At 38.3% G+C, this 65113-nt stretch overlaps 2 protein-coding genes and 1 long non-coding RNA gene across 3 annotated transcripts; 2 read left to right on the top strand and 1 right to left on the bottom strand.

The window, feature by feature from the left end:
• The first annotated feature begins 12177 nt into the window (after positions 1-12177).
• On the top strand, positions 12178-17507 carry LOC129928379 (uncharacterized). Its single transcript, XM_056042599.1, has 2 exons — positions 12178-13940; positions 17281-17507. Exons 1-2 carry the CDS (start codon positions 12257-12259, stop codon positions 17505-17507), a joined length of 1911 nt encoding a protein of 636 aa, XP_055898574.1. The 5' UTR covers positions 12178-12256.
• Positions 17508-24149: 6642 nt separating this feature from the next.
• Positions 24150-52014, bottom strand: LOC106056768 (prolactin-releasing peptide receptor-like). Its single transcript, XM_013213615.2, has 4 exons — positions 51736-52014; positions 45031-45553; positions 31027-31144; positions 24150-26483 (listed from the first exon to the last, which is right to left on the bottom strand). Exons 2-4 carry the CDS (start codon positions 45455-45457, stop codon positions 25166-25168), a joined length of 1863 nt encoding a protein of 620 aa, XP_013069069.2. The 5' UTR covers positions 45458-45553; positions 51736-52014; the 3' UTR covers positions 24150-25165.
• LOC129928333 (uncharacterized) lies at positions 39120-61836 on the top strand. The gene is made up of 3 exons (XR_008779944.1): positions 39120-39418; positions 57704-57810; positions 58493-61836. It is a non-coding gene; the product is annotated as an uncharacterized LOC129928333 (long non-coding RNA).
• The last annotated feature ends 3277 nt before the right edge of the window (positions 61837-65113 follow it).

Genomic DNA, 65113 nt, shown 5'->3' with positions numbered 1-65113 from the left:
GCTTATGATCAACACCACGTGGTGTCTAGACACCGGATACACCAAAACAAGCTAGCTATTTTTAGTATTTCCACCATGTCTGAAAATCTACCACACAACTACAATATTTATTCCATTTTTAATTCTTCTCTTATATAAATGTATAATATTTGTTCAGTATCATCACTCTATACATCTACACTATTTGTTCAGTATCATCACTCTATACATCTACACTATTTGTTCAGTATCATCACTCTATACATCTACACTATTTGTTCAGTATCATCACTCTATACATCTACACTATTTGTTCAGTATCATCACTCTATACATCTACACTATTTGTTCAGTATCATCACTCTATACATCTACACTATTTGTTCAGTATCATCACTCTATACATCTACACTATTTGTTCAGTATCATCACTCTATACATCTACACTATTTGTTCAGTATCATCACTCTATACATCTACACTATTTGTTCAGTATCATCACTCTATACATCTACACTATTTGTTCAGTATCATCACTCTATACATCTACACTATTTGTTCAGTATCATCACTCTATACATCTACACTATTTGTTCAGTATCATCACTCTATACATCTACACTATTTGTTCAGTATCATCACTCTATACATCTACACTATTTGTTCAGTAGTTAATTCCTCTCTCCTCTCTCTATTATTGTATGAATTCTACACTTGGGCTGTTGACCACTCCACGTTTTTATTTGTCCTCGTGCAGTAGACTTGTCGTTTTGCCTCGTTCTGGTAGGACGTTGAAATCTGTTTTCAGGGAATGTCTCTAGCTTATAGGAAGAAGTTAAGTTTGAACTTTGTACGCAGATCTTGGCAGACTCTAAGCATTCTGTAGCTCTTCTAAGACTATAAAAATTAAGAATAAGATCAGCAGTTATTATGGAAACCATAACTTATAATCCTAATTAACATACGCCTGCCTGGCCGGCCATCCGGATTAAAGTTCTTTCCTGTAGGTCTGTATGTGAGTGCCACAACAATTTTTGTTTTGGCTTGAAGTCGAGCCAGGTTAAAAAGGCTTCCATCGAATCTACTGTAAATATACACTCCATCTTCCATGGCTTTAAAGGCGCTGGCGATTACAACCGAAAAGAATATGCCGAATAGTGTTAGGGTCAGAACACATCCTTTTTTTTTTTCAAACTTGATGGAAACTGGCCTAGATGCGGAGATGACAAACTGTACAGTGCCCTGCATGTTTTCATGAACAGCTTGAAAAGTCTTCGTAGCCTATTAGGACAGCCAAATTTCTACTTTTACTGAGGAAGTCGGAGCCAAGAGATTCCCAAGGCTTACAGAGATGTCCACAAGCGAGATATCCACAAGCGAGATATCCACAAGCGAGATATCCACAAGCGAGATCTGCATTTTGTAAGAAACCTGCGAGATCAGACAACAGGCTGACTGTGCTCAGACTGGGCGTGTTGGTATGAGCCCCTGCAAAATGAATGAACCGGTCATAGCCAAGAGAATGAGAAAGAAAGCTGCCCTATTAGATAGTCTAGAAACAGGAGCATCCACATTCAGGAACTGTTGTAAACATTGCCGCTTGTTTAGTCACATCACGTTCTGACCGGTTTTAAAAAGAAACTAGTGATTCATCAAAGCCTATGAGATATAATGTGCACACATTGTCTTTAGAGACAGAAGAACCCATTGTTCGGAAGGTAACTTGTCGTGGTTAAGAAGTGTCAACTTGTAGTGTGCTTGTAACATAGAGATGCAGTTTCGTATCTACGCCAGAGTGTCACCCATGGTCTAACTCGCCACAAACTCAAAAAACATACAAAATATGCATTTTTATTACAAAAATTGCATATTAAATAATTGTTACTTTTTTAAGTAGTAAATTTAGATAAAAATATACAAGAACTATAAACTTTTCTTCTCAAATATGGACTGCAATTAGATCTCAGTGGGTTTGTATTAAAGCTTTAGAAAAAGTGTAGGGATCTCCACAACAATTCTGCTCCTGGGCTTCCACATTCGTAAATCCGGCCTTGTTTTGTGTTGATTTTCTTTCAACTCCACAAGAGTTTAAGATTAGCAAGTAAATTGTTCTGGAAATATAGAAGTGAGCCGAGACGTATTGTTCCAATGAACTTGATGGGAGAAATGTTCACATTACATGCTAGAAACACTCAGAAGACTCCGCCGTTCAGAAGAAAAGTTTTAGTGAGACATTACATTGTGACAAGATCAAGAACAAGATCAAGAGACAATTGAAAATTCATGTATACGTTCAACAAAGCTTTATTCAAAGGTCAATAGACTTGTAGATCTTGCCCTGGATCTATATTCCTTTTTTTCTTTGTTGTTGTATCGACTCTTTCACTAAGTTTTTGTATTTATTTGGTAAACAGAAGACAGTTTGATTTAATGATACTTCAGCGGGGAATCCCTTGGCTCCGTGTGATCAACACTTTGTCATCATAGACTAAGTACACTTGAAGATAGTCACCCAAGTTGTTTCAAGTTTGTTGTTTTCTAATTCTATGGTTTAACGATTTTTTTTTAGAAAGAATCCCCTAAAACAGTTATTTTAAAGAGATACTTCATTGAGAAACTTAATTTTTTTTTCGTCAAAAGTCTTGAAACAACTTGAAACTGAAAAGTGATTAATTTTTTATTTTTTTTGGAAAACAAAATTTCAAAATCGATGTCAAAAGACAATAACGTCGGTATAAGATGAAATAGTTCTGAACTAGATGTTCGCCGCTCATTCAACATGAGTATCAACTAAGTAACTAGTGTGTGTGTCTGCATAGCATCATGGCTGATAGAGCCACACACAAACATTTCATGCCAACATTTCTTGTAGACCAACATTTCTTGTAGACCAACATTTAGACCAACATTTCTTGTAGACCAACATTTCTTGACATTGTGGACGTAGAAATAAAGAATAAGGGGAAGCTAGGCCTACCAGTCAAGAACAGGGGAGAGCACTGCTTTAATTTGTATGTTTGAAAAACTGGTTTCTTCATTTAGATTTATTACAAAATTAAACATTTTTAACATGATTTGATGTCAATGTAAAAAATATACAAAATCAATATTACCTTTCAATGTTAACATATTTTAAAAGAAGATTCCTTCATTTTCCGTTTGACATAAATTCCTATTTGATACTTCATAATATGTTAACAATTTACAAAAGATGTATTTAATTAGAAAATATGTTAGTAAAGTCTCCAACATACTATGTTTAGTCATTATATTCTCTGTTTAGAGATTCATAAACTAAGTTGATAAAAATGATTTATAAAACAAGAATTCCTCTTTTAGTCAGAGTTTTTTTTTTCAAACGTGTAGTCACCGAGATGTACAAAGAAGCCTAATTCATAAAGTGCTGGTTGTGTGTGATTGAGTGTTTGTGTGTGTGTGTGAATGTTGCTCATGTTTTTTTTTTTCTATATTGTTATTGATAATTTATCAAACAACTAGATAATTCATCAAACAACTAGAATTTCTAGATAATTCATCAAACTTCTAGATAATACACCAAACAAGTAGATGATTCATCAAACATCTAGATAATTCATCAAACATCTAGACAATGCATCAAACAAGTAGATGATTCATCAAACATCTAGATAATTCATCAAACATCTAGATAATTCATCAAACATCTAGATAATGCATCAAACAAGTAGATGATTCATCAAACATCTAGATAATTCATCAAACATCTAGATAATGCATCAAACAAGTAGAATATAAGTAGATGATTCATCAAACATCTAGATAATTCATCAAACATCTAGATAATGCATCAAACAAGTAGATACAATAATTTATAAAACAATTAATAATGCATTTAACAAATATGTCATTCCCGAAGAAAATTAGTTGATTCGTAAAACATGTCAATAATTCAGTAGAGCTACTTTATTTCTGAACCACTTTAATTCAAAGGACACCTTAATGGGTCAGTCAGTGTACGAATTGGTCCTAGGGTCCAACCCTATTGGTTTTTAAATCTGTTCTACACTGACCTATAGATACGTTTCTAGAGAAAATGTGTCCCTGTGGAAAAAAATGAGACTACAATGTGTATGAAAGTGTTATAGACATTCAGATGTTCAAATAATGATTTCCAACTTTCACTTATGGACGATTGTAATTTAGGTTGTGTGTTTGTCTCTCCGTCTGTCCACCTTCACATTCACCTATTCCTCTTTCTGTTGGGCCGTCGGAGCAGTGACTGTACGAGAACGAGAACTAGACAAAGACCGGTATCGCCAGCCAGCAACATCTGTTTGTTGCAGCCCAGAGTTGTCTAAAACATTATTAAGAAAAGTTGCACTGGACTTTTTAAACACATTTAACTACTCGGCAATCAGATACATGTATCAGGGCCGGCCTTGGGCATAGGCAAACTAGTCAGCTGCCAAGGGCCTCCGATTGGTGGGAGCCTTGCACAGGAATCACATACATTTTTTTGAGAAATATGGAGCCAATCTCAAACATAACAGAACGCTATGGCTCTATATCTACAAATCTAACTCTTAAGTCTCTACAATGATTCAAGGTTCATTCGCGAATGTTTGGATCTGCTTGTTAGATTACATATGTTAGAAGACCTTTTGTCGTTCCTTTTGGTAAAATGTCAAAACTTTATTTCTAGGCTGGTGGTCAGTGAAGCACACTCGTACTGTCAGCGCTATGTGAATTGAACTTATGTGTGGATTGAGATCTAGATACTGGACAGTTTATAACTCATTGCCAAGTTTTCTGTCTTCATTTTTTGCGTTTTCCTATTTCATTTAGGGCCACCTTATTCACTTCGCCTAGGGCCACCCTATTCACTTCGCCTAAGGCCACCCTATTCACTTCACCTAGGGCCACCCTAGTCACTTCCCCTAGGGCCACCCTATTCACTTCACCTAGGGCCACCCTATTCACTTCGCCTAGGGCCACCCTATTCACTTCGTCTAAGGCCACCCTATTCACTTCGCCTAGGGTCACCCTATTCACTTCGCCTAAGGCCACCCTATTCACTTCACCTAGGGCCACCCTATTCACTTCACTTAGGGCCACCCTATTCACTTCACCTAGGGCCACCCTATTCACTTCGCCTAGGGCCACCTATTCACTTCACCTAGGGCCACCCTAGTCACTTCCCCTATGGCCTCCGATTACCAAAGACGGTGAGCAGTTTGTTCATGTACGTCTATTTGTTCAACTCTTGACTGAATCCAAAGAAACATTAGAGTTAGGACCGGGAATTCCCACTGAAGCCAGGTGTGAACAAAAAAAAAAAGACTAAAAAGACGGTCAAAGTTTTCATTGTGAGGCCAATTAGGCAGTTTTTTAATATATTTTAATATATTTTTTTTTTATCACAGATATACATAAACTGACAAATAAATTTCTAGGAAAAACTTTAGAGCCATTTTCGAAAAAAAAGTCCAGTTTTAATCAGTTTCCATCCAGTTTAAACCCATGAATAAGTTAATATCAGGAATTGTAATTGTGGAAAAAAAAATCCTTTTAATTTCCCCACAGAGCCATTGAGCAAAAAGTCATTAAAAAACAATATGATCTATGTTCAGTCAACTATTCATTTATATTTTAATTTCCTAATTTAAAAAATAATACATTTTTAATCTTTATTTTTATAGAGTAGTTTAATTTTAACTACAAATCGTTTTTTTTTCCAGACGTTTATTTGACCATTGCCACTGCGGATGGTATGTCTTCTTCAAATACTATCTAATGTTCAATCAGTGATTTGAAAATGGAGACGAGGGAATTGAATATTTCCAATGAAAACCTTAATGAAGTTACTAAAAGAGACATTTTCGTTTCAAGCTATGCCAAACATCTCTTTGACATTTTGTTTGGTGTAGTGGCCACCGATTGTTTGACCGTCTGGAGTATTGTCTCCAACATTATCAACATCGCCGTGTTTGTGAAACAAGGTCTAAAGGAACGGGTGACCTTTACTTTGTTCTGTCTGTCTTGTAGTGACCTGTGGGGGGCTGTATTCGTCACATCTATGACACCAGGTTTTGCAGGAAATGTCCAGATACTGTCCGGTGTAGTGGCTAGTTCATCCTACATCATCTATCTGTCTTGGTATCGGACAGGCTTTGTTGACCTGTCCACGGCCTTGACTGTGTTTATCACCATTGAACGATGCGCATGCGTGACACAACCTCTACATTTCAATACTTCATTTATTGCATTGCACGGAAGAATAATTGTTGTGGGGATAATTAGTTTTGTTGTGGCCAATTACTTACCTATGATAGCTACAATGGATTTTGTCACGACCGAAAATACTGAGAATAATTCAAGTATGTTCGAATTAATGCTTTCGGAAATGAATTTAGCCATTCAGAAATACAACGATCTTGTATTTGGCATCTCATTGGCCGCCATCTGCCAAATTGTCGTATTTGTCTGCGCCATACTTATGTACAAAGGCTTACAAAAATCTTCAAAAGTTCGCACAACAATAAACATGAAATTAAAATCTCAATACGGTCAAGCCGGTCAAGGACTATCCACAAAGGAAAGACGAGTGGTCAAGATGATTCTAGTCCTGGCCAGCCTGTACATGGTGTCGGCTTTACCGCAGATTGTCTTTTGCTGGGCGAGAGTGCTGGTTCCTGAACTGCCTCAGGATAAAATTGGAAATCTTCATTTGATACTAGGAGCTATCATCTACTACACAGCAGCGACGTACGGAGCATTCAGTATTTTTGTTTATTATAATTTCAGCACCAGCTATCGAAACATTTTACACAATATGCTTGCGATGAGGTGTTGTGTCAAGAGAATACAATAAAAAATATAATTCCTGGCTCATGGTACAACTAAATGGGTTTAACCTCACCATATCTGAGGAAGTAACAGTCTGAGACTATAAAGAAATGTTTATGTCGTAAAAATCATAAATTAATTTTTAGATTACAGAGACGGCCCTCATCGAATTCACCAATGGACCAAGAATATTCAATCCATAATTTTGTTTTAATCTTTTGTATAAATAGGAGCCTACAATTTTGGTGTTACATAATAGCAAACACGTCGTCTAGCTCTTCTAACACTACTGGAATAAGTAGAATAACGGATCGCTATTAGGCTATTAAAGCAACGTCCAGTGACATGTCGTGAAGCGTCTTGTAGTCTGGATCTACTTGGTGGGGTATAAATTGTATCAATTTTTTTTAAAAATCTGTCATTCATTAGTTATTCTATTCTATTCTATAAAGAAGGAAATGGTTGTTGTTTTTTTATTTTTATTTTTGTATCTTTGACTTGTTTAAATGAACGATATATAAGCCACTTATTTTTAATATAAAACTCCACCCTTCTTTTAACAATTTCCTATCAAACGTAAGAAGACTCTATTAAGTAAGGTAGGGGATTATTCCGTGTATTTATTCCACTACTTTTACATAGAGTTGTATTGTTCCCAGAATAACGTTCAAAATGGAAATGTTAATATATTACATTTTTTTTCTTTTTATATTCTACAAACTACAAATAATTTGCAACATATGTTGTTGTTGTTTTTTTAAGAATTGATGTATTTCTATATCTCATAACAAACGTAATAACATTTACAATAGACAGAAGACAGTGGCTAGACTATTGCCAGTGACTTTACCACTGTAATAACATTTACAATAGACAGTGGCTAGACTACTGCAAGTGACTTTACCACTGTAATAACATTTACAATAGACAGTGGCTAGATTACTGCCAGTGACTTTACCACTGTAATAACATTTACAATAGACAGAAGACAGTGGCTAGACTAATGTAATAACATTCGAACTAAAATGACAAGACAAAGTGTCGAAGCGTTAAAAACAGATCTATTAATAGAACTAAATCCTCCAAGACAAACGACTGACGTCACTCGAAGACTCCACCTGGTGCTATGATTTCTCAGGGCAATGTCCTGTGTTGTAGAAATATCAACTCTCTTGATAGCTGAATAGTTAGAGCTACTGTATTGTGATAAGATTAAAATAGTTTCCTGTAATATACAAGATACGCAAACATAATCTAATACATTGGATTAAATTAAAATAGCTTTATTGGAATTTTTCCATTGCGCGTATAAATCTACATTTATCTATTTACCTGAAAGTTCATGTGGCTTAACGATACTATATGATCTCGCTACTACAAGAGATCCAGCAGTTGGGTTCATGATACGGAATAATTTGATGTGAGGTTCATTTCAATACTCTATATCTTGTTCTCATGACATCAAATACAAAGGGCAAAGTTGTTCAGCTTAATACTTGAAAACTAGCGGAAAGATGAGACTAAATTACATCTAGATCCTCAGATCACAAAAGATTCATTACATCTAGATCCTCAGAACACAAAAGATTCATTACATATAGATCCTCAGAACACAAAAGATTCATTACATCTAGATCCTCAGAACACAAAAGATTCATTACATCTAGGTCCTCAGAACACAAAAGATTAAGAACATCTAGATCCTCAGAGCACAAAAGATTCATTACATCTTGATCCTCAGAGCACAAAAGATTCATTACATCTAGATCCTCAGAACACAAAAGATTCATTACATATAGATCCTCAGAACACAAAAGATTCATTACATCTAGATCCTCAGAGCACAAAAGATTCATTACATCTAGGTCCTCAGAACACAAAAGATTAAGAACATCTAGATCCTCAGAGCACTTTAGAACACATAAGATTAAGAACATCTAGATCCTCAGAACACAAAAGATTAAGAACATCTAGATCCTCAGAGCACAAAAGATTCATTACATCTAGATCCTCAGAACACAAAAAAAGACTGTATTTATGTATATTAGATCCATTAAAATTCGTGTGTTTCCATGTTAAATGCGAATGATAATGTCAGATCAGCCAAAGGTTAAATCATCACCCTGACAGTCCTGACTTACTGCCTGATGTTGATCACCCAATAAAACATCACCCTGACAGTCCTGACTTACTGCCTGATGTTGATCACCAAATAAAACATCACCCTGACAGTCCTGACTTACTGCCTGATGTTGATCACCAAATAAACCATCACCCTGACAGTCCTGACTTACTGCCTGATGTTGATCACCAAATAAAACATCACCCTGACAGTCCTGACTTACTGCCTGATGTTGATCACCAAATAAAACATCACCCTGACAGTCCTAACTTACTGCCTGATGTTGATCACCCAATAAAACATCACCCTGACAGTCCTGACTTACTGGCTGATGTTGATCACCCAATAAAACATCACCCTGACAGTCCTGACTTACTGCCTGATGTTGATCACCAAATAAAACATCCCCCTGACAGTCCTGACTTACTGCCTGATGTTGATCACCCAATAAAACATCACCCTGACAGTCCTAACTTACTGCCTGATGTTGATCACCCAATAAAACATCACCCTGACAGTCCTGACTTACTGCCTGATGTTGATCACCCAATAAAACATCACCCTGACAGTCCTGACTTACTGCCTGATGTTGATCACCAAATAAACCATCACCCTGACAGTCCTGACTTACTGCCTGATGTTGATCACCAAATAAAACATCACCCTGACAGTCCTGACTTACTGCCTGATGTTGATCACCAAATAAAACATCACCCTGACAGTCCTGACTTACTGCCTGATGTTGATCACCCAATAAAACATCACCCTGACAGTCCTGACTTACTGCCTGATGTTGATCACCCAATAAAACATCACCCTGACAGTCCTGACTTACTGCCTGATGTTGATCACCCAATAAAACATCACTGCTACACTAGGCCTACCAACACACAGTTCTATTGTCGTTAACACTTTTTGTTTCTGATGAAAGTCAGATGCCCTTCTCCAGATGATTTTGAGTTTAGCTAGAGCTTCACGCTCTGTCGTGGAATATTTCTGTTCTGCTGCGTTCAGCTTTCTGCTAATGTAGTAAACTGGTCTTAGCGTTGCATCACACTTCTGCATTAAAGTGCCTCCCACTGCTGTGGAGGATGCATCTGTTGCCAAGTAGAAAGGGTTTCTGATGTCTGAAAGCTGGAGTACTATGTCGTCTGAGAAGACATGTAGTGTAACTGAGTTGATTTTCTGCGTGCGTCCAGCGTGTCTGAAGGTCATGGCCATTGTGTGTGTTTCATGTCCAGTGTGTATAGACTGCATCAGTGGTATGCTAGACGTGCTGGTTTCATTCACTGTTTACTGTAGTCTAATTTTGTCGAATAAAGCCATGGTATTGGTATTCTAGTCGTTATCATTTCATTACAATTTATTCGACAAAATTATGTATCTGGATTAGTGTTGGATTCCTTAATTTACAATGGATAAATTACTCAGACCAAAAGAGTTGGACATTGATCCTAATGCTCCTCTGGCCTCAGAAAAATGGACTCACTGATATGACACATTTCAGAATTTTCTTTCGTCCATCAAGGATATAAACGAAGACTTTAAACTAAAGTTGTTGAAGAATCACGTATCTGCTACGGTTTATATGCTCATCAGTGATGTATCGTCCTATTCGATGGCCATAGACACACTCAAGACTACTTATATTAAGGTAAAGAATGACATTTTTGCTAGACATTTGGTTGCTACATGTTAGGGTCAAACGGTAGAGTCCTTTATGCTAAAATTGCGAAGCCTGGCCCAGGACTGTGACTTTAAAGAAGTAACTGCTGAACAGCACAGAGACATTTGCATTAGAGACGCCTTCATAACGGGTCTGGCATCCAACACTATTAGACAGCGGTTACTGGAAAAGACATCTATTACTCTACAAAGCGCTTTTGACGAAGCTAGAGTGTTAGAAACAGCGACAACGCATGCTCAGGCTTACAATTCAACGAACGAAATCTCCTGTGGGGCAATGAAAACACCAACTAGCTCCCACCTAGAAACATACATTTCTAATGAAGACCAGGAATTAAATGCCATTAAGTCGCTATGCTACTTTTGTGGTAGGAGGAGACACTCTAGGACTGAATGCCCTCCTCGAAATGCATTATGTCATCAGTGCGGTAAAAAGGGACACTTCCAAACTGTTTGTAAATCAAGTAAAACAACAGCCAACAAAGCTGACAGCAAAATATCACTGACCAGTGTGATAACTCCATGTACCTTGTCATCAACGCATTTCTCTGGGCTTACACAGTCTACGGCACAAGTGAACGTCAACGGGTTGCTGTTGCAAGCTCTCATAGACACTGGCAGCTGTGAAAGCTACATATCAGAAGCCATCGTCAAGAGAAATAAATGGCCAGTACGTCCGTCTACAAACAGAATATTCATGGCCACTACACATCTTTCTGAAAAGACATTAGGACATACATTTGCCGATGTCCAGTACAAGGGAGAACACTACAAAAAGGTCAAACTTTCTCTACTTGCTGGATTGTGCTCGGATGTAATCCTTGGTGTAGACTTTATAAGTCTTCATAAGGAATTGACCATACCGTACGGAGGAAAACGCAATCCTCTACACATCTGTGGTCTTAAAGCAGCACGAGTCGAAACACTGAGCCTATTCAGTAATCTAACTTCTGACTGCAGACCAGTGGCTACTAAGTCCCGAAAGCACTCAATAGGTGATAACAAATTTATTGAGTCTGAAGTTAGAAAACTCCTCTCGGACAAAATCATTGAACCTTCAAAGTCTCCCTGAAGAGCACAGGTGCTTGTGACAACAAACGAGAGACATAAAAGAAAGATGGTCATTGACTACAGTCAAACAATAAATCGCTTCACCTTACTGGATGCATACCCAATGCCCCGAGTCGATGAACTGGTAGAACGGATATCCAATTATTCCGTTTTTAGTACTCTAGACCTCAAAAGTGCCTACCATCAAATACCAATCAAGACTGAGGAAAGGCCGTTTACTGCATTTGAGGCATGTGGCAAACTCTACCAGTTCTGTCGCATCCCTTTCGGTGTTACCAACGGAGTTGCATGCTTCCAGAGAACAATAAATCAAATTATTGAGAATGAAAAGTTGCAGGACACCTTTGCATACGTGGACAATGTAACGGTATGTGGTCATGATCAAGAGTCGCACGATGAGAATATGCAAAGATTTCTAGATGCTTCTAGAAAGTATGGGATCACATTTGATGAAGACAAAAGTACGATAGCCACTGACAAAGTTTGCCTATTGGGATACGAAATTTCTAAGGCCTTCTCAAGCCAGACCCTGAAAGATTCCAGGCTTTAAGAAACCTTCCTCTCCCTCATGATATGCGCTCACAAAAACGGATCGTGAGCATGTTGGCGTACTACTCACAGTGGATCCCAAATTTTTCTAACAAAATAAATGTTTTGGCAAATAACACGTCGTTCCCTCTTTCAGAAACAGTAAAGACAGCCCTTAACGAATTAAAGCAGGAGCTGGAGAAAGCTGCCATCTTCACCATCGACTATACTCGACCTCTGACGGTTGAAACAGACGCTTCGGATGTTGCAATAGCTGCCACCCTCAACCAGGATGGCCGCCCCGTGGCGTTCTTTTCAAGAACACTCTCGAAAAGTGAAAGGCGGCACTCAACTATAGAAAAAGAAGCTTATGCCATTGTAGAATCTTTAAGGAAATGGCACCACTACTTAGTAGGAAATCGCTTTACCCTTGTCACGGATCAACGCTCTGTGGCCTTCATGTATGACAAACAGAGCAAAGGGAAAATAAAGAATGAGAAAATTCAAAGGTGGAGACTGGAACTGAGCTGTTTCCACTACGATGTCTTGTATAGACCAGGCAAACACAATGTAGCGGCTGATACGTTTTCTAGAAACGGGTGTGTGTCAGCTATGAGTCGAAATGAATTGAAACTGCTCCATGACTCTCTGTGTCATCCGGGAGTAACAAGACTATGGCATTTAGTGCGAGCGAAAAACTTACCTTTCTCTTGTGAAGATGTTAGGCTGGTTGTCAACCAGTGCAGAATCTGTGCCGAAGTAAAACCCAGATATTTCAGTAATTCTAATGGAACTCTAATTAAGGCGATGCAACCTTTCCAGAGACTAAGTATAGACTTCAAAGGACCGCTCCCTTCTACATCTCGGAACACATACCTGCTAACTATAGTTGACGAATTTTCAAGATTCCCGTTTGCATACGCCTGTTCTGATATGTCGGCTTCAACAGTAATCAGATGTCTAGATAATTTATTTGGACTATTCGGAATGCCTGACTATGTACACTCTGATAGAGGTACCTCATTCATGTCAAGAGAGGTGCAGGAATTTTTACACGAGAGAGGGGTGGCCACAAGCAGGACGACCCCTTATAATCCCAGAGGGAACTCTCAAGTAGAAAGGCTAAACGGGTCATTATGGAAAGCTATAACTCTGGCCTTAAAAACTCAAGGACTCCCGGTTTCCAAATGGGAGCAGGCGTTAAACCAAGCCCTGCACTCTCTTCGTTCTCTGCTCTGTACCGCTACAAACGAGACACCTCACGAGAGAATATTCAAGTTCTATCGCAGGTCCACCTTCGGCAAATCACTCCCGACATGGTTAACTCAACCAGGAAAAGTGTTGTTAAAAAAGGGAGTCCGTGCATCAAAATATGACGATGGTACAATAGCTGTGGACTTAATTACATGCAACCCACAGTATGCCAGTGTAAGACTTCCTGATGGAAGAGAAGAAACAGTGTCATTACGACATTTGGCCCCCGTTCCAAGAGAGGGAGAATCAGAGGTGTATCAACATATGGAACATGAAGACTTTGAGCCGGAGACAAACCCTATAACACAGATGCAGGTGCCTACTGACCATGTGACTATAGAACCAATGGCTGCTCCTAACACATATGTACAACAAGGGGAAAATGGACATCAAGAAGAAGTAAATGCAGGGGCTGAGTCTCCTGTTAGAGAGCCGCCGATGTCACCAACTCCAAGCGACGGCAGTATTGGTCCTGGTAGATATAACCTAAGACCAAGAACAAGCAGACCTAATTATAAGGTCTAACATTTATTTAATTATTTTTCCATATCACAAGTTCTAACTCAGTATCTGTAGGCTTAATATGACACACTTTGAACTGATCATTTTATAGTGTATAGCTTTTCTAGTTAGACTTTTTGTATTGTATTACTTATTACATTATTATTCAAGACAACTGGTCTTAATATTTGTATGCATAAGGGACTGATAATTTTATAGTGTATAACGTGTTTGTTTATAGTTATACAATGCTTTTCAATAGAGTAAATCTGTAAGTATTCTGTAGGGATACTAAGGCCTCTTATATCGCTGTCCTTCACTATTATTTACATGTTTATGTTCCTATAACTTTTAGGCGGGGTGATTGTAGTGTAACTGAGTTGATTTTCTGCGTGCGTCCAGCGTGTCTGAAGGGAATTTAGGAAATTTAGGCACCGGATATTTAGGCACCGCGTATTTACGGATATTTAGGCACCGGATATTTAGGCACCCGGAAATTTAGGCACCCGGATATTTAGGCACCCGGAAATTTAGGCACCCAGATAATTAGGCACTTTTTGACAAGGCGGAAAATTAGGCACCGGATAATTAGGTACTCTTTAATTAGCGACCTGAGTCATTATATAATATAGACATCACAGGATTCAGGGGAGGGGAGGTAGAGATGATTCTCTTCTCATTGCTTCCGTCCATCACCAACCCCTAAGGTCGAATGGCTAGTTTTTTAAATGGATGATTATTCAATTTGTTTGAATATTTAGTTACTAATGTAAATTCTTATGATTAAAAAGTATTATAAAATATTTGTATTATGTCAGTGAGTGTTGGTGATAAATATAATCGCAATCGCCCTCTGCTTGTGGGAAAGGGAGGGGTCGTACTCTTAAAATGGGATGGGCGGGGCGGGGGGGGGGCGCACACACTCTCACTTAAATGAGAGGATTTCTCGTAAACTTGGTCGTAAACGTTACGTAGTGAATCTGAAGGCTACACACTGGACTAAAGGGAATGGAAACACAAAGGTGTTCAAATGGAAGTCTGGGGATTATATTTTAGAGGCCTTCCAAAAACTTTGGTAGACACATTTCTGTTAAAACCATCATAATAATAAAAAAAGTAATAAAAATAATATATATATATATATATGTATAAGGGAAATGAAGATAGTTAAATTTCATTGGGCAGTTTTGAAAGTTAGGGAAACGAGTGTTTTTTTTTGTTGTTGTTTTTTAACCATATGTGTGTGTGTGTGTGTTTAATAATGTGTGTATGAAACCTTTTTTGTCGTTGTTTTGTTTTTTTTTTTCATTCTGAAGGAAAAAAAATTGTATAAGGTACTGAACACAAAAGGAATGGGGGAATCATACCTTCTCGAAAATTGTAGTAAATATATTTGGTTTATGATAGAGAAGGCGGGGTTAAATTGGAAAATCAACAATCTTCTATAAGCAGAATAAGTATTAATAAGAGACCAATATTCCAAAAAAATGATATTCAAATTTTTAACTCATCTGTCTTTTCCATAAACTTTTTTTAAATTTTCAAAACATTATATTTTATCGTAATTTCTAGCCGTTTTGCGATTTCCATTGCAATTTATATAAATATTATATTACATACATTTACATTATATATATATATATATATATATATATATATATATTCAATAAAAGTTAATGACCACATTTGAAGGACGTAACACACCTATACACTCCCACAATAGATCTTCCTAAAGGGATTACCCATTAACAATATAAAAGAAGGAGTGTTGATAATAGATATTAATGCTATTATAAAATATGTATACTACTTTAGTTTATAGACATATTTAATTCCTATAAGTAACGCGCGCAAATCCACCCTGCTCATTTCCATTCCCACTATAAGAAGACAATTTTCTCAGACGTCCATTTTAGCAGTTATGTTCAATGCTGTACCCTGCCCTGTACTCCAGTGTGTAGCCTTGAGACTCATTGCGTCATTTTCACGACCTAGTTCAACATCTACCAGCCACAAATCTTCTCCTTTAGTGGGAGTGCGTAGAGGAGGAAGGGCTAAGGTCAGGAAGCAATGAGAGGAGAATCAACTCTACCTCTCCTTCCCTGAATCCTGTGTGGTCTATATTTTATAATGACTATTAATCCGGAGTCATTTTTTCCACACATTCTCACGATTGTCATTTTTTTCCTCGTTTTGTCAGCTTTTCTTTTATATCATGAAAATTCATTAAGAATCGTTTTAGTTGCTCTTTTTTTTTTGATAACGTCACCGATAGCCCATAGCCTAAGGATAACATATACGTTAACATTTTAAAACTACTTTCAAAATTAAGGTCGCTAATTAAAGAGTGCCTAATTATCCGGTGCCTAATTTTCCGCCTTGTCAAAAAGTGCCTAATTAGCCGGTGCCTAAATTTCCGGGTGCCTAATTATCCGGGTGCCTAAATATCCGGGTGCCTAAATTTCCGGGTTCCTAAATATCCGGTGCCTAAATATCCGGTGCCTAAATTTCCAGATACCGTCTGAAGGTCATGGCCATTGTGTGTGTTTCATGTCCAGTGTGTGTGTGTGTATAGACTCCATCAGTGGTATGCTAGACGTGCTGGTTTCATTCACTGTTTACTGTATTCTAATTTTGTCGAATAAAGCCATAGTATTGGTATTCTAGTCGTTATCATTTCATTACACTCCTCTCCAGAGAGTTTTGAGGTTAACCCCCTCCGCCTCAGTATAAAACTAAAGCAAACAATACTGTCAATAGCCACTAAATTCCATGAGCGTTTTGTGGTTAAACCTCTCTCCAATAAAACTAAAGCAAAACTATAGTTACAATTTGTGTTTGTTCTTCTTGTTGCTGAAACCCATTAATAAAATAGATCTACGAGAATTCAATGATTAAATTTAATCCATTTGAGGTTCAACCCTATCTCAAATTTCAGACATTGATTTGTTTTTCTAACAGTCGCTGGCTCCATTAATAAAGTGCATTGAATAGCAGATTTTATATTGACCTACAATTTCATAATAGAAGAGTAGCAGGATATAGCACAGAAGACACCACAGAATGTGCAAATACAGGAAATAATTTTCCGACACAAACCCCTAAACTTATTATAGATGTGTGTGTGTGTGTGCAACAATGAATCGGACTTAATTTTTAGTTGTAAATCTAGTTTAATCTGTAAGCTAAATCTAGCTTAATCTGTAGTACTAAATTTGACTTAATCTAGTGTGGCGTTACTCTAAAGAAGTAACTTTGTATACACGGTTTGTTTCATGATCATTATAGTTGTTTCCTTGTTGTTTCTCACCAAGTATCCCTAAATGTTCGTTACTTGGATGTGGACAATTTCGAACTAAAAGAGTCATTCCTTGGTTACTTTGAAGTTGTGAAGACAGATACACAACATTATGAAGAACTTGTTACGAAAACCCTTAAAGGTATTGGACTGGCAGCTCTTCATTCTGCTGAGATAGGTGCAGCAATTGTCACCTTTTTTAGCCAAAATGAAAGAAGCTGGAGTTTAAAAAAGGGAGAGTAACACAAGGTGGTCCTCAAGAGAAGAAGCTACGGCGGCAGTTTCCTTGCATCTCGACAAAATCATCAAGCTGTTGGAGAAACTGTCTGAATCAACAACTGAAAGTATGGACACTAGAATCTGTTCACAGAATCTTCTTCATGAAGAGTTAAATTATGATTTTTTTTTTTACTTATCTGGAATTCTGGTAAAATCTCTGCTGGACTGCCCATACTGCACATACGGGAAACTTGCTGAAGAGATTTAGACCTTTCATGCTTTCTCCAAATTGATGAGAAACGGACGTAACCGATCACCCAATCCTTTCACAAAAGCGAAGGTAGTGACTGCGCTATGGATTTCCTGTTAGCAAAACCACCAGAAGAAAGAAAAGACTTGATGGGGAGTTCAGTTCTGATGTAGGACGGTCAAAAGAATACAAATGTGTTGCGACAGAAATGCCGGCAGGCTTCTTATGGACTTGAAGTACAGATTCCAAAGTATGGAAATCATGTGGACACCTGTGGGTTTCTTCTTGAACCAAGACACCTTTTAGAGTCTATGGATGATGACACGCTGATGGTGTTGTTTTCCTGTTTGTATGATGAAATAAAAACAAATCCATTGTTCAGGGATTCACGAGCACTTTTCCTCAACAAACCAGTTCCACAATTGACAATTGGCATATTGAGAAAGTTGAGCATATTATGGTAATAATATTCTCAAACCTTGCAACTTCCATCCGAATGGTGCTAACACAGGCTACTTCCATTGCATCATGTGAAAGATCATTCTCAAGTTCATCAAAAACTATCCCAGCAGCACAATGACGCAAGAAAGCCTTAGCAACATGGTGTTTATGACAATGGAGTCAACGAAAACTACAAGACATCATTGATCTAAATGATGTTATAGCGAAACAACGGTAGTATACATTCAAAGAGTCATACTTGACTGCACACTGCTTGATGTTAGCCACAAAGAACAAGAGACTTTTACATAGCGTTTTGTGGACGTATCAGATCCAGAAGGTAAGGTGGAGAACACTTTCAGTTTATGTAGTTAAAAGGCCTATTATCAGTACTTACGTAAGATAGTATGTTTTGTAACAAAAAAATAAGGCCTACAGCGTTAGAGGCGGACGAGTCCGTTAGCTTGATGTGATGCGATATATATATATATATATATATATATATATATATATATATATATATATATATATATATATATATATATATATATATATATATATTGTTACGAATCTCACTATCCAGGCTCTCTGCAAACTGCACCATACACCACCAACCTAAAGAACTTGACAACTCAGGGCTCCAAAGTAACGTAATAGTTAAATGTCGATAAATAACAGCCAATACTGTACAATTGGCAACACGTACACTGTACAAATATCTCTCCGATAACACCGTTCCGCCGTATCAACTCTTGCACTGGCCTCAACGTCTCGTTCCGGGCTTGCACTGGGTTCAACAGTTCAGGACTGACTTAACACACTAGACTCGTTGTGTCGGACTCGATCACAGACCAAGATCAAGACGCCAGCCGTCTCAACTGTACTTGACAGTACTCCGCACTGAACCGTCGTAATGCTCCGTACAGAACCGCACCGTTGAACTGTGCTATAGTCGACCGGACTGTAGTGAACCGGGCTCTGAACCCCTGCCGTGAACCGTCTTGACTGCGACACCTCCGCTCTTATATAGGGTCCCTACTGGCCTTCTCGAACCGGACAGAACGCCGCTCGACGTTTCTAGGTGGTCAGATGACTACAACTCTCGTGACGCTCCTGAGCTCTGTTCACGACGTCGATCCTTCCCGGACCGCCGTCGATCCTTCCCGAACCGCCCTGTTGACACTCGACTTGGCTGACCGTCGTAGCTCGTCACGGTTGACCGCTCGTCTAGCGCTCGCCTGGGGCTACTTGCGTCGGCTGACTACACTCACACCACTACCCCCATCTGTGCCACCACCAGGTTTATAACACTGCCCCCTCCTTAGATCTGTCCGTCCCGGACAGAATCAACATCATGACATTGGCTGTAAAGTTTCATCGCTGCAGGCGGGGGTCGATCAGTGGAAGTTGGCTTGGCTCTTGAGCTTGATGGAGCCATCCATGTTGCAGTCAGCAATGGTCGCTTCCTTCTTCTCCTCCAATTGGCCTTCACCTGGTTGCATGGACGTCGTGCTTTCATCGCCATCCACGTTGAATTCAGAAAACGTTTTCTTCTTCTCCTCCAGTTAGCCTTCATCTGGTTGCATCGATGTCGTTGTCGCATCGTCATCCACGTTGCACTCAACAAAAGTAGCCTTCTTCTTCTTCTCCGCCAGTTGGTCTTCATGTGGCTGCAGTTATTTCTTGGTAGAATCACCATGCACGTTGGACTACGCAAACGCCGCCTTCTTCTTTTCCTCCAGTTGATCGTCCTCTTGTTGCAGTGACGTTGTGGTTGCATCGCTCTCTTGTCGGTCGGTACCGAGGACAGCCACTTGACACATGGAGAGGTATAGGATGTAAGGGCTGGGGATACCAAGATCGTTGGCAAAAGAGGTGGCTTCATAGGGCTTTGCGAAGAAGGACTGGGATAGGCTTCAAATCCACAGGGCGGGGAATTGTGGGACAGGTCATCATCTTCAGCCTTGTCTGGAGGGCATGCTCGTGGGGCAAGTTGGTAACACTCCTCGTGCAAAGGTCCCTCGTCTTCGGCTTCAGGCTCCATTCGGCTTTCTTCACCACCATCAGGACCTCTCTCTCTCGTCTCAGTATCGGGCCAATCGCTTGTTGGTTTCAGACCCTGTCGATGACTTTCGTCTTTCAAATGTCCATCAACGTCAACGTCAGACTGCCTTGGATTCTCTTTACTACCTTCAGGACTTTCCTCTCCAGTCTTGGCAGCTGGACCAACGTCTGTTAGGTTCGGACCTGGCTGGTATCTCTCGACTTGCATATGTCTCTCAACGGCTTCGTCAGGTTTCAATGGGTCCTCGTGATCACCACCAAGGCTCCTCTCTCTGGTTTTAGCATCTGAACGAACGTCTGAGTTGATGATTTTCTCCTCCACAGCAGGTATGCGTTGGTTCATAGCGGCTATCTTGGTGTCCATGGCATCTAACTTGGAATTGATCTGTTCCAGCAAATTAGGTTCGACTTCAAAAAGATATGTGTCCGGATCTTCTTTTTCTTCCAAAATGTCATCTCGGAGGCGTGCTTGTAAGGTTTCTTTATTTCCGCTCGTTTTCAGATCTCGATCACGGAGTTCTTGCTTCAGTTCTCTGAATTCAAGTTCATACAGCAGTTTCAGACGAGCCATAGTAGATCCGATCCAATCCGATTCCGATCCGATCCCACTTCTGACACCAGTTGTTACGAATCTCACTATCCAGGCTCTCTGCAAACTGCACCATACACCACCAACCTAAAGAACTTGACAACTCAGGGCTCCAAAGTAACGTAATAGTTAAATGTCGATAAATAACAGCCAATACTGTACAATTGGCAACACGTACACTGTACAAATATCTCTCCGATAACACCGTTCCGCCGTATCAACTCTTGCACTGGCCTCAACGTCTCGTTCCGGGCTTGCACTGGGTTCAACAGTTCAGGACTGACTTCACACACTAGACTCGTTGTGTCGGACTCGATCACAGACCAAGATCAAGACGCCAGCCGTCTCAACTGTACTTGACAGTACTCCGCACTGAACCGTCGTAATGCTCCGTACAGAACCGCACCGTTGAACTGTGCTATAGTCGACCGGACTGTAGTGAACCGGGCTCTGAACCCCTGCCGTGAACCGTCTTGACTGCGACACCTCCGCTCTTATATAGGGTCCCTACTGGCCTTCTCGAACCGGACAGAACGCCGCTCGACGTTTCTAGGTGGTCAGATGACTACAACTCTCGTGACGCTCCTGAGCTCTGTTCACGACGTCGATCCTTCCCGGACCGCCGTCGATCCTTCCCGAACCGCCCTGTTGACACTCGACTCGGCTGACCGCTCGTCTAGTGCTGGCCTGGGGCTACTTGCGTCGGCTGACTACACTCACACCACTACCCCCATCTGTGCCACCACCAGGTTTATAACAATATATATAGTCTACCTACCCTTACGAACCAAGGCCCCGCGCACTACTAAGGCCGACTTTGCATGTAATGATGTCAAATGTCAAGCTCCCGGGTCCCCCTAATCTCTAGCTACCCCACTGTCTATAGTCCTAGATCTAGCTTAATCTTTTGTAATAAATCTAACTTAATCATTAGCCCTAGATCTAGCTTAATCTTTTGTAATAAATCTAACTTAATCATTAGCCCTAGATCTAGCTTAATCTTTTGTAATAAATCTAACTTAATCATTAGCCCTAGATCTAGCTTAATCTTTTGTAATAAATCTAACTTAATCATTAGCCCTAGATCTAGCTTAATCTTTTGTAATAAATCTAACTTAATCATTAGCCCTAGATCTAGCTTAATCTTTTGTAATAAATCTAACTTAATCATTAGTCCTAGATCTAGCTTAATCTTTTGTAATAAATCTAACTTAATCATTAGTCCTAGATCTAGCTTAATCTTTTGTAATAAATCTAACTTAATCATTAGTCCTAGATCTAGCTTAATCTTTTGTAATAAATCTAACTTAATCATTAGCCCTAGATCTAGCTTAATCTTTTGTAATAAATCTAACTTAATCATTAGTCCTAGATCTAGCTTAATCTTTTGTAATAAATCTAACTTAATCATTAGCCCTAGATCTAGCTTAATCTTTTGTAATAAATCTAACTTAATCATTAGCCCTAGATCTAGCTTAATCTTTTGTAATAAATCTAACTTAATCATTAGTCCTAGATCTAGCTTAATCTTTTGTAATAAATCTAACTTAATCATTAGTCCTAGATCTAGCTTAATCTTTTGTAATAAATCTAACTTAATCATTAGTCCTAGATCTAGCTTAATCTTTTGTAATAAATCTAACTTAATCATTAGCCCTAGATCTAGCTTAATCTTTTGTAATAAATCTAACTTAATCATTAGCCCTAGATCTAGCTTAATCTTTTGTAATAAATCTAACTTAATCATTAGCCCTAGATCTAGCTTAATCTTTTGTAATAAATCTAACTTAATCATTAGTCCTAGATCTAGCTTAATCTTTTGTAATAAATCTAACTTAATCATTAGCCCTAGATCTAGCTTAATCTTTTGTAATAAATCTAACTTAATCATTAGCCCTAGATCTAGCTTAATCTTTTGTAATAAATCTAACTTAATCATTAGTCCTAGATCTAGCTTAATCTTTTGTAATAAATCTAACTTAATCATTAGTCCTAGATCTAGCTTAATCTTTTGTAATAAATCTAACTTAATCATTAGTCCTAGATCTAGCTTAATCTTTTGTAATAAATCTAACTTAATCATTAGCCCTAGATCTAGCTTAATCTTTTGTAATAAATCTAACTTAATCATTAGCCCTAGATCTAGCTTAATCTTTTGTAATAAATCTAACTTAATCATTAGCCCTAGATCTAGCTTAATCTTTTGTAATAAATCTAACTTAATCATTAGTCCTAGATCTAGCTTAATCTTTTGTAATAAATCTAACTTAATCATTAGTCCTAGATCTAGCTTAATCTTTTGTAATAAATCTAACTTAATCATTAGTCCTAGATCTAGCTTAATCTTTTGTAATAAATCTAACTTAATCATTAGTCCTAGATCTAGCTTAATCTTTTGTAATAAATCTAACTTAATCATTAGTCCTAGATCTAGCTTAATCTTTTGTAATAAATCTAACTTAATCATTAGTCCTAGATCTAAATAGGTTTTCGGTATTCAATTTAAAATCTAACTCAATCTTTTGTTCTCAACCGCTAGCTCAATGTAACTCATTCTCCTGTATGTTTGAAAAACGAACTCAATCTCTAGCTTTGAGCTTTGAACCATATGACACATTAAATCTCACTTCCAGGGACTACACGGGAAGCAGAGGTCATTTAACAGAATTAATCACTACGAAATCACTCGCTTTGAATCACTCTGAATGAATCAGCTAACTCAACTCATTCATTCTGAATCACTCGCTTTGAATCACTCTCAATGAATCAGCTAACTCAACTCATTCATTCTGAATCACTCGTTCTGGCGAGCCCTATTTCACTGCATCATTAAATAGTTGCTATTAATGAACATAACAAGAGGATTAAAACAGTTATTTTTATGTTGTCACGAACTATTCAGTTTCTAAAATTGTCTCATTGTCAAGACGTTCAGTTTGTATTCGAGCTTTGGGCTGTCACTTCTACTCTGTCATATTTCGGCATTTTTCAGCTTCAGTGCTTCCAAGACATGTCAGGAATTAGAGTCTCTCTCACAAAATGACTTTGGTATTATTTTGTATCGCGAAATTATTTTAGTTACCCTCTCTCTCTCTCTCTCACACACACACACACACTCTTTGTCTCACTCTTTCTTCCTCTGTATTTCTCTCACTCTCAATAGCCTCCCCATTTTCAATATCTATCTCCTATTGCCTATTTTTTTCAGTAGCTTAGTAAAGTCCGAACACATTTTCAGAGACCCAACAAAGGAAAACACACACAAAAATAGTGTGCTGCTTATCTTTAGAGTCCGTAAAAAAATAAAAAATAAACACTGTAGTTTCAATTTCTTACTAGTCTTTATTTCATCAAAAATAAAAAATAAAAATATTCTCAACAGTGTATTCATCAACGGTATTATAGATATATACATATTTTATATATACACTGTATACACACAGATATTGTCACTGAGTATGTATATGTATTTGTGTGAGTGCTTATATATATATACATACACATTAGCTTAAACTCATCATACTACTCTACATATAAATGACGTAGACGTGATACCTCTATGACTTCTATGAGTACGTCCATTATATACAAGTTGCTGCTGGAATGATCAACGTCAATTCTGTAGACGTAGAACTAAGTACCTAGCAACCAGGAAATAATAAATAGCAAGAAATGTAGTGATACAAACATATAGAGTGCTGTTACATTAGCCACCCTAACCTACTTACACACGATCAGTTTTGTTGACTGACAAACTAATGGACAAAATCTTGTTGGATGTTCATCAAATTTGTATTTCTGTACCTTCTATCCAAACTTCAAACTGCACAAATTTTCAAAATTTCAAGTCATTTCTGTTCGCAAGTTATCTTTTATTATTATTATCATTTGATGTCAACAACCTAAATATGTCTGCTGAGCAGTAAAGGCCCACGTGAGTTTTTGGTCTTCAAGTTATTGAGGCCTTTGAGGAGTTTTCAACCTTGTATGCGTTTAGGGTTTTGCAAGAGTTGTAGGCCTTGTAGATTTGGCCAATAAGGAGTTGTGTACCTTGTCACTAACATATATCAACTCTTCTTCCCAAAAAAACATAAAAATACTCGTTGTCAGGTTCGTATGTTTCGCTATAGTTTTAGGTCTAGGTCTAGAGCAAGGTCGACGGTTAGCAAGCTGATGACAAGAAATGTTCGAGCCTATCCTAAACTTTACTCCATTCATTTTCTCTTCAATAATTCAAGTTTTAAGTACAACAAATGTTTAGAGACATTGAAACTGTAATTACACGAATGTTTAAATAATTAAACAATTGATCAATGAGACATTTGCATACAATAATTTTCAATCCACTCGAGGCAAAAAATGTTTCAATAATTGTTCACTTAAATGTTGTTGGGATGCTTCACTATTGGTATTGCTCGAGTTGTGTAGAGAAAACTCCAAGTTGGCATCACTCAATTTAGAATAGCTTTCGTCTTTAGCACTAGCCTGGGTTGTAGTAACAGATGAAGGAGGTCCTTCACTTGTGTCTCTACAAGTCCTGGTGATTTCATTGTGTGCAGCAAACTGTTCGATGGACACTGACAAACTTGTGCTTAGAGGCCGGCTGCTGGCTGGAGCGCTTCTTTCGGAGTCACGTGACTGGCAGTGAAAGTTATTCATATCCAGGAGATTATGTTCGTCACTTTCAGATTTACAGGTGCGATATTGTATCTCTGAAACGTCATTTGGAGAGCTGATGACAGGGGAGGTAATTGCATTATTAGGTGTAGAGTTATGTGCCCGTGTCTCCACGTTGTTTTCTGGTTTCTGACCTCTCAGCTCAAGAAGTGGCTCTTTGGTAATAGACAGGGGAGAGCACTCTGCGTTGACTTCTTGCACTGCTTCTAAATTGTTCACGCAAAACTCCATCGAGGCACCGTAGAGCAGGGGCGTCGTCTGCTTTATGTTTATGTGGATGTTGGGGTGGGGCCTGAGAAACGCTTCCGACGTTGTTGTGGCAGGCCGAGGTAGAAGTACAGGAGGGGGGCGGCGATACACATTTTGTACAGACTGGGTGGCGCCATGATTTTGGACGTGAACAGTTCTAGATGACCTTTCTGCACACACCCCAAGCACCTTCTTAAAACTTTGCCTGAAGCCATGACTTAGCATACAGTATAATATGGGGTTCAGGGAGTTAACTCCGAATGAGAACAATAAAACTAGTGTCCCCCTATAAACGTATGGATCAAACAGAATGTGACCACTATTGAAGTCCTCAGCTATGTGGTACACGTGAATAGGTAACCAACCGACTGCAAATACTAGAGTTATTGCGAAAACAATTTTCGCGATCCGTCGCCTGTCTTTGATGACGAGAACTTGCATATTTCCTCCTTGTGTGGATCGAGTTCCGGGCTTTGTAAAATGCCAAAGTCTTTGGCCGATTTTGAAGTGGAACACGCTGAGCATAGAGAGAGGAAGAAGATACATGAGCACAAAGTTAAGCACTGTGTCAATCTGCAAGAGCAGAAGTCTCTCTACCCTGTGACACACAGTCACCGTGGACACGATGTGGAAGACTTTCTTTTCGTTGTAGAGGAAGATCCTTGGGGTCATGATGACCAAAGCTAAGAGCCAACAGGAAATGTTAATGACCACCGCCCTCTTCGTGGTTCTGTGGAAAGAATTAAAAGATGGTCAGTTTTTTTATATTTTATTTTCTTGCTCTTCATTATTGAACATTTGTAAACATTGTGTGAGGCATTTCAAGACATTCTTGGACATTTCAGAACAATTAAGGACATTCTGCGACATTTCAAGACATCATAGACATTCGAAGGCAGTGTTGGGCGCCATAAGACATTAAAGAACATTCTAGGACACTGCATGTCCTTCTAAGAATTTAAATACGTTGCAGGACGTTGTTGAGCCTCATGAACATCGTAGGACATTCTCAAATATATTAGGACACCTTTGGTCATACTAGGACTTTATAGAGCACTACGAAAAATTCAAAAGCTGTCAGCAGAAGCCAATATAATCTTTTTCGAAATAAAGTTTTCTGGGAAAAAAAATATTTAAAAATCATAAGTAACTAGATTCTATTTGTCTTGAGAAGTCCAAGGTTAGAATATGGTCATTTTTTTTTGTTTTTGTTTTGATTAGATAATGCTATTTCTTTTTGTCCTGTTCAATGTTTGTAGATTCCATCCATCCATCCATCCCAGTGGCGCTACTGCCGATGGAGGGCTCTGGACTGCTTCAACACATCCCTCCATTCAGATCTCTCTTGAGCCTTTCGTCCCCACGCTTGAACCCCAAACTGTCACATCATCAATCCATCGCATTCGGGGTCTGCCTTTATCATTTTTGCCGGTATACAATTTTCGCTCCTCTGTTTTCTAACAATCTTTCGACGTGACACCCAACGTAGTCTGTTCTTTTTTATTTCTGTCACTATCATTGGGTCTTCATACAATTGATATATCTCATGGTTAGTGCGTGTCCTCCCCCTTGTTTCATCTTGTATAGCACCATAGATTTTCCTAAGAATGTTTCGTTTCCAAGTATTTAGTAAATTTGTAGATTCACTTTTAAGAAGTACATTTTATATTTTGATTTGTTCTGGGCTCTCATAGAACGCCTTAAATTAGTTCCTTACGGTGTGTTATCTCTTAGAAATAAAAACGTATAAGTCCCTACATTGCCTTATAATCTGCCTGCTGCTATTGGCTTGGCTGGGTCATTAAGTAGTAGCGCTGCTCATCTGGCAAGGATATCCTAGCACCTACTGAGATAGAGATAAAGTCAAGTTGGTGTGTGTATACTAATTGTGTCGAGCAGAAGATTTGTTTTCTATATAAAATGACGACCTTGTCAGTCTACGTAGGTTTCTACACAAGTTGTACGTGGCGACATGTCTCCATTTGTTTCAGCATCCAGCAGAGGGGATGACGTCAAGTAGAAAGGATGACGTAGAGCTGCGAGAATGACGTCAAACAAACGGATGAACGTAGTGACAATCGACAAAAAAAAAGTTCAAAGACAGTTCATTATGATCGAAACATTGAAACTATAAATTTAATTCCGTTTTGTTAATGACATTCAATTGCTGCAAATTGCTTGTCAACATAGAGTAACAGTTTATACAATCAGACCAGTCTCAGCATAGAGCAACAGTTTATACAATCAGACCAGTCTCAACATAGAGAAACAGTTTATACAACCAGACCAGTCTCAGCATAGAGAAACAGTTTATACAACCAGACCAGTCTCAACAGTTTATACAATCAGACCAGTCTCAACATAGAGAAACAGTTTATACAACCAGACCAGTCTCAGCATAGAGAAACAGTTTATACAACCAGACCAGTCTCAACAGTTTATACAACCAGACCAGTCTCAACATAGAGAAACAGTTTATACAACCAGACCAGTCTCAACATAGAGCAACAGTTTATACAACCAGACCAGTCTCAGCATAGAGCAACAGTTAATACAACCAGACCAGTCTCAACAGTTTATACAACCAGACCAGTCTCAACATAGAGCAACAGTTTATACAACCAGACCAGTCTCAGCATAGAGCAACAGTTTATACAACCAGACCAGTCTCAACATAGAGCAACAGTTTATACAACCAGACCAGTCTCAGCATAGAGCAACAGTTTATACAACCAGACCAGTCTCAACATAGAGCAACAGTTTATACAACCAGACCAGTCTCAACATAGAGAAACAGTTTATACAACCAGACCAGTCTCAACAGTTTATTACAACCAGACCAGTCTCAGCATAGAGCAACAGTTTATACAACCAGACCAGTCTCAACAGTTTATACAACCAGACCAGTCTCAACATAGAGCAACAGTTTATACAACCAGACCAGTCTCAACATAGAGCAACAGTTTATACAACCAGACCAGTCTCAACATAGAGCAACAGTTTATACAACCAGACCAGTCTCAACATAGAGTAATAGTTTATACAACCAGACCAGTCTCAACATAGAGTAACAGTTTATACAATCAGACCAGTCTCAACATAGAGCAATAGTTTATACAACCAGACCAGTCTCAACATAGAGCAACAGTTTATACAATCAGACCAGTCTCAACATAGAGTAATAGTTTATACAACCAGACCAGTCTCAACATAGAGCAACAGTTTATACAATCAGACCAGTCTCAACATAGAGTAATAGTTTATACAACCAGACCAGTCTCAACATAGAGCAACAGTTTATACAACCAGACCAGTCTCAACATAGAGCAATAGTTTATACAACCAGACCAGTCTCAACATAGAGCAACAGTTTATACAATCAGACCAGTCTCAACATAGAGTAATAGTTTATACAACCAGACCAGTCTCAACATAGAGCAACAGTTTATACAATCAGACCAGTCTCAACATAGAGTAATAGTTTATACAACCAGACCAGTCTCAGCATAGAGCAATAGTTTATACAACCAGACCAGTCTAAACATAGAGCAACAGTTTATACAACCAGACCAGTCTCAACATAGAGCAATAGTTTATACAACCAGACCAGTCTCAGCATAGAGAAACAGTTTATACAACCAGACCAGTCTCAACATAGAGCAACAGTTTATACAACCAGACTAGTCTCAACATAGAGCAACAGTTTATACAACCAGACCAGTCTCAACATAGAGAAACAGTTTATACAACCAGACCAGTCTCAGCATAGAGCAACAGTTTATACAACCAGACCAGTCTCAACATAGAGCAACAGTTTATACAACCAGACCAGTCTCAACATAGAGCAACAGTTTATACAACCAGACCAGTCTCAACATAGAGAAACAGTTTATACAACCAGACCAGTCTCAACATAGAGCAACAGTTTATACAACCAGACCAGTCTCAACATAGAGAAACAGTTTATACAACCAGACCAGTCTCAACAGTTTATACAACCAGACCAGTCTCAACAGTTTATACAACCAGACCAGTCTCAACAGTTTATACAACCAGACCAGTCTCAACAGTTTATACAACCAGACCAGTCTCAACAGTTTATACAACCAGACCAGTCTCAACATAGAGCAACAGTTTATACAACCAGACCAGTCTCAACAGTTTATACAACCAGACCAGTCTCAACATAGAGCAACAGTTTATACAACCAGACCAGTCTCAACAGTTTATACAACCAGACCAGTCTCAACAGTTTATACAACCAGACCAGTCTCAACAGTTTATACAACCAGACCAGTCTCAACAGTTTATACAACCAGACCAGTCTCAACAGTTTATACAACCAGACCAGTCTCAACATAGAGCAACAGTTTATACAACCAGATCAGTCTCAACAGTTTATACAACCAGACCAGTCTCAACATAGAGCAACAGTTTATACAACCAGACCAGTCTCAACAGTTTATACAACCAGACCAGTCTCAACAGTTTATACAACCAGACCAGTCTCAACAGTTTATACAACCAGACCAGTCTCAACAGTTTATACAACCAGACCAGTCTCAACAGTTTATACAACCAGACCAGTCTCAACAGTTTATACAACCAGACCAGTCTCAACATAGAGCAACAGTTTATACAACCAGACCAGTCTCAACAGTTTATACAACCAGACCAGTCTCAACAGTTTATACAACCAGACCAGTCTCAACAGTTTATACAACCAGACCAGTCTCAACAGTTTATACAACCAGACCAGTCTCAACAGTTTATACAACCAGACCAGTCTCAACAGTTTATAAAAAATTTTTTAGCAAATTTACACCAGAAAACGTTTCAATTAGTAATAGATGTTTGTATATATAGGTTTACATGTTACTGAAAAAAAAAGGATATTTTTTCCATGACCTAATAATGACTTTCCTGATATTACTTATGAAACTATAAATACTAAATACTACATACGTCTTGTATGTATTGTCTTTAAGTGCTGACTTTAAAAACAAAAAAGTGTGTTTATTCATGTGAAAAAGGATTCGCTTTTGGAAGACATTACGTTTCATCTAAGCTTGGTAAATTATATGAAACAGTTTTTGAAATACTAATACGTGACGGAGGGACAAACAGACAGACCGCACAAAACTAATAGTGGCTTCTCCCTTTTCGTTGGCCGCTAAAAATCGACAATATAATCTAAGAAAATGAGAAGAGAGCTACTGTTGAACTTATGCATACAATTGTGAAACCAAGCTGAAAGAAAGCATTGTACTGACCTCACAAGCCTAGAATCCACTGGATAAATGACTGCCAAGTAACGGTCAAACCCTGTAGCAGTGATTGTCAGAACACTGACCGCCATACTGACAGACATGACGTAGTTGGTCAGGTGACCTGCTCGAGAACAAGAAAAAGTTACATGTGAACATGAACACAGAAACTTGGACTTTTGTTTGTATTTCTTCCAGCAATGAGAACATTTGAAGTCATCACAAAAAAACTGTCCGAATGTTTTGTGAAAGTTGTGTTTCATTAGTTGAAAGTTGTGTTTCACTAGTTGAAAGTTGTGTTTCAGTATTTTAAAGTTGTGTTTCAATATTTAAAGTTGTGTTTCAGTATTTTAAAGTAGTGTTTCAGTATTTTAAAGTAGTGTTTCAGTATTTAAAAGTTGTGTTTCAGTATTTTAAAGTTGTGTTTCACTAGTTGAAAGTTGTGTTTCACTAGTTGAAAGTTGTGTTTCACTAGTTGAAAGTTGTTTTTCACTAGTTGAAAGTTGTGTTTCACTAGTTGAAAGTTGTATTTCACTAGTTGAAAGTTGTATTTCACTAGTTGAAAGTGTCCCAATATTTAAAAGATGTTTATTTCATACTTTTTGTAACTCCTACCCTTTCACCCCTACAACTAGACAGTAAAATTAATTTGATGTAAAAACGTTCTCCCCCCGCTATGTCCACTTTGCTCTCCGCCTCTGGTTATTACGATTAGTTTCTGACCTGTGTCACGAGGAAGATTCTATATTTACTTCTCAAAGTTGTAATTAGAATTCTTCACCCCCTCTCATCCTCCTCATGTTTCTAACAATACCTCCCTCCCCCTCTCCCCTCCATCTCTCGGGTTCAAATTCTTGCTTAGAGGCCTTCACCGATTCACAGAAATCTCGAGCTGTCCAGGTGTGTCTGAATGTCAGGCGGAGGTGACTAGCCTACTTCTGATGACAACAACATCGGCATTGACCTAGGTCATACAATGTACATAGCGAACTACGTCATTATGAGGACGTATCTAGGTATAAATACTTACATAGGCTAACACACACACACACACAGAGGCGTAGCGACGTACTCGTGGCCACGGGTTCAAGAGTATTATAGGTGTATCCCCATAAACGTCTTACCCGTTAAATAAATGTACCTCTCTTCAATAATTCAGTTTGTATGGTACAACCACTGAACATTTATAATATATAGTAATAATAGTTTCCAACCTTCGCCCACTCATTATTTATTATTTGAGCCGGATTTAAGGAAGGCTACTGCCCTGGGGCCTCCACAATAGAGAGGCCTTCACAATAGAGATTTTTTAAATCTGAATTTCAAAGGGGCAGAAATTTATTTTTTTTTAATTCCAAAATATTTTTGTTTCGCATTTGAAATGTTACAGTTGGCCCAACACTGTCGTGGCAGTGTCCTCTTGTAGTGTTATCTGAATCAATCAATGCAGCGCTGTGCCGTCACTTCAGGGCCGTACTCTCCACAAACTCAAAAATATCTATTCTGTCTAGTAATGTCTAGTCAATATTTTTGGAAGAAGGAAAATGAGATTACATTTACAAGTAGGCCTGTTCTGTTTCTTTCTTCTAAACTAGTGAATGTTTTTAGATATAAGTATTGTTACGAATCTCACTATCCAGGCTCTCTGCAAACTGCACCATACACCACCAACTTAAAGAACTTGACAAGTCAGGGCTCCAAAATAACGTAAAGGTTTAATGTCCATAAATAACAGCCAATACTGTACAATTGGCAGCACGTAGAACAGTACAAATAGCTCTGCGATAACAAATATCTCTCCGATAACACCGTTCCGCCGTATCAAGTCTTGCACTGGTCTCTCCGTCTTGTTCCGGGCTTGCACTGGGTTCAACAGTTCAGGACTGACTTCACACACTAGGCTCGTTGTGTCGGACTCGATCACAGACCAAGATCAAGACGCCAGCCGTCTCAACTGTACTTGATAGTACTCCGCACTGAACCGTCGTAATGCTCCGTACAGGACCACACTGTTGAACTGTGCTGTAGTCGACCGTGTTCTGAACTCCTGTCGTAAACCCGCTTTCTGAACCTTGCTGTATTGAGCCCCTTTTCTCGACCGTCTTGACTGCGCAACCTCCGCTCTTATATAGGGTCCCTACTGGCCTTCTCGAACCGGACAGAACGCCCCTCGACGTTTCTAGGTGGTCAGATGACTATAACTCTCGTGACGCTCCTGAGCTCTGTTCACGTTGGCGATCCTTCCCGAACTGTCCTGTTGACCCTCGACTCGGCTGACAGTCGTAACTCGTCACGGTTGACCGCTCGTCTAGCGCTGGCCTGGGGCGATTTGCGTCGGCTGACTACACTTACACCACTACCCCCATCTGTGCCACCACCAGGTTTATAACACTGCCCCCTCCTTAGATCTGTCCGTCCCGGACAGAATCAACATCATGACATTGGCTGTAAATTTTCATCGCTGCAGGTGGGGGTCGATCAGTGGCAGTTGGCTTGCCTCTTGAGCTTGATGGAGCCATCCATGTTGCAGTCAGCAATGGGCGCTTCCTTCTCCTCCAATTGGCCTTCACCTGGTTGCATGGACGTCGTGCTTTCATTGCCATCCACGTTGAATTCAGAAAACGTTTTCTTCTTCTCCTCCAGTTAGCCTTCATCTGGTTGCATCGATGTCGTTGTCGCATCGTCATCCATGTTGCACTCAACAAAAGTTGCCTTCTTCTTCTTCTCCGCCAGTTGGTCTTCATGTGGCTGCAGTTATTTCTTGGTAGAATCACCATGCACGTTGGACTACGCAAACGCCGCCTTCTTCTTTTCCTCCAGTTGATCGTCCTCTTGTTGCAGTGACGTTGTGGTTGCATCGCTCTCTTGTCGGTCGGTACCGAGGACAGCCACTTGACACATGGAGAGGTATTGGATGTAAGGGCTGGGGATACCAAGATCGTTGGCAAAGGAGGTGGCTTCATAGGGCTTTGCGAAGAAGAACTGGGATGGGCTTCAAATCCACAGGGCGGGGAATTGTGGTACAGGTCATCATCTTCAGCCTTGTCTGGAGGGCATGCTCGTGGGGCAAGTTGGTAACACTTCTCGTGCAAAGGTTCTTCGTCTTCGGCTTCAGGCTCCATTCGGCTTTCTTCTCCACCATCAGCACCTCCTTCTCTCGTCTCAGTATCGGGCCAATCGTCTGTTGGTTTCAGACCTTGTCGATGACTTTCGTCGTGCAAATGTCCATCAACTTCAACGTCAGGCTTCCTTGGATTCTCTCGACCACCATTAGGACTTTCATCTCCAGTCTTGGCAGCTGGACCAACGTCTTTTAAGTGCAGACCTGGCTGGTATCTCTCGACTTGCATATGTCTCTCAACGGCTTCGTAAGGTTTCAATGGGTTCTCATGATCACCACCAAGGCTCTTCTCACTGGTTTTAGCATCTGAACGAACGTCTGTATTGACGATTCTCTCCTTCACATCAGGTATGCGTTGGTTCATGGAGGCTATCTTGGTGTTCATGGCATCTAGCTGTTGTTGCACAGAGTTCAAGAGCTCTCCTAAAGTTGGTTTAATTTCAAACAGATATGTGTCCGGATCTTTCCCTTCTTCCACAATGTCTTCTCGGAGGCGTGCTTGTAAGGTTTCCTTCTTTCCGCCATTTTTCAGCCCTCGTTCACGCAGTTCTCGCCTCAGTTCTATAAATTCAAGTTCGTACAGCAGTTTCAGACAAGCCATAGTAGATCCGATCCAATCCGATTCCAATCCGATCCCACTTCTGACACCAGTGCTACGAATCTCACTATCCAGGCTCTCTGCAAACTGCACCATACACCACCAACTTAAAGAACTTGACAAGTCAGGGCTCCAAAATAACGTAAAGGTTTAATGTCCATAAATAACAGCCAATACTGTACAATTGGCAGCACGTAGAACAGTACAAATAGCTCTGCGATAACAAATATCTCTCCGATAACACCGTTCCGCCGTATCAAGTCTTGCACTGGTCTCTCCGTCTTGTTCCGGGCTTGCACTGGGTTCAACAGTTCAGGACTGACTTCACACACTAGGCTCGTTGTGTCGGACTCGATCACAGACCAAGATCAAGACGCCAGCCGTCTCAACTGTACTTGATAGTACTCCGCACTGAACCGTCGTAATGCTCCGTACAGGACCACACTGTTGAACTGTGCTGTAGTCGACCGTGTTCTGAACTCCTGTCGTAAACCCGCTTTCTGAACCTTGCTGTATTGAGCCCCTTTTCTCGACCGTCTTGACTGCGCAACCTCCGCTCTTATATAGGGTCCCTACTGGCCTTCTCGAACCGGACAGAACGCCCCTCGACGTTTCTAGGTGGTCAGATGACTATAACTCTCGTGACGCTCCTGAGCTCTGTTCACGTTGGCGATCCTTCCCGAACTGTCCTGTTGACCCTCGACTCGGCTGACAGTCGTAACTCGTCACGGTTGACCGCTCGTCTAGCGCTGGCCTGGGGCGATTTGCGTCGGCTGACTACACTTACACCACTACCCCCATCTGTGCCACCACCAGGTTTATAACAGTATTATTATTAATAAGTGGATTTTTATTTAAAAAAAAAAAATTACAAAAAGTGTAAGGGCCTCCACTGAAATCTTGCCCCAGAGCTTTCACTTACTAAACTCCGGCCCTGTTATTAGATATCAACTTTCTATTGTATCAACAGACATAATATTTGTATACTAAAATTGAATTTGTCCGGACTTCTGAGCAGCAAGTCGGAAAGAATTGAATCTAAACTTCCTTCTCATTCTCGCTAAATCAAGAGAACAATGGTACAAGTAAGACAAGTGAATCAGTTTCTAGACTTCCATCAAGAGAACAATGATACTGAATGATACATACACATTGTTTGCAGAAACAAGTGAATCAGTTTCTAGACTTCAATCAAGAGCACAATGATACATACACATTGTTTGCAGAAACAAGTGAATCAGTTTCTAGACTTCCATCAAGAGAACAATGATACATACACATTGTTTGCAGAAAAAAGTGAATCAGTTTCTAGACTTCAATCAAGAGAACAATGATACATACACATTGTTTGCTAATTTAGAAAATTGTGAACACAAACATGTATATAATATTCTTACAGCCAAGAGGTTTGATTTTTTTCAATATAAACCCCTATTGAAACACATCGAGTCATGGTTGCACAAACACACATTTATCTTTCTGAGACCACTAAACACCTACACAGACAACGTATGACGTCAATGCTGATGTCGTGTGTCGTCTAAAGTTAGTAGGCTCCATCTGATTCTAAAAGTACATGAACATAATGGCTCCATCTGATTCTAAAAGTACACGAACATAATGGCTCCATCTGATTCTAAAAGTACATGAACATAATGGCTCCATCTGATTCTAAAAGTACATGAACATAATTGTTCCATCTGATTCTAAAAGTACATGAACATAATGGCTCCATCTGATTCTAAAAGTACATGAACATAATGGCTCCATCTGATTCTAAAAGTACATGAACATAATTGTTCCATCTGATTCTAAAAGTACATGAACATAATGGCTCCATCTGATTCTAAAAGTACATGAACATAATGGCTCCATCTGATTCTAAAAGTACATGAACATAATTGTTCCATCTGATTCTAAAAGTACATGAACATAATGGCTCCATCTGATTCTAAAAGTACATGAACATAGTGGCTCCATCTGATTCTAAAAGTACATGAACATAATGGCTCCATCTGATTCTAAAAGTACATGAACATAATGGCTCCATCTGATTCTAAAAGTACATGAACATAGTGGCTCCATCTGATTCTTAAAGTACATGGACATAATGGCTCCATCTGTTTCTAGAACTACATGGACATGGACGTCTCTCTACTCTTGTCTTATTCCGTAATCTCTAGCTTGTGTAGCCAACAATAAAATATTATTTTGTAGGCCTAAATGCTTCCAGCTGATGCAAAACTTGAAATAAGGACTTGTAACACGAACTTTCAAACTCAAATTTCATTCTAATCTAATTTTATATCAAAATGTATTACATAACTTCTGGGGATTTCCACACAAAAAGTTCATCAAAGTTAGCTGCTCTTTGGTTGAACTTAATTCTTGAAATCTCGTTTACGTTCTTTAAGCAACAAACTTCAGTAAGAAAGAAAGAAAAAGTGATATGAAGAAAGGTGGTGGTGAAATAATGAAGCCTAAAGAAAGAAGTAAATAACAAAAAAAACAAAGGTCAAGCCCCCAAAAGATGGCAAAGTACTAGCTACGCCACTGGTCTGCGTGAAAAACAACAACTCTAGATTTCAATTGTGTGTTCCTCTCGTCAGTGACAGAATGTAACTAAATTGTCCTCTTCGTTTCACTCTTTTATGTTGTCAATCAAAAGCATGGACCCTCCCACTTCCGCGATTCTCCAGCCACGCCTCTTTGCATTCCATGGCCTGCGTGGGCCCATTATTGTCATGCAGCGACCAGTCGTTAGAGTTTCACGACATTTCCGGTCAACGTCATGTCGAAACGTCCGGTTACTGACCTCTCATTGTTAAACATAACACTCAGTTCATTTTTGGTTGTATTTGGACCTTCGACCATCTACCCAAGCCTAGATCTTTTCTAATTATCTTTCCCAAGCCTAGATCTTTTCTAATTATCTTTCCCAAGCCTAGATTTTCTCTTTTCTAATTATCTTTCCCAAGACTAGATCTTCTCTTTTCTAATTATCTTTCCCAAGCCTAGATCTTTTCTAATTATCTTTCCCAAGCCTAGATCTTTTCTAATTATCTTTCCCAAGCCTAGATTTTCTCTTTTCTAATTATCTTTCCCAAGACTAGATCTTCTCTTTTCTAATTATCTTTCCCAAGCCTAGATCTTTTCTAATTATCTTTCCCAAGCCTAGATCTTTTCTAATTATCTTTCCCAAGACTAGATCTTCTCTTTTCTAATTATCTTTCCCAAGACTAGATCTTTTCTAATTATCTTTCCCAAGCCTAGATCTTTTCTAATTATCTTTCCCAAGCCTAGATTTTCTCTTTTCTAATTATCTTTCCCAAGACTAGATCTTCTCTTTTCTAATTATCTTTCCCAAGCCTAGATCTTCTCTTTTCTAATTATCTTTCCCAAGCCTAGATCTTTTCATATATCTTTCCCAAGACTAGATCTTCTCTTTTCTAATTATCTTTCCCAAGCCTAGATCTTTTCTTTTCTAATTATCTTTCCCAAGCCTGGATCTTTTCTCGTCCAAGATCTTACCAACACTTCAATACTTGGGGAAACACAAAATTTGAAATATTTTTAAAAGATAAATTAACTTTTTATAATTAGATATTAATTACTTGGTAAGACATGAAATTAAAAGCGAATTTCTTATTCCATAAGCCAGGACAAATGTGTATAAACGTTCTTTCTTCTCTGGTGCCCTTTGAGCATGGGACTAGTTGTCTAAATGGACAATGGAAACCAACGACTTCGTAGAATTTAAAACGCTAATTAAAGCGAACGACTTTTGTTTTTAGGAACGTTTTTAAATGTATAAAGGGAAGCTCTGGGATCGGTATCTTGATCGGTATCTTGATCTGGCCTTTTGATGCAGTATGCAGATAAGACGTTAAGCTGAGCTATGCTAAAATAAGCTAAAATAAGCTAAGATTCGATACGATAAGATATACGATTATTTAGTTTTGTATTAAGTTTTTTTAGCCTCCCCTGAATGGGGAAAAGCCGCTTATGGTTTTGTGTGGTCAGTCAGTCTGTCCGTCCGACTGCCTGTATGTCTGGTTTAGATCTCATATTACAAATCCGATATCATAATAGTTTCGATCTTCTTTGTTCTGGTGCAATGGTTACTATTTGTTTCATGTTTTTTGTGCAAACGTTTCATTGTTTTAAATTAGCTATGCACGCAGTTGATTATTAATACACCATTTTTACAACAAGTCACTATTAATAGTAACATAAAAACACGGTATACATTATAAGGTTGCCAAATAGTAATACTGTATATCTTCTGAATATCTATAGACATAGTTTTGCTATTACCTACAAATATTTTCTAAAAATAAAATATGTTATAAAGTATTTGCATTACATTAAGTGTTGTAGCGATCGGAGCTCATGACGACCTGCTTACTATTGTGAAAAAACGAAAGCTTAAAACCTTTGGCCACATTACAAGATCTACGGGGCTCGCAAAGACCTTTCTTCAGGGAACAGTGCCAGGGAAAAGAAGAAGAGGCAGACAGAAAAAGCGATGGGAGGACAACATTAAAGAATGGACAGGCCTGCCATTGAGAGAGGTTCTGAACAAGGCAAAAAAAAGGGAGGAATGGAGAAAGACGGTCGACAAATCTTGCCTGGTGCCCCAACGGTCCAACAGACTAAGGGATAGGTAAAGGTAAAAGGTAAGTGTTTTCTGCTATGCAAGCTACTTACACTTAGAGTGCTTACTTTTGTTTTTCAATGAGAACGAATTATTTAGTATGTCTAGAAGTCGAATATAATTTGAAACAACATTTAATAAGCAGTGTTTCATCGTATTCACGTGAAGTGCACTAGCTACATTCAATAGTACATGTAGACTTTTAACCAAAGGGAATAGTGTGTTTGTTTTTTTCTTGAGGAGAGATTGGCCCCTTAAAAAAACATTAATTAGTCATTCAATAACATCCGCTAGGCCAGGCTCACGTTGAACGTTATCTTCATAACCACCAGTTCATTGAATACCTAGGAATATTAACAATATAATAATAATAATAACATTAATAAATCTCTGTATCCTGCGGTATCATATCATTAGTTGGCCTAACAATACAGATTTATTGGCAACACTTTCGATGCGTACAAGTCTCTTCTTTTTGTATTGGCGGAGACCTGCCTGAGTGAACCACTTCGGGGGCCGATTTTGAGTTTGTGTTTCTACCCAAATCATCTTTGTAACCTTGTAATTATCTAAATCTTACAGTTGACTTGTTAATATTTTATAACATTGGCTCATAGATGTAAACGGTTTTGAGATCAAATCCAATCAGGCACAAATGTAGGTGAGTGCTATGGACACTTTAGTTAGGGCCTCTTTCTGTCAGCGCTCATGTGTCGTGTAATCTAATAATCGATAAAGAAAAAAAAGTAAAGTTCCCGTTCAGACCTTGCGAACTACAGGGCAGATGACATCTGTTTCTATAACCAGCGGTTAAGGAGAAGGGTGTCATGTGGCCAGAACAACAACCAATCAATACCTGAAATTCAAAATACCAGTCTTCACCGAGATTCGAACCCAGGACCTCAGGTTCGGAAGCCAAACGCTTAACCACTCAGCCACCGCGCCCCCTAAATCTATATCTACTTTTTTATTTCTCGAGTGAACTGTCTTTTGAGTGCATCTATTTATATCTTGCGCCAGAAATCAAAACAAAGACAGTTGTCAAATCTGCCGCCAGTATTCATGCTGTCACTACAATCGAATTAAGGAAGGGAGATTATCTCATCTCCCGCCAAGCGCACGTGAGACTGCTGCCCGAGTTGTAGAACTTAGCACAAGGAAGAGCAAGTGGAAGGGGAAACAAATCAGGATCCTAAATGTCTATAACCTACCACATTCTTTTGATTGGTTGCTAATTTAAGTTTCTTACGCTTTTCCTGAGACTAAACAGAGAACACTTATTCCAATTACTATTTCGACTAATCTTTTTCTGTCAACAAATTGAAGTCTCTGTCTGCGGTATGATGTCATGTATTTGTCATTTAAATACAACCGGCCTCACAATCACCAGGAAAACGGTTAACGTTAGGCTGCATAAAAAAAAATTATTTTAATGTTGTTGTTGCTTATTCCCACTACTGCACAAATAAAAGTTGACTTTAGAGACACTTTAGTCTCAAAACTACGTCATAAATTCGAAGTTACTCAATTATTGATGAGATTTGGTACAAATAATTTCAATCTAAAGTTACATTTGTTGGTTCTAAAGACTTATTACTGACAGGTATGCACTGCAGCAGTGTGATAAATAAAGCAACGTATTCTTGCAGAACAAGGTTTAGATAAAACAGGTCAAGGTGTTTTTATATTTAAATAAAAAAGGTAAATAAAAAAGAATGTAGAGCATGAAGTTATGTCTACAAGAACATGCCACATACACATCACAGTCACAAACACACATACGCACACACAGACACATATAGGCCTAGGCTCATATATAAAATTAAGAATACATCCTTTTTTTTTTAAAGACGCTGGCCAGGTCACGTGACAGGGCCTACAAATGTAAAATGACACGAAGGGGAGGGTGTGAGACAGTTCCAACTAACACCACGGTGGAAATACGAACGTTCCATGAAGGTCTTGAAGTTTTAAGAAAGAAAGACATTTCTCTCAGACGTCAAAAAGTCTATAAATAAACTGCTTAAAACATGAAGACAAGTACCAAAAAAAACAACAGAAAAGAGATTAATAAAAATACTATTTTTTTTAATTAAAATGCACTATAGACATATATATTATCGGGACAGCGCGAGGTCCGGCATTCTCTAGAATGCCCGAAACGTCCATGCATATTGAGAAATAATTCCTCCATTTCCTACTTCGCCTGGACATTCTATAGAATGACTACAGCTGCTTTAAGCAAAGTGTTAAAAGGTTATTTTAACGTATTGTTACGAATCTCAATATCAGGGCTCTCTGCAAACTGCACCATACACCACCAACTTAAAGAACTTGACAACTCAGGGCTCCAAAGTAACGTAACACTTTAATAGTTGAATAAATAACAGCCAATACTGTACAATTGGCACACGTACACTGTACAAATATCTCTCCGATAACACCGTACCGCCGTATCAACTCTTGCACTGGCCTCTCCGTCTCGTTACGGGCTTGCACTGGGTTCAACAGTTCAGGACTGACTTCACACACTAGGCTCGTTGTGTCGGACTCGATCGCAGACCAAGATCAAGACGCCGTTCGTCTCAACTGTACTTGATAGTACTCCGCACTGAACCGTCGTAATGCTCCGTACAGAACCACACCGCTGAACTGTGCTGTAGTCGACCGGACTGTAGTGAACCGCGCTCTAATTTTGCTGTATTGAGCCCCTTTTCTCGACCGTCTTGACTGCGACACCTCCGCTCTTATATAGGGTCCCTACTGGCCTTCTCGAACCGGACAGAACGCCGCTCGACGTTTCTAGGTGGTCAGATGACTACAACTCTCGTGACGCTCCTGCGCTCTGTTCACGACGGCGATCCTTCCCGAACTGTCCTGTTGACACTCGACTCGGCTGACCGTCGTAGCTCGTCACGGTTGACCGCTCGTCTAGCGCTGGCCTGGGGCGATTTACGTCGGCTGACTACACACACACCACTACCCCTCTCTGTGCCACCACCAAGTTTATAACAGTATTTTATTAATAATATAAATTTCTCGGAATAATATTTCTATTCACCAGTCATCTAAATAAATTAGTATTGTTCTTTAATGTGTGGAGTATGTTTAATTACGACTTTCTAAGTACAACTTAATTGTACTAGTTAACACTACTTAATTTATCATGTTAGACAAGGCTTCAGTGCAATTCATTTGTTTTTCGTCTGAAATAGTAACGCATATTTCGTCATTGAAAAAACAGTAACTTGTAAACATAACGATTAGTTTGAACAGCCAAGGACTGGCGCATGAAATACTTTCAAAGTGTTTGACGTTCTCTTTGTTCTGTTCTGTCCTCCTTGGTCAGGTTGTATCTCTTTTATTGTCTTCCTAGGGGTTTGAATGTGTCTGCTAGGCCTCAGTGGCTCTCACGGCGTTTTTGTATCAACATAGAATAATTGATAAGAACAAAGTAAAAGTTGAAGATGTAATAAAAACGCGTACAAATAGAATATTTATCGGCATATTTTGTTTAAATTATCCTTTCATTATATAAATTAAGACAACTGATTAGAAAATTATTATAGGCCTATTTATTTTATATTTGTATTTTTTTTTAATGAACACAACTATTTCAAAATAAGAGCAGCATGAGCTTTATGAATGACTTGGATTCTGTTTTGCTGTTGCATGTAGACAGTTGTGTGACGGCAACTTTAATTTATTATTTTAATCTATTTAGAAGAAACTAAAGAATTTTATATCTACTAATGTATACTACTATTTTAAAATGCGAGTTGTAGATTTAAAATAATTTTTGATTATTTAAAAATTGAAACTGCACTTAGCTTAGGGTATAAAAACATGGGTCTACAGAGGTATTTTTAGTCCTAATAAATCCTGTTGTTTATTTGTGTTATTTTTTCTCATTTATATTTGATGTATAAATAGATATCTATCTTTCTAAATAAGTTATTTTTTACTTTGCCTGACACAGAACAAGCCATTCTATAGAATATAGAAGAATCATTTCGTACTTTGCCTAAAAACGCCCGGCATTCGGTAGGATGACTGCATTTCGCACTTTGCCGGTAACATATTGATTGATTAAGTCTCATGTTTATTAATATTGGTAGCAAGGGTTAATAAGAAATTGAGATGTTCAACTCAAGAGCAAACAACTAAAAGCGGATAAAGAAAGCACAGGACTCACTCAATAAGGATGACACAGATTTCAATAAGGATGACACAGGTCTCAATAAGGATGACACAGGTCCAATAAGGATGACACAGGTCTCAATAAGGATGAAACAGGTCTCAGTAAGGATGACACAGATCTCAGTAAGGATGACACAGGTCTCAGTAAGGATGACACAGGTCTCAATAAAGATGACACAGGTCTCAGTAAGGATGGCACAGGTCTCAGTAAGGATGACACAGATCTCAATAAGGATGACACAGGTCTCAATAAGGATGATACAGGTCTCAGTAAGGATGACACAGGTCTCAGTAAGGATGACATAGGTCTCAATAAGGATGACACAGGTCTCAATAAGTGAATAAGGATGACACAGGTCTCAATAAGGATGACACAGGTCCAATAAGGATGACACAGGTCTCAATAAGGATGACACAGGTCTCAATAAGGATGACACAGGTCTCAATAAGGATGATACAGATTTTAATAAGGATGACACAGGTTTCAATAAGGATGACACAAGTCTCAGTAAGGATGACACAGGTCTCAGTAAGGATGACATAGGTCTCAATAAGGATGACACAGGTCTCAATAAGTGAATAAGGATGACACAGGTCTCAATAAGGATGACACAGGTCCAATAAGGATGACACAGGTCTCAATAAGGATGACACAGGTCTCAATAAGGATGACACAGGTCTCAATAAGGATGATACAGGTCTCAATAAGGATGACACAGGTCTCAATAAGGATGATACAGGTCTCAATAAGGATGACACAGGTCTCATTAAGGGTGACACAGGTCTCAATAAGGATGACACAGGTCTCAGAAGAAAGTGATTGCTGTTTCACCGGGAAAGGAAAGGGGGAGGTAAGTGAGAGATTCACTTTTTTTTTATTGAGATATTTAAAAACTGACTAATGATGAAATTTGGGGAAGAATGAAACTTCATCGCTGGTAGGGGGGCGCTGCCTTGGTTTATGTTGTCTGCTGTGTTGGCAAAACATGTTGCTGTCATTCTAGTGTTTGCTAACATTTTACCCTAAATTAATATATAATGGACATCATTGGGTTGTTGTTGTATTTCACTCATGCTACATATTAACAAGAGATAAACAATAAAGTCAGTCGGCAGAGGCGGCCTATCTTAGCTGGGAGTGGGGGGAGTGGAGAGTTGTTGGCATTGAGTCTATTTAGTTCACAATCTTGACCAATCTTCCCCTATTCATTTTCTTACGATTATGTTTCATTAAATCCCTCCATATTTCTCCACGTCACATGTTCTTCTTTTTCTCTATTCCTATATTTGATTGCTTAAACATTTGTTACCCGGATCAAACACAACCAAATGTAAACAAAGAGAAGACAACTACGAGAAACTTCCTTATGAAAATCTCCTATGGTCAAAAGTAAAATAATGCTTCTGTGCGTAGAGTTATATATAGATACTCACATAGAATGTTTCCAAATGGCCAGCTGACTAACGTGTGGCTCACGCTCAAAGTGGGCACGCATATCACCAGGTAAAGGAGGTTGGCAGCCGAGAGGTTTAACAGGTATAAATACGTCACTTTCCTCATAGAAATCTGGCGCCCTACCGTGTACACCACCAGGCTGTTCCCGAGGACACCCACCACGAATATCACCGCGAAGAACACCAGGGCAACCACGCGCCCTGCCGACACCAGCTCTCCGTCCAATGAAGACACGCCGGTGTGGTTGGCGATGCCCACGTATTCGTGTTTGCTCCAGTCCACGTGGGACATGTCCAGGACGTTGCCGTCTGCATCGTAGTAAATTCCATTGTCCTCGTCTTCGAATGCTTCACCTTGTCCGTCCTGGTCCAAGAGGATTTGATCAGACGACAACGAGGAACTCATTGTGACCTACCACTGACCAGCCATGAGAGGTTTCTGCAACAATCAAACATAATCCGAGTCTTAAAACCGCTCTAGTAGTGGCGCTGAGAACTTCAACTGTAAAAAAAAAACGCATTAAAAATACTTATAATTAAAGTGGATTCTATTAGAAAACAAAATATTGGGGATATTTATACAATGAAGGCAGATCCATAGAAAGCTTTTTAGTCTTACCGGTGTCAAGAATATGAAAGTATTGATACACTAGACATTTTTAAAGCAATCTAATATTCTGTGTTCACATTTTTATAGCACTGTACAATAAGATTTATACCTAAAAACAAATTTATGTAAAAAAAAACAACTAAAAAAAAAAACACTTCTTGAATGAAAATCACCAATAACTTACTAATCAGACAAAAAAAACTGTTACTAGTACCAAAAAAAAACAATTATAATTGTCCAAAGAAGTTGGAAAGAATGAACACATGTACTTGTAGATACTAGCAGGAAGATCAACAAATCCAAAGTGTATTGCTGGGGACACTCCCAGATCAAAAAGTCACTGGCCATCAAACGGATCAACAGTGGCAGCGGTCGTTACTACGTCTCGAGCAGAAAATCCTTCTGACGTCATTAGTCCTTGATGCGCGCGCACCAGATGCTGCAGACTCGGTTAATCCTCTAAAACAAAATGGCAGCTCACCGAGGAATAAGGAGGCTATTAAGTTAAGAATTCTTGTTTATGTCTGTCTCTTTGCTTTGAATGGAACTCTCAACTTGGGCAAAACCTAGGTCAACCTTTCAACCTCTTTCATAGAAGTGTCGTCGAGTACCCTAAGTGTACAGGTCAGCCATCACCAGCATCATTGGAGCTAACTTCCAAAACATCAACTTTGCTAACTTCCAAGACATCAACTTTCCTAACTTCCAATACATTAACTTTTGCTAACTTCCAAGACATCAACTTTGCTAACTTCCAAGACATCAACTTTGCTAACTTCCAAGACATCAACTTTGCTAACTTCCAAGACATCAACTTTGCTGACTTCCAAGACATCAACTTTGCTAACTTCCAAGACATCAACTTTGCTAACTTCCAAGACATCAACTTTGCTAACTTCCAAGACATCAACTTTTGCTAACTTCCAAGACATCAACTTTTGCTAACTTCCAAGACATCAACTTTGCTAACTTCCAAGACATCAACTTTGCTAACTTCCAATCCAAGACATCAACTTTGCTAACTTCCAAGACATCAACTTTTGCTAACTTCCAAGACATCAACTTTGCTAACTTCCAAGACATCAACTTTGCTAACTTCCAAGACATCAACTTTTGCTAACTTCCAAGACATCAACTTTTGCTACCTTCCAAGACATCAACTTTGCTAACTTCCAAGACATCAACTTTGCTAACTTCCAAGACATCAACTTTGCTAACTTCCAAGACATCAACTTTTGCTAACTTCCAAGACATCAACTTTGCTAACTTCCAATCCAAGACATCAACTTTGCTAACTTCCAAGACATCAACTTTGCTAACTTCCAAGACATCAACTTTGCTAACTTCCAAGACATCAACTTTTGCTAACTTCCAAGACATCAACTTTGCTAACTTCCAATCCAAGACATCAACTTTGCTAACTTCCAAGACATCACCTTTGCTAACTTCCAAGACATCAACTTTGCTAACTTCCAAGACATCAACTTTGCTAACTTCCAAGACATCACCTTTGCTAACTTCCAAGACATCAACTTTGCTAACTTCCAAGACATCACCTTCGTTTGTTCAACCCGACATTATTTTGAAGACTTCTAGAAATCATTGATGTCGGTAACAATTAAAAGGCTGGTCATATGATGTCATTACGATGTCATTACGATGTCATATGATGTCATTACGATGTCATTACGATGTCATATGATGTCATTACGATGTCCTAGTTGACTACAACTATTTAAGTAGCTGGCCACTCCTGTTGACTGCGTACACGTAACAGAAATTATGCTTAAAATCTTAAAGGTTAAATAAACAAGAACAAAAATCACCTCTCTATAATTGTCTATATTTTGATAATTTATGTGTAGGCCTACATTGTGTTTTTGGTAAAATATTATTTGTATTGATTTTTGCGAGTGTTTTTTTGTTGTTTTTTTTTTTTGCAGTCCCGTTGGTTTTGGTGGTGTCATGTGTCCATCAATCCGCTTGTCTGTCAAGCGTAAGTTCCGGTATGGTGTGTGCTACTGATACGCCGACATGTTTCTAGATTATTATAAATTCTTTGGTTGTTCAAATTTAAAATGCAATTTGTTTTGACATACATAGGAAACCATTTTATTGAGGGTGAAAACCTCAGATTGTGTTACATACAATCTTATCATAATCATTCTATAGTAGAACAATCTATAGCAGAACACTTCATAGTCGATCATTCTATAGAAGGTCATTCTATAGTGGGGCTTTCTATAGTAAGTCAATCATTCTATATTCTATAGTATATCATTCTATAGTAAGCCATTCTATAGTCACCCATTCTATAGTACAACATTGTATAATAGAACATTCTAATAGGATCATTCTATAGTACAACTTTGTATAATAGAACATTCTAATAGGATCATTCTATAGTACAACTTTGTATAATAGAACATTCTAATAGGATCATTCTATAGTAGAATTATTTCTGTAGTAAATCATTCTATAGTAGGCCTATGGTTTAAAATTGATTTCACTTAATGTCTTCATATTGTTTCAATTAGGTAGTATGGTTATTTAATGTATACTAGAAGAATTTCATTTTTAGCGGCCCCCGAAAGGGGAAAAGACGCTATTAGTTTTCTGTGGAATGTCTGTCCGTCCGTCCGTCCGTCCTTCCGTCCGTCCGTCCCGTTTAGATCTCGTAAACTAGAAAAGATAGTGAAAATCCGACATCATACTATTTTAAACCATTCAAAGTTCTGATGCAACGGCTACTCTTTTCTTTTCTAAAACCGAAAAATCTAATTTTTTAAATCACATATGAAAGCAGTTGTTTCATAAAAATACACCACTTTTACTAATATTCACTATAAATAGTAGCAAACACGGGAGGCTGTTTAGTATGGGATATAACTATTTACCATATTTTTAACACATTTATGCAAATGGTTTTAGATTTTTTGTATTGCTAAGTTAAGTAAGTTCTGTCATACTAACTACTAATTAACACACACACACACACATTTTGTTTTTTTGTTTTTTCAAGAGAAAAAATCTATTTAGTATGCGTATAAGTTGGACATAAATTTAAAACAACAATTAATAAGTAGATTTTTATATTGTCGCGTGAACTGCAGCTGGGCGATGTACATATAGAACACTTAACCTTAACTAAAGGATTATTTTTTTTCGTAAATGTTTTTTTCTTGAGGATTTGAATGAGAGATTGACCCTTTACAAAATAATTAGATCAATTAGATATTCATTATAAGACATCAGTTAGGCCAGGTTTACATCTAACTTCACATTCACTTTCACCTATCCTTTGGTCTGCTGGACCGCTGGGGCACCACACAAGATCTGTCAACCTACTTTCTCCATTCTTCTCTGTCATTTGTCTTTAATAGAATTTCATTCTGATGTTCTTTGTGAAATATTGAAACCTACCTATTTACCTGTCTGGGTGGAACACTTCGGGGGCCGATGTAGATCTATCTAAAGTTGTATCTGACTGAATGTAGATCTATGTAAAGTTGTATCTGACTGAATGTAGATCTATCTAAAGTTGTATCTGACTGAATGTAGATCTATCTAAAGTTGTATCTGACTGAATGTAGATCTATCTAAAGTTGTATCTGACTGAATGTAGATCTATGTAAAGTTGTATCTGAATGGATGTAGATCTATGTAAAGTTGTATCTGACTGAATGTAGATCTATGTAAAGTTGTATCTGAATGGATGTAGATCTATGTAAAGTTGTATCTGAATGGATGTAGATCTATGTAAAGTTGTATCTGACTGAATGTAGATCTATCTAAAGTTGTATCTGACTGAATGTAGATCTATCTAAAGTTGTATCTGACTGAATGTAGATCTATGTAAAGTTGTATCTGAATGGATGTAGATCTATGTAAAGTTGTATCTGACTGAATGTAGATCTATGTAAAGTTGTATCTGAATGGATGTAGATCTATGTAAAGTTGTATCTGACTGGATGTAGATCTATGTAAAGTTGTATGTGACTGGATGTAGATCTATGTAAAGTTGTATCTGACTAGATGTAGATCTATGTAAAGTTGTATCTTAATGGATGTAGATCTATGTAAAGTTGTATCTGAATGGATGTAAATCTATGTAAAGTTGTATCTGACTGGATGTAGATCTATGTAAAGTTGTATCTGACTGAATGTAGATCTATGTAAAGTTGTATCTGACTGAATGTAGATCTATGTAAAGTTGTATCTGACTGAAGGGGCCACTCACGTAAATATAAAAACCTTTCATTATCTTGTTTGTTTTGTTGAACAAAATATAATGTTTCTAGAGCTGATCACTTGTCTGTATATTTGCTTTTATTCCCAATGTTTCCCCGGAGCTTCCCCCCCCCCCAACCCTTCCTTATTGTATTTTAAAAGTTTTTTCTCCTTAACATTTAGTAGTTTAAGTTTTAAATTCTTCCAGAGACTATGTACCGATGAAAAAAAAACTCTTTATAAAGACGGTAGTAGGGAACGTTACACTTTCTATTTTTAGTTTTTGTTTTTCAGCACATAAATATGTGGCAAAATATGTAGGTCGCATCTGGGGCAGCGTATCTACGGGAAATAGCCTACTACATTCCTCATTAATCTTTGGAGTTGAAGACAGGCCTTATTATTATTATGTTCTGTTTGCATTGTAATTAGTAAACATAAATCTGGATGTAGTCTGAAGCCTCTAAATCCACCCAACTCTAATGGGTACCTGACATTAGTTGGGGAAAAGTATAGTCAGTTGGTCGTTGTGCTGGCCGCATGACACCCTCGTTAACCGTTGGCCACAGAAACAGATGTACTTGATATCATCTGCTCTATAGAGCGCAAGGTCTTACAGGAAACATTTTAACTTTACTTTAGGAAAAAAAAACACCAAAAAACTAAGCTTATATAAGGGAAAGAACTGCATATCTACAGACAGCCATGCCTCTCACTACTGTAAGATTTATTTCCCTTTTCTATATAAAAAAACAATAGCAATAATTAATTAATTGGTTGTTGTTGTTTTTTATTGATTCGAGTTGTGTTCGTGCTAATGTCCAAGGTTTCAACTTGATTGGAGATTGGGAAGTAGCAGAAATAAAGTGTGTACAAAATGTGTACCAGACGGAAACACAAACGGATTCAGTTGATTTAAGCTTTGTAACAAAAAAATACAATTTCATATGAGAACAGCAGAGCCAAATGCAAGAGGTGAATACAGACCCAGGCTGCAGGCATCTATTGGCCGTAGACCCATAGAGATAATTGAATTCTTTTTTTTTTTTTTTTTGTAACGAAAGGAAGTGACAATAAAATACAGCAACTAATTTAATTCTCCTTCGTTTCTGATGAAATTTGGTAGGATGCTCGACTGTTTCAATTTACAACATTTGCATGCCCCTTTATATTCACATACAATGTGGCGCATTAGTAGCATGTCAAGAATAGTCACCTAATGGATTACGTTCCAATTTTAACACTGATACAACAGAAAAAAATGAAAATCTTAAACACAATTGTCCATGAGAAGCCTAAAACAAATTAGATTAAGCAACGAATGATGCAAAGTACAATGCTGATGAAGTCAAACATTTTGAGAGGAAACAAAGTTCAGACAGAATTGGTCATAAGCTTTTTTTTTTTTGAACTGATTCGAAACTTGGTGACATTGATTTGTATTTGTTATCAGAAAAATTTATGTGAATTTCTTATTAATTTTTTTATTTTAATTCAAACATTTTTTTACTGTTACTATTGGCGCAAAAATAATGTTTTATCTTGAGGGTCTAAAGAAAAGTTTTATTTTAAAACCAGATTCCTTAAATGTGTTTTATCCAGGAATAGGTCTCTACTTATCCAGGACTAGGTCTCTACTTATCCAGGACTAGGTCTCTACTTATCCAGGAATAGGTCTCTACTTATCCAGGAATATGTCTCTATTCTTCTAGAAATGTAATCTAGATACACGTTATATTCAGCCTATCTAATTACTTAAAGACGAACTTCTAATGTTCTCTTGTTTAGCGCTGCAGTGTGTGTGTTTTGAAAAGGTATATAAAAAGGGCTAACTACACACTTACCCATCCATCAAGTCCACTACTAGCTCGTGCAGCAGACTCGTGTTGTAGTATTCAAATTGTGCACAAAATTACTCAAACATCAAATTTTTTTAAAGCTAATGTACACTTTTCTTTTTGCATCAATTATTACAAATATTTTGTTTTGGTAGCTCAAGTTTCCAGGAATGAAATGGAATCAGTTCGTTTCAGAACTTTGGAAGACATGCATCTTGTGGAGGACATCCACCGTGTGATGTGTCCGCGCCTTGCATCACCTCCACACTTGCTTCTAGGCCATTGTTCTGCGGACCTAGTGCACGCATGCAGCTTCATGCATGGATGAACCACCGACCAAATGAGAGGGGTGGGGCTCAACGTTTAGCAGGTGGGTGGTGGTGGGGGGAGGCAATCTTATTGAAGATTTGAACTTGAGAGTTGTATGCTTGCATGGTTGCTGGAGACACAAGTTAAATCTAAGAAATGACTTTCGTTTCAATCTAACCAATGTATAACTTGGAGGTCAACTCTTTCCATTGAAGCCTCAGAGGAATTGAACATAGAATGACATTTTTTAGAAGTCTTTACAAGAATTATACAACGGAGGCTAATGTCACATTTGGAAATGGTGTTCACTTCTTGTTCAACATTTTGGGGAAATGATTTGCGTTTATTTTTTTGCTTTTAAAAAAGACAACTTACTGACTAATAAAAAAAGCTATTCGTATCTAGTAACGCAAAATCTTGATTTCAAATACTTAGGCTTCTCTGTGGATCAAGTATTGTTTCATATCTAGTAACGCAAAATCTTGATTTCAATTAATTAGGCTTCTCTGTGACTCTAGCATTGTTTCATATCTTGTAACGCAAAATCTTGATTTCAAATAATTAGGCTTCTCTATGACTAGCATTGTTTCATATATAGATCTAGTAACGTAAAACCTAATTCCGGTTAATTAGGCCTCTCTGTAGACCTACATCAGTAAACGAATAAATCAGACGTGTGAACGAATGCCATGACATTCTAAAGTACCATCTGACAAGTAGTTAGTGGCACTGTTAAGACATCTTCAAGTTTGTTAGGGTCGCGTGCGCCGCTTGGCGATCTCAGGGGGCGTTGACCTCAGGTAGAACGTTGGTTGGGAAATGAAATAATTCAAGCGCAGTTTGGATCTCAGACCAAAACACTTTTTTTTTTATTGACACTTTAGATTTAAGCAGAAAATGTCTAGAAAGTACATAGGTCTAGACGTAAGGTTTTCAACAGTAACAAGACATTGTACGAGTTTTGGCTGGATTGACATGGTAGTCCTATAAAAGTTCATAAGTATATTTTGGCCGCAATACTTTGACATAAGACACTGTCAAGGTTGTAAATGTTATTTTTATAGTTTGGGGAAAAAATACTTGAATGTTTACATATTGTACCGTAAATGTTATTTTTGTATTACTAACTCCACAAATCTCATTTGTCTACTATTCTTAGTTTTGTATCACTATACAAATAAGATCAATAAAAAAAAAAGAAACGTGTATATAGCAATGTTCGCTATAAATAAACAATTAGGCCTATACCTATTTTATAACTAAAATCCCTGTCCATACTTCCCCCTCCCAGCTCGTACAGCGACACACAATCCGGACACTACCTTACAGAACGCTCTGGAACTAGATCTTGCTATTTGGTATTGTCAACAAAGATGGTAAGTGATACAGTCAGCTGATACATACCGTACATTCCTAAGAGAAGTCATTGACTCCAGGGAGAAGCATAAATAAGTTGAACTCTTTTTCATTTAGTAAAAGGGCGCTTAATAAGAAATCAGGTTATAATTCTATAAAAAATATTATTTTTTTTACAAAGCTTATAATCAACCCTGTGTGTCTGTCTGGTCAAACATTTGCACACATTATTTTTCCCACACCCTTTCTCGGATCAAGTTGAAACTTTGCACAATTATTCATTGGCAAAGCCAATACGTGAAAAGATGAAAGAAAAATTAACCAATTAGTCAATTAACTACTGATAATTAATTGTTTTGTTTTGAATTATTAATTATTAATAATTCTGCAGTATTCAGAGATATGGTATTTTTATATTTTACTTTTTTAAAGTTTTTAAACCAAAATTATATTGAGTAAAAATGCATCAATTATTTTGAATCAATCATGTAATTAATTAATTGTTAATAGATTAAGACTAACAGATATAAAATTATGCGAATGGAAATTTTTTAAATTAAATTAAATTTTTTGTTTTTGGCGAGTTCCAAGCTGCGGTATGGTCCAATCACTTTTGTGGACCAGTGGAGATGAAAAGATATCTGTGCTGCCCTTTGAAAAGCAAAAAAAAAAAAATTGAAAGTTGCTCGAGTTTGAATTCGAAAGGCCGACGTTCTAGTCACTAAACTATGCAAGTACTTATTTAAAAAATAGAGGGTTTTATAGTCTTTAAAAAAAGTCTATAGTTTGTTTTATTTGTTTTTTTTTTATTTATTTATTATTTTTTTTTGCGAACGACCTAATTCTCTCCATAAGGCTTATTTCCTCTTAGCGTAGAACATTTCTATTAAAAATAAAAACAATTGATTAACTACTTAGTTAAGTTTTTTGATTAATTCATTTGTTGTCATCTACAAAGAATAATTTCGTAAAGTTTCAGCTTCACGAGAAGTGGGAGAAATAACCTGTACCTACTAGATTCTCTTATATACCGCGGTAATACAGACGTTACGTCCTACGCGTCATGCATTTAGCCATGCATAGTAACCAATGACCTAAATTCTGCAAAGTCACTGGTTTTCCTGGCTAGCTCAGGCAACCCATTCCATGCTCTTATAGCACTAGGGGAGAAAGAGCATTCCACACAGAGTGAGTTGATATGAGCTTTGTATAAATGGGAAGGGGGAGGGGCGCTGAAATAACAAAACAAAAAAAAAAGGGGGGGTGTGATAATGGATTGGAAGGAATGAAACCAAAACTTATTACAATTTGAACAAATCTACAATTTAGGAGTGTAGGAAATGCTTCAGCACTTTTGTCCTTTCTAATCCCTTGACCATTTTCTTATTACCACTATATTCTTTCCTCCTCTATCAAAAATGGACATTGTTGATTGTTTTCAAAATAGTACATTATCTAATTTCCATAGGTAAGCCTTTCATTTTGATTATGTAGACAAACTTCTAATGTGCAAAGAGTTGGCAAGCCTTTCAGGTGCACTGTGTTGGCAAACCTTTCAGGTGCACTGTGTTGGCAAACCTTTCAGGTGCACTGTGTTGGCAAACCTTTCAGGTGCACTGTGTTGGCAAACTTTTCAGGTGCACTTTGTTGGCAAACTTTTCAGATGCACTTTGTTGGCAAACCATTCAGGTGCACTGTGTTGGCAAACCTTTCAGGTGCACTGTGTTGGCAAACTTTTCAGGTGCACTTTGTTGGCAAACTTACACTAATGTAATCATTTTTTATTTATTTATTTATTTGTTAGTGATCAGGGATTCGATTTGATTTCATTCATAGTTATACCAGGGCCGGCCTTAGATAATGGGCGGCCCTATGTGAAGTGAATTTGGTGGCCCCAAATGATATAAGATAAATAAAATAATAATTAAAGTAATTAATTATTATTAAATTATTAAAATTATTACAAAACCTAGTGCATTCCAACAATGAGGTCAACTTTCGCTATTTCTTCTCTAATTTTTTTTTTGAGTCCTGTGCGAGGTCCCCACCAATCGAAGGCCTTAGGCGGCTGCCTGGTTTTCCCTATGCCTAAGGCGAGCCCTGGTTATGCAATTAATACTCACAGCAAATTAGTTTTAAAAACTTCGGGAAAATGGGTTGCGGGGTTGCAAATTAGTGAATTTCTAGTTTTCTTTTAATTCCTACTTACTGTAACACCCTACCCCCACCCCCTTTTCCACCAATCCTCACATATTTAGGAAGCACGCGACAATACTGCAAAGTGATAGGTTCATCTTTTTTTTTTCTCTCTGGGTGGAGGGTGTCTAGAGCAGGTCGCGGGGGCGTAGTTGAGAAAGGGAAGGGCTGGGATTTTCTTACGCTCCATTCTTCTGCAGGTCATTGTGACCACCGGTCATTCAACCTACGGCCTCAGATGGCCGAAACCGTGAAAAACACCCCGATTTTTTTTTTATTTTATCTTAAATTTCAAGTGGGACTTACCCCTGGGAGACGGGCATGGGCAGGAGGGTACTACATCCGGACAGCCGGTGTTATTGTGTCAGAAGGTCAAACGATGGAGTAACGCGTCCCAGGTCGATGGCCTGAATCACATTGACGTCTGCAACGTGGAACGAACTAGGACAATGGAAATAGTCGTTCTGGTTTGTGCAGTGCAGAAGTCACACTACAGGGGAAAAAAATGAAACCATATTCTAGCTTAACCTAGTTTTAAAATATAGAATTGTACTATTAATAGCCTAGCTTTAAAAGTTAAAATATACACTTATTTTATGTTCATCTTCCTCATTTGATGTCACACACACACATACACACGCACACATACACGCGACTCGACTGAATACACTGATAGGTGATCCGATTTTCTAATCTGTATTCTCCTTGAGGAAATGTGTCCTACAATTGTGCATTACATATAACAACATATAACACTACACAGGGCCATTACATATACCACTACACAGGGCCATTACATATACCACTACACAGGGCCATTACATATACCACTACACAGGGCCATTACATATAACACTACACAGGGCCATTACATATAACACTACACAGGGCCATTACATATAACACTACACAGGGCCATTACATATAACACTACACAGAGCCATTACATATAACACTACACAGGGCCATTACATATAACACTACACAGGGCCATTACATATAACACTACACAGGGCCATTACATATAACACTACACAGAGCCATTACATATAACACTACACAGGGCCATTACATATAACACTACACAGGGCCGGATTGAAGTATGCGGAGGCCCCGGGGCATATTTCTCTGGAGGCTCATTCACTTTTTTCGAAAGCTTGAATCAAAATCTACATTTTTGTTTAAAAAATGTATATTTTATATGTTATTGAGTTTGTGGAGAGTAGGACCATGTGTGACTTTTAACATGTCTTTTGTGGAGAGTAGGACCATGGGTGACTTTTAACATGTCTTTTGTGGAGATTAGGACCATGGGTGACTTTCAACATGTCTTTTGTGGAGATTAGGACCATGGGTGACTTTCAACATGTCTTTTGTGGAGAGTAGGACCATGGGTGACTTTTAACATGTCTTTTGTGGAGACTGTCGCCCCGACTGCTCTATGTTAAATCCGGCCATGGCAGTACATGATAGGAGTCAACAAATCCTAGGATAGCACACAAACTATAGGTTCACACCGGATTAGGGAACAAAAGAGCTCTTGTGATCAGTGTAATGTATCTTCTCTCACGCAGAATGATATTAAAATCTTGACCAGAGAAATAGTTTTGTTTCGCTTTAACACATTTTCCTCCTATTACAAGAGAGTTGAGACAACTTTTGTTTGCCGCTCAATCTTTAGTTTCTCCTCAACGTTACCCTCATCTTCACTTGTGGATTTCTACGAGACAAATCATTTTGTGTTCTGAGCCAGAATTTGGTGTTTAAAAAAAAAGGTTATGTAGAATAACTTTTTCAGACTTTGCAATCTATGGGGCAGATCACCATCTGTTTCTTTGGCCCACGGTTAACGAGGGTGTCATGTGGAAAGCACAACGATGTATTCATCAACTAATAGAGTTGGGTGGCACCCTAAATACAAATTCACAGTCTTCACCGGGATTTGAACCCGAAACCCCTTGGTTCGGAACCAGCGCTGTACTACTCAGCCAACAAACCCTGGAGTAATTGGTGTCAAGAAACTTTATTGTACCCCCACCCCTTGGAGATGAATGTTGAGGATTTTGTAACTTTAAAAAAAAAATTGCTTTTGTTTTTGTCTTTCATGCTTTAGAATACCCAGTCATCACAGTGCACAATGGTCTCAGCGACTATTCACAAGAGGTACACCATTAGTAAAATCACTCAAGTGAGTGACACTTCAGGACAGAGGCCTAAAAGGTAAAGTAGACATAATATATATAACACTGAACCATAACTTACAAAACAAAAAAAACAGAACCTAATAAAATACTCAGAAAAACACAAAGAGAAAGGCACATTTCATATGCTAGGATACATTTGTATAATTCCCTAGTACCAACGAGAGGGTTGTCAGCCTGGAAATACAATGACTTAATATAGTTTAAGTCTCTAATTAACAAGCCAAACTAGATTGACGTATTGATACGCACGTAGCACGTCATTACATTCTTCTTTGAAACAATGTCCTTAACTTATAAGATAAGATAATCACTTTTGTGGACATTACTGGTGATTGGCTTTTTGGAAGGTTTTCAAGCAGCTGATGCCGAAGGACCGTGGAAAGAAATAGATTTATTTGCTATTCAAATTCAATATTGTAAGATCAAAATTTCGAAAGTTCATCACCCATGCCTTTATGCTGTCTTCATTTTCCTGCTGTTTCCAACAATTGCGTTCAAATGAATCCAATTCTCAATCTATATCCAGAAATATAAACCAGACCCTCGCTTTCACTTTGATAAAACACAAATTACAATTTAACATTCATAGAAAGACTAAGAATAAGACTGCTTTATTGATCCTTATTTGAAATTTGTGGTAATTACAAGGAATCTTTTCTCAAATAACTTACAACTTTTAACACTTTTTTGTGTTTCAGGCGAAAAAATTTTGAATTAAATTCATTGTAATTAAAACTGACAAGAATTGGGAGAATATGTCACGGGTCATGACCTTTCAATTCAAGAAAACACAGATCATCATCATTAAGGCCATTTAAGTGAGGGCTTGAGAGGTTCAAATCCTCCCTCTTAAAAGCACAGACATGACATGGTCGCTCTCAACTTGGAGACTAAAAACTTCAGGAGAGAGTGATGACACGTGACCACCTGGAGTGCAACACTCAAGAAGCTTTGCGGACGATTTGAGTTGACTGATGTGGTGTTCATGAAATGTGTATGATTTATAGGGCCTACTACCCACTGTATGTGATGTTCTACCCACTGTATGTGATGTTCTACCCACTGTATGTGATGTTCTACCCACTGTATGTGATGTTCTACCCACTGTATGTGATCTACTACCCACTGTATGTGATGTTCTACCCACTGTATGTGATCTACTACCCACTGTATGTGATCTACTACCCACTGTATGTGATCTACTACCCACTGTATGTGATCTGCTACCCGCTTTATGTGATCTGCTACCCGCTGTATGTGATCTGCTACCCGCTGTATGTGATCTGCTACCCGCTTTATGTGATCTGCTACCCACTGTATGTGATCTGCTACCCGCTTTATGTGATCTGCTACCCACTGTATGTGATCTGCTACCCGCTGTATGTGATGTGCTACCCACTGTATGTGATGTGCTACCCACTGTATGTGATCTACTACCCACTGTATGTGATCTGCTACCCGCTTTATGTGATCTGCTATCCACTGTATGTGATCTGCTACCCACTGTATGTGATCTGGTACCCGCTTTATGTGATCTGCTACCCACTGTATGTGATCTGCTACCCACTGTATGTGATGTGCTACCCACTGTATGTGATGTGCTACCCGCTGTATGTGATGTGCTACCCGCTGTATGTGATCTGCTACCCACTGTATGTGATGTGCTACCCACTGTTTGTGATGTGCTACCCACTGTATGTGATCTACTACCCACTGCATGTGATCTGCTACCCGCTGCATGTGATCTGCTACCGCTGTATGTGATGTGCTACCCACTGTATGTGATGTGCTACCCGCTGTATTTGATATGCTACCCGCTGTATGTGATATGCTACCCGCTGTATGTGATGTGCTACCCACTGTATGTGATGTGATAGCCACTGTATGTGATGTGCTACCCGCTGTATGTGATATGCTACCCACTGTATGTGATGTGCTACCCACTGTATGTGATCTGCTACCCACTGTATGTGATCTACTACCCACTGTATGTGATCTACTACCCACTGTATGTGATGTGCTACCCGCTTTATGTGATCTGCTACCCACTGTATGTGATGTGCTACCCGCTGTATGTGATGTGCTACCCACTGTATGTGATCTGCTACCTACTGTATGTGATGTGCTACCCGCTGTATGTGATGTGCTATCCGCTGTATGTGATCTGCTACCCGCTGTATGTGATGTGCTACCCACTGTATGTGATCTGCTACCCACTGTATGTGATGTGCTACCCGCTGTATGTGATCTGCTACCCGCTGTATGTGATCTGCTACCCGCTGTATGTGATGTGCTACCCACTGTATGTGATGTGCTACCCACTGTATGTGATGTGCTACCCGCTGTATGTGATCTGCTACCCACTGTATGTGATGTGCTACCCAGTGATGTGCTACCCACTGTATTTGATGTGCTACCCACTAGATATGATGTTCTACCCACTAGATGTGATGTTCTACCCACTAGTTGTTATGTTCTACCCACTAATTGTTATGTACTACCCACTAGTTGTGACGTGCTACCCAGTATGTTATGTGTGCTATTAAAAATTAATCACCCCACAAAAACGCATACTTGCACTTATTCCCTATTTTTACGAACATATCCTGGTATAGTAATCGCATTTTAATATTTATGCCTGTCTTGGAAAGCTCAAACTGATACGCTACCTTACTCCCTTCCTTTTCACAGACACACCTGTTGATATTCCGTCATTGCTTTGTAGTTCAAAACAGTGCAGGTGTATTCAATTCTTAATGTAGAGCTTGAAGTAAAACTGAACAACTTTTTTTTCAAACAAAACTCAATAATAAAAACTATCTAGGTGTGGGTCAAGTTTTAGTTGCAGATGTATAGACAACTTACAGGCAGCAAATATCGAGGTGTGGGTCAGGTGTTCAAAACTAAAGCAAACAAACCAAATTTCATGAGACAGAAGGCTTGAGGTTCAAATTAATCAATCAATCAAACTGTTCACACATTGATCTGTATTCCTACCAATTAGTGGACTCCATGAATAAAGAGAAATGAATAGCAGATTTTATAATTGGCTGCACTTTTTAAAATACTGCACTATAGACACCCCACAAAAAAGCATTTTAACGCACTCCCCCCCCCCCCTACTAAAATTATTCTGACTGCGCTTATGGTTTCCAATATATAGATATTAAATGAAAAAAAAAGGCTATTGAAACTGCTAATCATTCCTAGATCTATAGCTGTCTATTAAATGGTTCAATTATAATTAGTTTCTTTGTTAGTTCTACGTCTACCTTTTAAGGCTGATTTAAGTCCCTTTGAACACTCACTGCTTTATGTAACATGGTTTTGTTCCTATGTTATTTTTTTTTTATCTTTGTAAATCTAGCAAGAAAAGTTAGATATGTGATTATTTATCTATTAAGATAAACCAGATATGTCATTGATAATCTAGACGGCTTGAGAATATTCTTGATTGTTAGTCTAGCAAGATAGAATTAATTCTCAATGAGATTCAATGGTTTCACTTTCATCTCTTGCAAGACTAAAAAAAAATTCAAACTAATTTATTAAAAAGCTTAATTTAAGAAAACTTTTCATTCAATCAATTGTTTTTCATTTGGAATTAAAGAGGTGGACACAATTAGGGCCGTCTCTTTGTAAAATAAGCTCTTATGTGGACTTGTGGAGAATCGGGAGATTCTCGTGCTGCGCTCAGCAAACACAGCTCAGCTCGACTCTGTAATAGAACGAAATTCTTAGTCTAGATCGGGATTCAAACTCCTTGGATATGTAGCCAAGCGATGTGTGTCACTCTACATCAGTGATTCCCAAAGTGGTCTATATAGACCCCCAAGGGTCTAGGAAGACTTCCAACGGGTCTACGAAAGTGAAAAAATAAATTGGGGGTCTATGATATGTCCATGGGGGGTCTACGATAATGGATTTCATTTAAGCAGATCATGATTTTAATTTTCTCATTCCATTTATGTATTTATTTCATACACTAGGCTATAGGGCCTAATCGTCTATATATGATTTGCACCTTAGTTATTCCTTTAAATATTTATTCTGCTAATCAAATGAAATTATTGTTGTATTTCAAGATATTTAAATATTGTCAGTTTTGTCTGCGTGTAAGAAATGTAGATTGTACAGCGTTGATTCTTTAAAATTGTTATTCAGTCCTTTCTTGTCAAACAAGAGGTTGTCGAAGTGACTTTTTATGATGATATGAAACTAATACGCTGGAGAATCATTTGAGACAATACCACCCTGATAAAAAGATTAAGGTTTGAAAAAGTCTCAAAGACCCACACGATCTATTTTTAACATCGTTTAGAGAAGATGTGGGCGTCTTACAAGAATTTTTTTTACTTATCACCAAATACGGAAAACACTCTAGATAGATAATACATTGATTTTACCAGCTGTTGAAGTAGTTTTAAAAACCAAATACAGAAAACACTCTAGATAATACATTGATTTTACCAGCTGTTAAAGTAGTTTTAAAAACCTGTTTACACAGACCTACATCTTATATTATTAAACACATTTTTAAGCAACATAACAATTCAAGGGTACATCTGTGGTATGAGTTATAACAGTATAAGCTTTTTATGTAATTCTTTGCAAATGACATACACAGTTTTGGGATTAGCGTGTTGCAAGCTCTGACAGTGTGTATCACTGTGTGCTGCAAACAACCTTAAGGTTGCCGGCACCTTATTTTACCTTAGCGTTGACCGACGAAACCTGTCCCATGTTAGGGTACAGCTGCAAAGCAGCAGAGATTTGAATTCAGTTTTCCTTCTGCTACGTGGGTTGCAAGCAAAGGCTAACGAGTCCCTCTCGCCCAAAGCTGACTGGTTTAGGCCCCAATTACTCGCCATTGCCCATTCTGCTGTTAATGAAAATAGTTCCGCGGTTCCAAAATTTGAGCCAGAAATGAAAGATCAAGAAATACACGAGAAACTGCTTTTTTGCGAAAACCTTTGCAATGAAACTTAAGGCTAATTAATAAATTAACTAATATTAAATGTTGGAAGGACTACTTCATAGGACAAATAAATTCCTTTATGAAACATAATATCCGTAGCAACGAATGATGAAACTGAAAAAAAAAAAAAAAAATCCAGTGTATTTGGTGATTCCAGTGGTACATATTGTTATTTCAATTGATTTAAATATGAAATTTTATTAATAAAATGGATACATCTCTTATAACTAAAATGGGGGTCTACCGAAAACCAGAAAACATGTCAAGGGGTCTACGAGACAAAAAAGTTTGGGAACCACTGCTCTACATCATCTCCCACATTTCAAGTTCTGAGTCGTGGGTTAGGATCTTTGTTTCGTAGTCTCTTCTGGTCACTAGCGTTTATTAGCCGCACTGCAAAGTACCAAGAAACTTCCAATGTACTTGTGTGTGTATTCACTCTTCGACCTTCACTAAAACAAACATGTTGACATTTCGCGACCTTTTTTTTTTTCAAATACATTCTTGATACATCTGGCCAAAAGAACCACTTGACTGATCAGGTCATCGTAACCTTTTGTAGGCCAGAAATACAAATTCATTCAGACGCATCTAAATCCCCCTTTCCTCCTCTCTCTATCCTTCACACATACACAAACTTTCTCCTCTCTCTCTCTCGCTTTCTCTCTCTCTCCTTTCTCTTTCTCGCTCTCTTTGCTCTCTCTCCTCTATCTATTTCTTTCTCCCTCCTCTCTTTGACTCTCTCCTCTCTCTCTCTTTCTGTTTCTCTATTTCTCTCCTTCTCTCCTCTCTCAATCCTCTCTCTCCTTATCTCATATCTCTTTTTCTCTCTCTCTTTCTCCATCTCTCCTCTCTCTCTCATATTCTCTCTCTCCTCTTTTTCTCTCTTCTCTCTGTCTTCCACTCTCTTTATTCTCCTCTCTGTGTTCTCTCCGTCTCCCTCTTTCTGCTGTCTTCATTTTGTCCAGTTTTCAATCTTCCTTTTTAAACCCTTCTCTAACCTTTACCTTTTTTTGTTTCCTTTTTCAGTTTCGTTTCTCCATCACTCTTCCCACTCAAAATCTTTTCCAACTACCCTTTCTTTAACTCTTCTCTCTCTAGCTCTTTCCTCTCTAACTCCTCTCTTTAACTCTTTCCTAATTCTCAAACTATCCTATATGTATATGTATATATATACAAAACTTATCTGAAGGGCATCGTTGGTAAATTGTCAAAAGCATCTATATGGTGATATCATAGAACATAAGCAACGTATATCAGTAGATCCATTCGTTTTTTAAGAATAAGCAAGTACATTAGTTTAAATGCTTTGTGTTGAAGACCATGTTCATTAGTTCAAATGTTTTGTGTTAAAGACCATGTTAATTAGTTCAAATGCTTTGTGTTGAAGACCATGTTCATTAGTTTAAATGTTTTGTGTTGAAGACCATGTCCATTAGTTCAAATGCTTTGTGTTAAAGACCATGTTCATTAGTTCAAGATCAAAAACATTAGTTCAATAGTTTTGTACATATTTACTGGGTCATCTATGAAACAACCAGATAGACCTGTTAACTACCTCACCCTAAGGTCAATGTTAGTCACAATCACATAGAGGAGTGGATCAACCAATGGGCATCAGGAAACACAGACAGAGCTATGTACAAAGAAATGACCATGCCAAACAAACTGGACAGCATTAACTAAAATCTTTCAACTAAGAACAGGACACACCTCTGTTAAATTACCATATATAACCAAATAAATCCCACATAACTCCGCCTTTGTAGTCACTGCACACACCCTTATGAAACCGTAAACCACATCCTCTTTGAATGCCCTTCCTAATCCACCTTAGGTAAAACCTACAACCATTTCAGCCCAATGTAACCAACACCCTGTACGGCAGTGCTGAACAGCACACTTTTTTTTTTCTTTGGCACAGTCTACAAAAGAGCTCACAGCTCAGCAGCAATAAAGCTGGCTAGAAGAACAAAAAGTACCTATTTACTTAGCTAAGGTCAACTATCATAAGCAAACTTAAATGTAACAACCCTGCTCTCTGTGATGATGGTAGAAACGGATTACAAAATGGCTGCCATCCTAAGCCTGCAGGTTTGGGCTAGGTTATAATCATCTTCCAATTGTAAAGGAACATCATGTAAAACAAATCAGCAGAATACTTTAGGACAGGACTAAATATTGTATATTGTATTTCTCAACTCAACAATGTACCATTCTGGTATCTCCTAATATTGATCCAGTAGCAAATACATTAGTAATAGATATAAATCTATTTAGAACTGATTATAAAAACATTAAACAAAAACACAGAAAAAAGCAAATAAATTACAATGAACAA

This window comes from Biomphalaria glabrata, chromosome 9, assembly GCF_947242115.1.
Source record: "Biomphalaria glabrata chromosome 9, xgBioGlab47.1, whole genome shotgun sequence".
Taxonomy (NCBI): domain Eukaryota; kingdom Metazoa; phylum Mollusca; class Gastropoda; family Planorbidae; genus Biomphalaria; species Biomphalaria glabrata.
Note: the sequence above shows the minus strand (reverse complement) of the source record. Positions and strands in the feature narration are given on the sequence as shown.

Bases quoted from the DNA above. Each gene is read 5' to 3' on its own strand.
- LOC129928379 (XM_056042599.1), top strand. From the start codon at position 12,257: ATGCGCTCACAAAAACGGATCGTGAGCATGTTGGCGTACTACTCACAG. The intron at 13,941-17,280 runs GTAGATATAACC...TTTCTCACCAAG, and splicing joins CGACGGCAGTATTGGTCCTG to TATCCCTAAATGTTCGTTAC.
- LOC106056768 (XM_013213615.2), bottom strand. From the start codon at position 45,457: ATGAGTTCCTCGTTGTCGTCTGATCAAATCCTCTTGGACCAGGACGGA. The intron at 31,145-45,030 runs GTGAGTATCTAT...GTTCTCGAGCAG, and splicing joins GCCATTTGGAAACATTCTAT to GTCACCTGACCAACTACGTC. The intron at 26,484-31,026 runs GTCAGTACAATG...TTCTTTCCACAG, and splicing joins GTGGATTCTAGGCTTGTGAG to AACCACGAAGAGGGCGGTGG.